The 72,089-nt window shown below is 31.9% G+C and overlaps 4 protein-coding genes, 2 long non-coding RNA genes and 1 pseudogene across 8 annotated transcripts in view; 6 read left to right on the top strand and 1 right to left on the bottom strand.

Moving 5' to 3' along the window:
* Window positions 1-369, top strand: part of LOC128281649 (uncharacterized) — a 2,658-nt gene extending 2,289 nt beyond the window's left edge. Inside the window, exon 2 of the long non-coding RNA XR_008271901.1 lies at window positions 1-369. This exon is cut by the window's left edge and continues 1,966 nt beyond it. This is a non-coding gene — a long non-coding RNA (uncharacterized LOC128281649).
* Window positions 370-4,714: 4,345 nt separating this feature from the next.
* Window positions 4,715-8,114, bottom strand: LOC108457410 (SWI/SNF complex component SNF12 homolog). Of its 2 annotated transcripts, none has more exons than XM_017756469.2 (3): window positions 7,827-8,114; window positions 5,863-7,475; window positions 4,715-5,318 (listed from the first exon to the last, which is right to left on the bottom strand). In XM_017756469.2, exons 2-3 carry the CDS (start codon window positions 7,428-7,430, stop codon window positions 5,246-5,248), a joined length of 1,641 nt encoding a protein of 546 aa, XP_017611958.1. In that variant the 5' UTR covers window positions 7,431-7,475; window positions 7,827-8,114; the 3' UTR covers window positions 4,715-5,245. The 2 variants fall into 2 exon arrangements, with proteins under 2 accessions (XP_017611958.1, XP_052876421.1); XM_053020461.1 differs by having other exon boundaries at window positions 7,845-8,114.
* A 2,535-nt stretch (window positions 8,115-10,649) lies between these two features.
* LOC108473768 (triacylglycerol lipase 2-like) lies at window positions 10,650-14,949 on the top strand. Its single transcript, XM_017775516.2, has 9 exons — window positions 10,650-11,247; window positions 11,319-11,438; window positions 11,748-11,888; window positions 11,971-12,081; window positions 12,174-12,317; window positions 12,404-12,444; window positions 13,635-13,714; window positions 13,917-14,012; window positions 14,324-14,949. The coding sequence occupies exons 1-9, from the start codon at window positions 11,065-11,067 to the stop codon at window positions 14,644-14,646; spliced, it is 1,239 nt and encodes a 412-aa protein (XP_017631005.2). The 5' UTR covers window positions 10,650-11,064; the 3' UTR covers window positions 14,647-14,949.
* Window positions 14,950-32,905: 17,956 nt separating this feature from the next.
* Window positions 32,906-33,678, top strand: LOC128281618 (uncharacterized). Its single transcript, XR_008271868.1, has 2 exons — window positions 32,906-33,048; window positions 33,394-33,678. It is a non-coding gene; the product is annotated as an uncharacterized LOC128281618 (long non-coding RNA).
* A 4,033-nt stretch (window positions 33,679-37,711) lies between these two features.
* LOC108484132 (uridine/cytidine kinase UKL1, chloroplastic-like) lies at window positions 37,712-47,682 on the top strand. The gene is made up of 15 exons (XM_017787817.2): window positions 37,712-38,059; window positions 38,228-38,319; window positions 38,403-38,472; window positions 38,566-38,684; window positions 38,949-39,045; window positions 39,687-39,766; window positions 40,067-40,261; window positions 40,500-40,583; window positions 40,677-40,702; window positions 45,906-45,940; window positions 46,060-46,120; window positions 46,390-46,483; window positions 46,566-46,638; window positions 47,124-47,206; window positions 47,323-47,682. Exons 1-15 carry the CDS (start codon window positions 37,918-37,920, stop codon window positions 47,467-47,469), a joined length of 1,398 nt encoding a protein of 465 aa, XP_017643306.1. The 5' UTR covers window positions 37,712-37,917; the 3' UTR covers window positions 47,470-47,682.
* A 455-nt stretch (window positions 47,683-48,137) lies between these two features.
* On the top strand, window positions 48,138-52,766 carry LOC108458677 (uncharacterized). 2 transcript variants are annotated; one of them, XM_017758085.2, is made up of 15 exons: window positions 48,138-48,471; window positions 48,583-48,697; window positions 48,819-48,930; window positions 49,046-49,090; window positions 49,165-49,232; window positions 49,325-49,379; window positions 49,482-49,561; window positions 49,652-49,735; window positions 49,823-49,936; window positions 50,569-50,687; window positions 50,785-50,902; window positions 51,077-51,204; window positions 51,345-51,510; window positions 51,592-51,671; window positions 52,316-52,766. In XM_017758085.2, exons 1-15 carry the CDS (start codon window positions 48,176-48,178, stop codon window positions 52,389-52,391), a joined length of 1,656 nt encoding a protein of 551 aa, XP_017613574.1. In that variant the 5' UTR covers window positions 48,138-48,175; the 3' UTR covers window positions 52,392-52,766. The 2 variants fall into 2 exon arrangements, with proteins under 2 accessions (XP_017613574.1, XP_017613579.1); XM_017758090.2 differs by lacking the exon at window positions 49,652-49,735.
* Window positions 52,767-52,909: 143 nt separating this feature from the next.
* LOC108458687 (ribulose-phosphate 3-epimerase, cytoplasmic isoform-like) lies at window positions 52,910-55,972 on the top strand (annotated as a pseudogene).
* The last annotated feature ends 16,117 nt before the right edge of the window (window positions 55,973-72,089 follow it).

Raw genomic sequence — 72,089 nt, 5'->3', positions numbered from 1 at the left:
CAGCATTTGAAAGATCGATTGCGGAATATGATTGAGAATTAGTGTATACGACCTTTCTCTCATGGTTGGAAAAATGTCTTTATTAAGAGTGTTTTGCATGCTATTCCCACTTTTGCTATGTCGTGTTTCTTACTTCCAGTTTCTTTTTGTTCGGGCTTGGAGAGAATTATTGGCCGGTTTTGGTGGAAGAATCATTGTAGGCGTAGGGGCATCCATTGGTGTGATTAGTCCGTTCTGTGTAATTCTATGGATTTAGGCAGAATGGGTTTTCGATAGTTAACACAGTTTAATATTGTTCTTTTGGCCAAGCAATGTTGGCATTTATTTAGTAATCCGAATAATTTAGTTGGGTGTGTTCTTAAACAAAAATATTATCTGTGTTGTGATTTTTTGAATTTTGAGTTTGGAACTTACCCTTTTTACTTTTGAAAAAGCATTTAGGTTGCAAAAGGTTTGTTGAATTCGAGGTTGAGTTGGCGTGTGGGTACGGGCTCTTATATCCGAGTTTGGGACGATACATGGATCCCCAGGCTACTTGGACGTAGATTACAAAATCATGGTGTTCATTCACCTGATCTCCTAGTTGCAGAGTTTATTGACCATGAAAATTAACAATGGAATGAGACATCACTTGTAATCGTGTTTGATAGCGCTACGGTAGTTAAGGTCCTCTGTATCCCTCTCGCTCGAGAGGCTCACAATGATACTTTGGTTTGGGGAGAGAAAGCTTCGGTGGAGTACTCAGTTCGCAATGCTTATCGCCTACTTCATCGTTCTCGCTCATCTAATGCTTATGACATTTACAAGCCTTTATTTACAAAATTATGAAATTTATAACTGCCATCAAAGATTAAAATTACAACTTGACGTATATCTCGTAATTTCATTCCTAGCTTCTCTAATCTGTATAACAAATGATTGCATTCTAATGCTTGTTGCCATTGGTGCTTGGCGGGTGCTGAGACCTTGGAGCACATCTTTCGATACTGCCCCTGTTGCTAGCATTTGGATGGACCTACACGTTTCCTGGCCTAGTGAGCTTTCAGAAACATGCTTACAAGATTGGCAGTATTATATTTTTCATGTTTACACAATTGCAAATTGCAGGAGGGTTGTGTGTGGCTTATGATTTATATGGAATGTTCAGAATCGTCGTGTCCATGACAGTATAATCATACAGATGCATGTTCTAATTTAGAAGGTTGATTCTTACTTTCTAGAACTAGATGTAGCACAGGTGAAGCTTCCCGACCGCTGGATTTGTGCTGAACGGTTATTGTTATCAGAAATAGTCATGGTACAATTCTGGGATCGCTGTGTAGAAATTTACTTTGATGCAGCTTTCCATCCCTTTCCAGCACGTCCTGTGCGGGTATTTTTATTAGAAATAGTCATGGTACAATTCTAGGATCGCACATGGTGGTCTGTAAGCACATACCTTATGCCTTTGCAGCTGAGGCCACTGCTTGAACCCATTTTGAATATCTATTGTTTGAATTTTGAACCGTCTTAAACCTCAAAACACTACAAGCCTAAAAGAACTTTAGGACCCGAATAAGTCACCAACACAATAATTTGTAAATAGCTTGCATTTGTTTGAACGAACATGACCAATTTTTTTTAAATATCTATGAGCGATCCACATAATTTATTTTAATAGATAACACTTATGCATATGTTCATTGCCATTGTCTTTACATTTATTGACATTTTAACTTAGTGAACTAATTATGTTTACATTAGGAATAAACAATTAGCTAGGTATCACTCTTAACCTGCATGTGAGGTAGTTCTTGTACGAGTTTTATGTTTTACTGTTATATGACTCAATTGTCTGATTTGGTCCAAGGGTCGTCTTTTTTTTTTGACATGTTTGATGTGTTTACTTGAGGACAAGAAAAGAGTTAAGTGTGAGGGAGTTTGATTTGCCATAATTTGATATGACAAATTAGGCTTTCTCAATATACTTAAGGAGCTTCTTCCTGAGCAAAGTAGTGTCTTTTGCATAGATTTTCATAATTTTTAGATTTTAAGTTAATAAGTGAAAATGTCTCGTTTTTGCTTATTTTGTGACTTGATTTGGCCAATAGTGGCATTGAGGGGTCTAACATGTGATTGAGTGGTGTAGGGACGTGTTGGAGGTTGAAAACGAGCGAGAACAACACCAAAAGAAAGGGTATCACAATATCCACACGTTGGAATTGCAATACCCCCAACAATATGGAAGATTGGAGACCACCCTTCAGTGGTTTCAAGATATCCACTTTGAGTATCGTGATATCCACCCTTCAAAGAAGACCTATCGGCTTCCTCCACCCACCATCCCTCTTCCTTCCCAAGCTTTCTGTAATTTTACAATGCAGCTTGTTATCTTTTCACATTTTCTCTCCCCTGTAGATTTATTTTGGACATATGTTGGAGATTTATTTGCTTAATTTAACGATCCATGTGATGCTTATGTCTTGTAGACTTGTTAAATCCATTCAGGCAACTAATGGTGTTGGAAGACAGTCCACTACATCTTCTTGTTTGCTATGTGAACTGTTTTTTTCTCAATTATACACTTATTTTTGCAAATTTGATTATTTTTATGCAAGCATATAGGGGACTTACATGAAAGGGGTGGTGGGGGGGGAGGGGGAGGGCAGTGTAGGGAGAGTGAGAAGGAGCCGAGAGGAGGACAGGGAAGGAAATAATTTTTTATTTTTAAATTAAAATTAAAATTAAAATTAATTTTTTTTCTTTCAAATTCCAAAAAGAAAATGGTAAAGTAAAATAATATTGATGTGAAAGCTCCTAATTGGTCAAAATATTTTCCCTAACGGAGCTAATGTTTGGAATTCGATAATAAAATTTAAGTATTCACAAAAAATTTATTTAAGTACCATTTTGAAATTATTATTTTTGAACAAAGTACCATTTGAAAATTCATATATAATTTATGGGGTAATTTTTAATTAAGCTTAATGCTTTTGGGCCAAAAGTATTTTCAACCAAAAAAGAAAGGTTAAACAGTTGGATTTTGAAATTAAAAGTGTTTTTCCACGAAAAAGGAACGTTCCGTATTCAGATATTTTCGAATTAGTTCGGTATTGTTTTAAAATTTAAAAAAAAAAGTGTTTTTGAAAATTTTTGTTTAAAATTTAAATGTTTATTACTATTTTTAATAGTGTTTTTAAAAATAAAACATTCACTTTAGACATAAAGTTGTAAAATAAAAATTATGAATTTAAATGATACTTAAGTTTAGTTAATATTATAACATTTCAATAAATAATAAAAGAAATTATTGTAAATCATTATAATATTTTGATATATAAAATATAAATTTTAAATATTTTAAGAAATTAATTATTTGTAAAATTTTATTTGAATATAAAATTATATTTTAAAATAGTAAAATATAACTATTACAAATTCAAATAGACAAGGTTTTATATTGAAATAAATTTCAATAAAAAATTGTATATCAATATAAATATTACATAAAATACATTGAATTATAAATAATAATTAAAACGTTATTTGACTACCAACAAATATTAGGTGTAACAGTAAAACACATAACACTCTTAATAAAAAAACTTAGATTCAAATTTTGGAGATAATATGATGAGAAAGACAATAATGTCTTTATAGAATTTAATTATTTAAAAGGTATTTAAAATTTTAAATTGATTTATATTTCATATATCATTATATCAAATTATTTAAATAATATTCATCATTATATTTTAAATATCATCTAAAATTTTAACAACCATATTAAATGCTAAAATTTACTAAACCCAATTTTATAAAATAATTTTCAAAAACACTTTCTAAACCCTAACAATATTACCAAAGCAGTCATAAAAGGATACACCACTCGCGTACGTATTCACATTCAAATTATATATGTAATCATATTTATTAAACATGTCAAAAATCTATAATACCAAAAACAATACGCTCGATTAAACCAGTGACAAAAGCTTTGTCCTTTTGACAATATTAAAACGTTAAATTTCTTCTTTTCTTTTTCTTTTTTTTTTTTTGAAAATAAATACATAGAACAAAATTAAGTTAATTCTTTCAAAAGAAGGTCTTCATAAAGTTATCACGCACCAATTTGACAAGATTATCTACAAGTAAATTTTTTTCTGATGAATCCTTCAATGATTTATTCTTTGTAAGAGCTTTAAAATAGTCAGATTGAATTAAAACTTTATCAAAACAACAATATGTAATAAGCTTTAGACCATCCAACTTTTAATTTTTATGTACTTTCCAAGATTTAAACTTGTAACCCTTTCTAAATGGTAACCTCTTTTAAGTTCATTTAATTTTGCTATTTCCAAAATCTAACACCACAAACATATTATTATATGAGTAATGTTGAATCACTTGTTATTTCCATATACTACTAAAAAACAATTAATAAATTCAACTACTATCATTTATGTTAAAATTGAAATAATCAAAATTCAAAATACATAGAAACTAAAATGATCCAATTAAAACACATACTAAATCTATAACTTTGCACATATTATAACTGCTATCAGAAAAAGTACAAAACTAAAATTAACTAATTCAAAAAATAAAACTAAACTAACAGCACAATTTAACCTAAAAAAGTTTACCTGTCGTACTCAATTGTGTTTTTTTTTATTATTATTTATATATATCATATCCAAAATTATCATGCACTGATGAAAGGGAGACCAAGGCATGCTGGTCCAAACTCTTCATGAGGATTTTTCTTGATTTGCTAGTACCCAACATTTTTTTCGGACACTGATGTAAGGATCTCTGACTTAAGGACCCTTAAAATACATGAAAGAGCTTTTAGAAATTTGGACACACCCACATTTGAGACACATGACAATATCTGACACTCGTATCCTAAATCAAGGTATGATTATCCTGGAGTGTACCATATATAAATTACAAATTGAACTAAATAAAACTATCATATGCTAATTTCTATTTTTTTTTTCGTTTAAAAAAGTTTGATGATAACCATGCCTAAACAAGCTACTTCCTGTTCTACATCCCTCTCTAAATCCTCATCCAACAACATTGTAATTCTACTTCCACTAAAGGACTGGTCTACAGTTCAGTTGATACATGATTCAAATCAATGAAAAACCTAGCAAGCCATCGATACCTTCGGAACCATGATTCATGTTCTTCCTGGAGCCTTACTTCCAGTAGCTGGCTTCTCCAGGGCATCACTTTCCACTAGGTGGCTTTGCATGATTCATATGCTTCCTGGAGCATCACTTCCAGCAGGTGGCTTGCGATTCAGATAACGGATCACAGCATCTTCAACCCTGTTAGAACCACCAAAAAAGAACTTAATTATGTCTTTCACAGTTTTTCGGAAATTCTATTATCACCTTTATTGTTATCATTAGGTTCTTAGACTGCAAACAGATTTATCTTTCTCAAATACTGCAAGAGTTGTCACGTGTCAATCAAAAGATTTTAAGATTAAGTCTCGAAGCTTAAACAAGATGCAGGCGTGAATGAAGTAAAACTTGATGATCTGCCACCCGCTTGTCTATTGTTCAGATATGAGCTCTTTTGCAAAGAACAAAAAGTCTCAAGTAATAACAGTACTCACCACTCGGTGATGAGAGGGAAGAATTGGTAAACAGTTTAGACAAGGCACAAGCAAATATGATAGAAGGGTCAATCAAAGACTCAGGTTTCTACCAAATCAATTAGAATTCAAGAATCAAGATAGTATCAGTAGCAATGGCTGCATGTCTGAAGTGATAGGCTAGGCCGCTACAGTTCCTAACTAGAGCTAAATGATACATAACAACAGTACCTGCAAGTCAGTAACAAAACAGAAAAAAACAATGAGCTTACCAAGATTGGTTAAAGAAATCTGATCGCCGCTCTTTTTCAGCACTTCGACTAGGTTCTCCAGCTACCATTTTCAGATCCTGGCTCTGAGACTGAACTAAAGCATTTATAAATTCTACTGGAGATTGACTGAATCCTAGGAAAAATGCACGTCTTCTACAGTGGTCATGAATTTTCCTTATGGTAGCACATATTGCTTCATCACAAGCATCAATCTCTTTGCTCTTCTCTCCATTTGCCAACAGAGCAGACAATTCCCTCTGTATAGGAAAGGGCACGTCAACTAACACATCATAGCATGCATTTCCAGCAGGACTATTCCCGGAAAGCTTGATTTTATGCTCCAAATGTATGGGTGGTGGTGGAGACAAATGCTGTGATATCTTCTGTGAAACCATGGTAAATTTCACTCTGTCTTCCCCAAAAACTTTCTGAAGCTGTGCATCACAATTAAAAAAGGACGGATCATATGGGTTCTGAAGTTTTCTAGCCTTCACATAATGCCAAATTGCAGCTAAAATTCTGGGGCGCGTATCAACCTCAATGCCAAGGACTTCCATTAAAGCTGAAGAAAGCTTAAACTTTTCAGGTACATAATTCATTTCCAACCTTATATTCACAGTGAATTCCTTTTCCCCTTTTCTCTTCACCTCAAAACCTTCTTGTGGTGTGGGAGATCGAGCATGTTCCCATATAATGATATGATTATCTGGATATAATCTCTGGTCCAAAGAGATAGTCACTCTTTTGAAGAAAGAAGAAAATTTCGGGTACAAGGGGTTTGTTTTATTAACAAACCCAGGCTGATCTGGATCTATCCCCTCTTCCAAGATCCTCCCAATAATTTTAAGGGTCCACATAGGGGGCTCTGCGTTAGGCTTCTTTGGAATTGTCTGAACCTGATTAGCAAATGTATTGAAAACATATATTCGAAGAGTTTTCTGAACACTAGGAGGGTTTTTAAGTGCTTCTTGGATGTCAACTTTTTTCCGAGCAACCGCAGCGTCAACACGTGTCTCAAGGTCAAGAAGCTGGGTATACAAAGCAGATTCGGGAAGAATTGCAGCCACTCTTTCTTGTAACTGTTTGTCAGGAAGCTTCTGCTTCTTTCTTCGTGCGGCAGGTGTAAGTTCCATCATTCTCAAAGGGGACATTGTGTTTGTCATCGGAACACCAGGAGGACGCATAGGGGGCCTTTGAAAGATCCTCTTCACACTTGCACTGCCAGGAGTAGAAAAGGATGGCGAAGTCGAACCTAAATTACCAATACCAGCATTTTGAGCTTGGTTAAGAGACAAACTTTGAGCTTGAAGTTGTGCTTGGAACTGGGCATGAGCTGCCTGCCCTTGAGCTTGAGCAAGGGCCTGAGCTTTTGACTGAGCCAATGCAAGGGCCTGAGCTTGGGATAGCTGAAACTGAGCTTGAAAACCAGCACTAAGTTGTGCTTGTACTTGTGCTTGTGCTTGTGCTTGTACTTGCGAGAATACAGGGTTTGCAGGCATCCCCGCATTACTGAAGGGAGACGAAGACGCCCCAAGGCTCTTGGGGGGATTATTGTTGTTCATGGACATCACAAATCTAGTTCACTTAGGCGAAATATCAAACACCTATCAAGCCTAAAGCATTCAGAACAAAGTAAATCCCGAGCTACCTCAGCAAATTCCCAAAAATAAAAAGCACCAAAATAAGCAAAATTTTCCTTCAAAATCGAACCTTTAGAAGTTGAACCCTAAAGGGTACCTACACCCCCAAAAGGGCCCTAATTTTTGCAAAAGCCACAAAGACATTGAATTCAAACCAAATTTTACCAAAAAAATTGAGGAAATGAAGGGAAAATAAAGATAAAAAGTGCAAGAAACAAAGAACTCCAATTTGACAAAATTAGATAAAGGGGAGAAAGGTGAAAGTAAAAGAGAGGAATTAAGAGGGAACGAACAACGTAACAAATAAAAAGGGAAAAAAAAAACCTTCTGCAATAGTCTTACGAAAGATTGAAGAGATTTGGAAGGTATAGGCTTTTGCGGTTTTGGCTTCTCTTCCAGCAAACCAAGACTTTGAGCTATAGAGAGAGAAAACGAAAAACAGACTTCGCTATCGCTGCTTCGTTTGCTACTCTTCTCTCTCTCTCTATACCATTTACCAGCAACAAAGCCCCGACCGACCCGTATCCGACGCAAAAGGACCGGGCTTCTTCATTATTATGGATCGGGTTAGTTACAACACATTAAATCTTTTCACATAAGATATACCTTTAATAGTAAACTTCTTAAATTATCGGGTATTTGTATAAGCTCGAATATTCTTTTCAAAACTTAAAAAGGATTTAAATAAAATTATTATACTTGAAAAATACAAAGCTCAAATTTAAACACTAAACTATACTAATATATAATACTATATTCTTTAATCAAATTTTTGACATTTAGTTAGGGTCGAATTTAAGAAAAATTCTCCAATCTATTATTATATATTACTAAAATGCTCCTCTTCTAATATTTTAAAATTATAACTTTTTTTTAGAGGAAAAACAACAATGCGATTAACATGATTCAAATCCAAGTCATACTTGAAGGTCTTTTAATTAAAATAACTCTTTAATTTTAATTAAGTACCAAAATGATTCACTTTTTTAATTAAACACTAAAATGACCTGAAATCTACAGTAAAAGTTGGTGGAGCCAAATTATATGGCGCCACCAACTTATCACATCAGCAGGGAGCATAAAAAATTAATTTTTGGGTGGAGCTATATAGAATGGCTCCACCTGTATAAATATCAAAGAAATACTGAAATTTTTGAAAACATGAGAGGACTTCAAAAAAATTAACCATTTTTCTGATGGAGCCAACTTAAACGGCGCCACCAGATTCTGCCATGTAAGTCCTTTTTTTTTTTTACTTTTTAACTTTTTGACTTTTCTTTTGTCTTTTTTCTTTATTTATTATTATTAACTTTAAAATTTTGAAATATTTTATTAATATATATTTTTAAATTTTACATATATATTTTGAAATTACTTTTTAAATTTTAAATATTATTTTAAAATATTTAAATATTTTAAACTTTCAAAGTTGTTATTAGTTTTATAATAATTTAAATATTATTTAATTTGTTTTATAATATTTTAAATTATGATTTTAAATTATTTTAAAGATATTCAAACCATTTTTAAATTCTATTTAAAAGTTAAAATAATATTTTATTTTAAAAGTGAAATTTGAATTAATAAAAAATTAAAAATATTTTTCAGCAGGAGAGTTAAAAAAATATTTTAAGTCTCCCATTTTTCAAAACTTGCGCTTTTTTAGAAATTGAAAATATTTTTAATTTTTTATTAATTTAAATTTCACTTTTAAAATAAAATATTATTTTAACTTTTAAATAGAATTTAAAATGGTTTGAATATCTTTAAAATAATTTAAAAATCATAATTTAAAATATTATAAATTAAATTAAATAATAATTAAATTATTATAAAACTAATAACAAATTTGAAAGTTTAAAATATTTAAATATTTAAAAATAATATTTAAAATTTAAAAATTAATTTAAAATATATATTTAAAATTTTAAAAATATATTAATAAAATATTTCAAATATATATTTTAAAATTTTAAATTTAATAATAATAAAATAAGTAAAAGATAAAAGAAAAGTAAAAGGTCAAAAAGTAAAAAAAAAAAAAAAACAAGGACTGACATGGCAGAATCAGGTGGCGCCAGCTCCACCAGAAAAATGGTTAATTTTTTTGAAGTCCTCCCATGTTTTCAAAAATTTCAGTATTTTTCTGGTATTTATACAGGTGGCACTATTCTACATGGCTCCACTCAAAAATTAATTTTTTATGCTCCCTGCTGACGTGGCAAGTTGGTGGTGTCATATAATTTGGCTCCACCAACTTTTACTGTAGATTTCAGGTCATTTTGGTGTTTAACTAAAAAAGTGGGTCATTTTGGTACTTAATTAAAATTAAGGGGTTATTTTAATAAAAAGGCCCACACTTGAAACAATGAACACTTTGACTATCAAGTCAATGTTTTTTTATCCAATCCATAAGAATCAATAGAAAAGGCAAATCCTTTATAATACACCAGATCTAACACGGTTATTAATAGAGTGATTAAATCTGGCATTGATTCAAAATCGTGGTAGAACATGTATTCCCTCCTGTTCTGGTCATGGAATAGATGAAATAAATCAAAAAATGGATTTTTGTTCAAGAATGAAATCTTATTGGAACGGCCCAATTAATCCAATTCAGAACCATATCACATCCCGAATCTGATGAAATAGGATACGTTGAGATGGTATTTTGTAAATAAGTAATTTTCTTGAATATATTAACTATTTCTTTATTTTTCGATCACTTGAAAGGGAAAAAAAAAATATATTATTCTTTATTCAACAATTTCTGATCTCTAGTAGACCTCTAAGTAGGGGTCAACACATGAATTTCAAAATTATAATCTTTTAATTTTATAAGATTTTGCAACACATATAATTTTATAAATATTTTTATTTTTTATTACATCTTAATTTTATAAAATTTAACATAACATAAAACTTTTTCTTTTTGTAAAATTCGGGTTTCACACCAACGAGGCAGGATTGAGAAAATGATTTCGGGATTTGAGTGGGAGTTAGTGGTAATATATTAAATAAGGTTTGGGATGAGGTAAGTTTGGAAATTTATTGAAAATTTGGATTAGGGTTGACAAAAAATTATCCTAACCAGTCACGTTGCACATGCATTCATTCAAGTTTATAAGTTGAAAAAATCCCTAATGGGTGTGTAAGAAAGAGCGAAAGAGAGGGGAGAGGGAGATGGTTTCTTTGATAGATGCATGGAACGGCTACCGAATGTAATAATTCACCGATTCAGCTCAGTTTCACAAAATGAATAATTCACTTATAAATCTAAATGATAAATTTTCTTTTTAAAAGAAAAGCTTCATCTCTGGTCCCACTTTCGCTTCCCTTCTCACAGGAAATATTGTAAAAAGCCCCCATATTTTAAGCCTGGAAATCTTAGTTGACAGTTCTAAGTGCAAGGAATTATATACATAAAAGAAAACCAGTAACCTTTTTCCCACTCCTTCTGCTTCTTTATCTTCTTCCTTTGTCTTTATATATAATTGTATAGCCATTGATTTTACCCTCAAAGAAATACCCAAAAAAAAAAACAAAAAAAAACTAGCAAGTTATGGCTCCTAGTGAGCTCTTAAGTTTGGCCTCCTTGAGCTTATTACTGGCCTTGGTGGTCCAGCCTCATGAAGCATATGGCTCGACCCGTGGTTCGTTCCTCAGCAATGATGGTTCAGCAGCAGTCAATGGGATATGCGCCACCTCGGTGACTATCCATGGTTACAAATGCCAAGAACATGAAGTATGAACAACATTGATACAAAGTTTTCTGTTGGTGTTACTTTTAGATTAATTAATTAACTGTTTTTGCAGGTGAAAACAAAAGATGGATATATCCTTAGCATGCAAAGAATTCCAGAGCGACGTTTTGAAGGGAACAGTAATGCTGGAATCAAGAAGCAGCCTATACTCATACAACATGGTGTCCTTGTGGTGAGTCCTCCACCCAATATTCGAGTATCTTGAATTGATAGTTTAATATTAAAACAAAGGTAGTCTTTGGGTGGGAAGGGAAAAATGGATGAGTAAATTAAAAAGTTAAAAGGCTCAAATAAAGAAGAACATGTGCCGTGCACTCAATTTGTCGACCCAAGACGACACTTTAATTCACCCCATTCAAGGATAACTTTTTTAAAATTTAAAGAAAAGATTAGGCTTGATTTACGCACCGAAACTGATTATGGCATGAAACAGGCCACGTTTAGATGCATGATTATTGTGTTATTTGGGTTGGTTTGTCAGGATGGAATGACATGGCTCCTGAATTCACCACAACAAAATCTACCAATGATTTTGGCCGATAATGGATTCGATGTCTGGATTGCCAACACCAGAGGCACCAGATTCTGCAGGAAACATGTTTCCCTTGATTCCGCCCAGGCGGTTTTCTTCTTTCCTTTCCTGTTTTTTTCATCTGTAATAAAAATGTCAGAAAAAACTTAAAACTGATTGTTGAAAGTGGCAGGAGTTCTGGAATTGGTCGTGGGATGAACTGGTGAGTTTCGATCTACCAGCTGTTTTTGATTTTGTCTTCAACCAGACGCAGCAGAAGATTCATTACATTGGTCATTCCCTGGTGAGATGTCCCACTCTTTGTTATTTGTCTTCAAAATACATCATTCAACATGAGCAACAATACGAATATAATGGGGACATTGTGATTGACAGGGAACTCTTATAGGTCTGGCATCATTCTCAGAGGGGCATCAGGCAGACACGCTGAAATCCGCAGCGTTTCTAAGCCCGATTGCATACTTGAGCCACATGAATACTGCACTTGGCATGGTTGCTGCTAAAGCCCTTGTTGGTGAGGTCCGTAAGTAAGGAATACTCTCTTCATTCAACTTTTAACAACACTATACTAATGTTTTAAACATTTCATTGGTTTTGGCAAGCAGATCACTACTTGGTTCGGAGTAGCCGAATTCAATCCAAAAGGGTGAGAATCAATAGCTCAAAACCTGTTGTTTTTCTTATAGAATAAACCCAAGTAAAACTCAATTCGATTTGAAAAAATAAAAAAAAATTGAATTTCGAGTTAATCGAATTAAGTTATTCAAATTATTCGAGTCAACTCAATAAGAAATTTTGAATTTCAATCTGAATTTTAGCATTGAATAACTTGAATAATTCAAATAACAAATTAGTGTAAATATACTTTTGTCCCTATCAATTTTAAAATTAACAAATTAGTCTCTCTTAACAAAAATTAAAAAATAAAAATAATTTTCAAAATTGAAAATAATTTTAAAGTTCAAAATATTTATAAAAATTCTAAAAATTTGGACTTTATAAAAAATTGTAAATTTTTAAAAATCTAAAGTTTATATAAAAAGTTAAATTTTAAAAATTTTATAAAATAATAATTTTGGAATATAAATAAGTTAATTAATGATTCAACTCTATCATATTAAAATATTTTATTTTTTATTATTTTGTTTTAAAAAGTTTTCAAATATATTTAGCTTCAAATTTATATGTTCTAACATAGAAATAGTTACATTGTAACAAGATTTTAATTTAACATGTTTAATATTTTTAATTTAACTCGAAAACTCACTCTTAATTCAAGTTATCTGGAAATTTGAATAAGAAAAGAAAAACTACATCATTTTAATAAATATTTTCTAAAATTAAAAGTCAAAATTATTAAGTTAAAAATCAAAATTACCGTCGTTTTCATAAATGTTTATCCATTAGTCTTACTTTCTTTCCCGAATCCTCCTACTTTCTTTTTTTTTCCTTTACTCAAAATTAACTTAAAAGCTTATACTTTATCTACTAGTTAAATAATCAGTCCATATAAACACAACATTGAGTATAAATAATAGGATTTATTAACTCGACTCAATTTGAAATTCTTTTACTTGATTTGACTCGATTCAAAAAAATTTCAAATTGAATTTAATTGCTAAAATAGAAGTCGTTAACTCGAGTAAGTCAAAAAATTTTACTCGACTCGATCGAATACTTACTCTTAATTTTAACTATGTTTAACCATTTAAAATTACGGTGGGAACATAAGATTACGGCTGCAATAGCATCGGATATGTTCACAAACACAAGCCAACCGAAAACGATTTCATGTGAATCAAGAGCTTAGATCCTGTTTTTCTCTGCTCTTGACAGACAGAAGGCATCAGCTTTTCTCAAGCGTTTATGCAATTACCCTGGAGTTGACTGCTATGACCTATTAACTGCTATTACTGGTACTAAATCCATGCTCAACTTCTTCAATCTTAATGCTTGCAATACACCATACACAGCTTTCCTATGTTACTGGAACTCGGATGTAACTAATATATTTGTAGATTATGAGATTCATTATTTGAATACAATCAAATCAATGCATAGGAATAGAATTAGTTGTGAGAAAAAATGCTGAATTCATTTTGTTATTGTAAATTCGAGGAAAAAATTGCTGTCTCAATTTTTCAACCGTTGATCTTTTCATAAAGAATGAGCCTCAATCCACAGCAACCAAAAACATGGTTCACTTGGCACAGAGTAAGTCTATGAAACCCAACTCTCCTTGTAGCATTTCCTCCATGTTGTTTGCACACGTAAAAATCGGGTTCTAGAACGTAATAACATTTTCTTCGGGATTTGCTGTCGTCCTCATGTACTTATAGTTTCAGACTCTTACTAAAGAGCTTAATAAGCGTACGCTAGGGTAACGATCAAATCCCGATACGTAATGTCCTGGAACCCGGTTTTTCCATCATCTATATGATGATGTTAGATATGTGTTCTAGCCTTTCAGAATTGTCATAAACGAGACTTGTAAATGACTAAAGAGTAGGTGATGAAAATTACAGCTGTCCGAGACGGAGTTATAGCGAAATACAACTACGGCAGACCGGACTATAACCGGATGCACTACGGAGAAGCCAAGCCACCAGTTTACAACATCTCCGCAATCCCACGAAACCTTCCCATCTTCATCAGCTACGGCGGCCAAGACGCTCTTTCAGATGTTAAAGATGTTCTACTATTGCTGGACAGCCTCAAGTTCCATGATGAGGACAAGCTCATGGTTCAGTTCATCAAAGATTACGCCCATGCCGATTTCATCATGGGAACCAACGCCAAGGATATTGTATACAATCAAGTCCTTCGGTTCTTCAAAAATCAACAATGATACGTTTTGCACAATCTAATCTGATCGGATTTTCTGAACCAGCTGCTTCAATTATCTGTTTGGTAATAAAACCAAGCAGTTTCTATGTATCAATCTGTCTACACTATTTCACGTTTTTCTCCCTCTCTTTTCTAGCCATTCCGTGAATTGGTTGTCATATTGGACCCCATTATGGACAAACCTGGACATTGGCTACATTTAACAATACTCAAACTCGAAACTTTATTCAAACGTATTTAACTGCTTGTCACTGTACTAAACAGACATCGGTCAAAAATTAAATTATGATTTTAATTTTTTTATTTAATTCTTCTATTTTAATTTCATATTATTTAATTTCTATAATTTTATAAATTATTAAATAATCCAAATAGTTATATGAGTAAATTATTAAAATAGTCACTTTTGTTTATTTCAGATTACATTTTAGTCACTTATGTTTGAAATATTGCGTTTTAGTTACTTACGTTATCGCGTTGTAACATTTTAGTCACTGAGTCGTTAATTACCGTTAACGGTGTAATTGTAAGTTGACATTGCACGTTAAATCATTATTTTAAATAAGAATTTTAGGTTAAGTCATACAATTGGTCCCCATATTTTTTTTATTTTAAACAATTTAATTTTTTTATTTTTTCTTATTTTTCATTATCTTCTATTTCTCCCTCTGTTTTTTTCCCTTCCCCGTTTCTTTTAACATAATTTTTTTATGTTTTCTATTTGTTAAAACTAGTCCTTATACTTTTTTTTTTGAATTGGGAGAAGCAGAAGAAAATGAAAAAAAAAGTTAAAAGAATATAAAAGAAAAAAATTAAATTGCTCAAAAAAAAATATAGGGACAAATTTTAGAATTTAACCTAAAATTTTCGTTTGAAATGACGATATAACATATCAGGTCAACTTACTATTACATCATTAACGGTAATTAACGGCTAAATAACTAGAATGTTACAACACAATAACGTAAGTGACTAAAACGTAACATTTCAAACATAAGTGACTAAATTGTAACTAGAAACAAACAAAAATAACAAATAAAATTGACTATTTTAATAGTTTATCCTAATTATATTGATAACTATTTTAGATAAATATTAACTAGTTTTAGTTCTTTTCTTATTATTTAACTAGTTTTCTACCCGTGTGATGCGCGAGTTAATATTGTATTTTATAAAATTATTATTATTTAAATAAGAATGTATTAATTAAAAATATTAATATATAATGTTTAAGAGATATAAACAACTTAAAAATATACTTAAATTTAAAGTATAAAATAATATTTAAAACAAAAAATTAAATGCATGCAAATAATTTTAGTTGAAAATTTCAATAAAATATAGTGAAGAATTTTTGTTTCCTTTAGTCTAGTCGACAAATAAAATTTAAAAATATTGCTACAACATTAATATAAAGTAGTATTCTAAAAAAATTATTATAATTATATAATCAATATATGTATAATATTTTCGGGTTGGAAATTTGAAAATATAATAACATCTCTATTTTCAATTTTCATTTGTTGAATAATTGTTGAAGTTTGAATTTCTTCCATTCTAGTGTTTCTAGAATTACTATTAGGTTCAGTTGGAAAGACAGGTATATGAACTGTTTTCATTCCTAATACTAATATTATCTTCATCTTCCTCTATTTGAGTATTTGAGGGTCAAACTAAATTATCATTTGTATTTGTTATAGCATTATTTTTAAAATATAATCTATCTTCTGATGACATATATTCTATAGTACTTACACGTTTTGAAGTACTAGCACTACTTATTCTATCTATCATTCAGTCTCTTGGTATCGATGAATCTCTTATGTAGCGACGTAACAATTTTTGCTTTGGGTCACTAATTGAGGCGATTATTTGAAATTTTGAAAATGGAATTTCGGTTTTAAAGAGAAAATGAGTCGCCACCGATCTTTTTTCTAGGTGTGATCGGACACCTAATAAATCATTTTTTTTAGTGAAGAAAACTTATTCTTGAACAAAAATGAAGGCCGAATTTGGGTCTACGCGAAAATCCAGAGAAAATAGGGTTCGGGAGTCAGTTACGCACGAGGAAGGTATTAGCAACCTCGCGACGCCCAAAATTGGTATCTTTATTAAACATGTATTGTCTTAATTTTCTAAAATACGAGTTCAGTTTAAATTTTAATCGTGATCCGATCAACACACGAGAATTTTTAAAATTTCAATTTCTTTTGAGAAGGGCGTTCCTTTTTTAACATGAGCTGACGAAATCCACCCAACATAGCGATGAAATCAACGACTTAATGTTAAGTCGGCACGTTGCCTTATTTATTGAAATTAATTTAAAGACATGAACAAAAATATTTCTAGATAGAACAAATAAAAGTAAAAGAAAACTAAAATTGATGTTGCACTATGGTATGAAATACTATGCTAAATTCGGGACAGACAAATAATGAAAAGTTAAGAATATACGAAACAAATAATATATAAAACATTAACAATATTCATGCGATAATATAGTATAAAGTAATAATAATGCATATGGTATTAAACATGATAACAATACACTATGTAAAAAATGCCCTAATACGACACTTTTTTTACCTAAGACGACATAAAAAAGGTTGGCATAGGCTTCGCGACGCTTCTCCCGACGCTTCCAAAAAGGTTGTATATAGTGCAGTTGGTATAGGCTTCGCAACACTTTTGAAAAAGCGTCGGTATAAGTCAACATAAGCCGACGCTTATTGAAAAGTTGCGAAAGTCTTAGTCAATGCCGACCTTTAAAATGGGTTGGTATAGACCTAGTCAAGTCCAACCTTTGAAAAACGTTGTTATAAACCTGTATAAGGCAACTATAAAAAGGATGGTATAGTTCTTGTCTAAGGTAACTTTTAAGAATAGTTGGGATAGATCCGTCTATGGCAACCTTTAAAAGGTTGGGATTGACTTATTTAAGGCAACCTTAAAAAGGTTGGGATATGCCTTGTCTAAAGCAATCCTTAAAAAAAATTGGTATAAACCTTATCTAAAGCAACTTTTTAAAAAAGTTGAGATAGATCTTGTCTAAGGCAACCTTTAGGAAAGGTTGGGATAGGCATGTTTAAGGCAACCTTTTAAAAATGTTAGAATAGACATTGTCTAAGGCAACCTTAAAAAAAGGTTGGGATAGACTTGTTTAAAGCAACGTTAAAAAGGTTGCGATAGATTCTTCTAAAGTAACCTTAAAAACGTTGGTATATATCTTATCTAAGGCGACTTTTAGCAAAGGTTGAGATTGACCTGTCTAAGATAACGTTAAAAATGTTGAAATAGACTTGTTTACAGCAACCCTAAAAAGGTTGGGATAGACCTTTTCCAATGCAACTTGAAAATGTTGGAATAGATCTTTGCCTCATGTATGATTATTTTTTACGACGTTTTCCTCGATTTTTAAGAGCCTATTTTGGTGAAATATGAGCAAATTTGTATGTATTGGGTGTGGAAAAGTTTGAGTCAATATTAATTGAACAATTAATTAACATAAAATGATCATATAAATACAAAATTATCATTGAATAATGCAGTTAGTAATTTATATACAAAATTCTAATAGAAGTTGTCAACATGTTGCGAACATACATAAAAAAATTATACAAAATCCTAATAAAAGCAGTCAATAGGCTGCAACATGTTGTCAACTTGATTCCGATGACACCAAAAAATTATGAGACAATTGGATTCATCAACCACTATAACATATATATATAATACATAATATGCAATAAGCCTCATTCATCATCTCCGAACTGAAGGCTTTATCATCAACTCCGCTACTTTGAAATTCAATTGAAAAAATAGCAATGTACATTTTCTATTTATACAAGTTAGATAAATATATGAGAATAATATTTTAATATTAACCAAAGAACCATAAATTGAAGCTAAATAAAGAGTTTTCATCAGTACATCTACTAATTATTAGTTGAGCAAGCAATGAAGACATCAAATAAGAACATAGCATTCAATTACAGCAATCAATGTCTATTAAACCATTAACAAACTTATTGGCAATCTAGTTATAAAATAGTCACCTTAATTACTATGCTTATTATGAAAAACCTTGTACTTACTTGACATTCCCTTTGCCATGCACTCATCGATAAGAGCCTTATACTTTTTGTCATGAGCATCCAACATTTCCATGAACTTTGCCTCTCGAATTTCAGTTAATTTCATAAATCCTTCTTCTGCCTCAGCTATCAAATGAGCTTCTCGCTCTGCAGCCTCCATACGAAATCAAGATTCTGCTTCCTCGAGTAGAGTTTTCTCTCGAACTGCTTGTTCGACTTGAATTATTTGTATTTGCTAGACATGTTTAGCGCTCATCTCTTCAATCATTGTACTGATGGACGATGTAGATTGGCTTCCTCGGGTAACTGACCCATAGCCAAACAACCTGGATTTGGTCATCCCACGTCTATATCCCAACATTTTTCCATCTTTTTCAGGGCCAAACACTTGTGTATAGACCTCGTTTTCTAATTCAGTATTATCTTGAGGTGTGAAAGAACTCTCAGGTGTTGGCATAGAGTCTTTAACCATCTTGCATGCTTCATCCTACAGTTATCTTTAATTAAAAAAAATCTATTTTGAAAAAAAAATAAATTTGATGTCAAAATAAATATAAATAAATAAATAATACCCATTTATTTCTTACATAAACTTGTTGTGCTGCCTCACTGCTCAATTTGTCACTCCCATCTTTGCGCAAATGTTGAAATCTAAATTGCTCTAAATGCGAGGGTTCACGACCTTCATTCTTAGCCTATTATACAACAAAACAATAGTTGTTAACATTATTCACCAACGAGCACAGAATAATTAATATAAGTTACATATTTATTAATATGTAATACTTACAAACTGTGTATTGAGGGTTGCATATCCTGTACGACCAGCAGTATGTGCATAATGCACCTTTGTTCGGGATTTTTTCACCTTTTCTGATTGTGCCTATTGTTTAAATTAATAAGAAAAAATATGAGAGTAATAGGAAAACTAAGTTTATTATGCCTCATTCAACAAATCATGCATTTATGCACTACTTTGATCATATCGTAAGTGGAAGTGGGAAAAATGGGACATTTAATCTAATAAAAGTGCATACCGCAGCTTGTGGTGTTCCCCATCGCTCTACTAGCCACTTCCATTGATCATCATGCACACCAGGAGAATTGTTTTCGTATATTTCTTGAATCGGTCGACCTTCTTGGACCATCTTTTTTTAGTATCTAGTTTTCAAAGTCGATTTAAACTCCTTCCAAAGTTTTCCAACATGTGAGAGGATGTCTGAGTCCTCCACCTTACCTTGGAGATCAAACTTTTCCTACACGTATAACAAAATAATGTAACAAGTACTCATTACATATAATTTCAAATAATGCAAAATTATTGCAATACATTAAATTAGAAAATGGTTATGTACTACATACATGAACGATTGCCAATATGTTTTCCAACACATATTTAGGAAGATGTTTCCAATGTTTTGTATTTAAAGGACATATAGAACCAGTCCTTGCAATTGTACCGAGAAATTCAGCCAATTTGGACGCTTCCTTCCCAATAGGCTGGCCATATTGGTTGGCATCTACTACTATACGAGTTCCAAGTTGAAGATTCCATATATCATTCCATGTTTGTAGGCCCTCGCTTTCTCTTAGTACCCTTAGTAGTCTCTGTCAAAAGTAACAATTATATTTTAGATATGAAAATTGAAAAAAATTATGTATCAATGTGAAAAAATAAATACAATACGGGAGCAAATTGTGTATATGTAAAAAAAGAAAAAAAACCACTCTTAATTATATAAAAGCATAATAAAAGATTTTATTTATCATAAAAAACACATAATACGTTCATGTTATAATTATGCTCTCACCATTTAAACAGCTATACCTTTTCTTTATTTATTATTCTCTTTATCTACATTGAAACAGCTATACCTTTTCTTTTCTTATTTTACCACTGCTTGTAAATTATATCTTATACTTATGCTCTCACCATTCACCATTCCTCTATTATTTTAGTTCAAAGAAATTTCATTAATTCCACCACCAATGTAGTATTTTAAGATACAAAATTACTCATGTAGCTGATATTACGATGAGGCCAAACTAACAAATAAAAATGTTAGCATTAGACTATAAGGTTTCTAACTCTATATTCGAGAATGTAAAATTCTTCGACACTATAAGTCGCATTTTTTATTTTAATGCAATGGAATTACTTTTACAGTATTATCATTTACATTTCAATTAGAGAAAAGATGAAATGGAGTTTTTGGAAGTTAAAAATGCAACACTAACTGGTCGAACGTGAAGCACAGAGCAAAACATTCAATTGTAAGATCAAACATATAGTTTTAATTGCAAACTGGAAAATTATATACGCATATGTATGTTTGCAAGATCAACTACATTTTATTTACTTCTATCCTTTCTTTGTGTATAAAATAAATCCATTTCAACAGATTACTTTAAAGCAATAAAACTTGAGAGTGAATCGGTTCAAAATACAAGGATAAAGTATTGAACGGATTAGAACATGCAAAAATTGAACTCACTCTGCTTTATATATAATTCATACATCAAATATTAACTAATGCATAGACATCAAAGTATCAAATATTTGTAATATTATCTTATTCTAAATAGCAAATGCTTTAAAAACACTTTAATAAGTAAAATTACCGACTTAAATTATTATGTTTTAAAATTTTGCACTTTCTAGGAAGATAAATGAAGAAAAACAAAAACACTTTTAGTTTAAATATTGAAATTTTCAAAATTTATAACAGTTTTGCACTTTTGTTATACCTAGGGAAAATATATATCATAATCAAATAAAATTAGTAAAGCTCAAATTTCATTAGATATTTGAATAAAAACAGTAATTGCAAGTAAACTAGAAAACAAAAAAACAAATAGAAAGATCATTGGGGCAAAAAACCAAGCACAAAGTTAAAGCCGAAATTTACCTGTTTCTCTGTATATTGTGAACAAAATGAAAACTAGAAAACAAACAGAAGCCAATGGATGTACCATCCAGAGTTGCAGGTACTCCCTCTACTGATTGAGTTGGAGTTTCATCTCCCATGCTTTGACTATCGGTAGCAACACTTCCCAAGGCGTTCGAACCTGTCGAAGAGCCCCTCGAAGAGAATCATACACCTTTTAATGTTCGCCTTTTGCCAATCATTTTCCTAGAAAACAAACAGGTGATGGTTAACGACGAAGCACCCAGCACAGCATTGAAAAGAAAATCATAAGTTTTGAGGAGGAGGAAAAACCGGGAAAATATGAATTTTAAACTTTCTACTCCCAGGAAACTTGAAACCTACTGTAAACTGAGCAAGATTTACTTTTTATTTTAGATTTTAGGGTTTGTCAAAAGATGGAGAATCTGTACTGCATTCTATTAAAACAAAACAAAAAAAAAAGCAAAAAGGGTAAATAAATTTGCATATTTGAATAAAAACAACCCAAAAATAAAAACAGCCCAAGGAAATATCCAGCAAAACAACAAAAGAGAAGCAAATATTTGAATATTTACATAAATTTATATTCTATTCAATTTTCAAAATAATAACCAAAAATTAATTTTTATAAATAAATTAAAATTAACAAATAACACATCAAACTTAAACAAATTATAATATGATTAGTAATATGTACCTCACATAAATAAATTAAATTTATACTTAAAAAAATCAAAATACCATAACAAAATTTACTATGTACCCTAGTTGTGAAGTATTTGATTTCTTTAATGTTTCTTTCTTCTGAGGAAGAAGATGGCTTTAAGATATTTGATTTCTTCGTTTCTTTACATCAACAACATTTGATGCACATCAATGGGATGTGAACCAAAATTAAATAAATAAATTAGATAAATAACACATCAAAATCCATTGCTAATTCAGTTTATAATATTATATAATACATACTGTCATTCTCTATCTCATTGAAGCTTTAATCGTTAGAAACTTTTAGGTGGGTTATGGCCGGAATAATGGAGTCTTATCAAAATCTATACTTGAGTTTTAAAAAGAATCAAAGGCAAGCTAAATTTGCTCAGGGAAGGGAAGAGCTAGACATGCATACACCTACCAAATAGAATATACATATATATTATATCTTCCTTTTGTATTTGACACTTTAGGAGAAATGCGAAATTTGAAAATTAAATTGTTTTATTTTCCTAAGAGAAAATAAGTTAAATTACTGATGTTAAGAAAGTAAAGTTAAATTTATTTCCCAAAAACTAAAAGTAGGAATTTTAAAAAGCAATACTTTGAAGCATTATCACGAAGGCCATGTAACCAAATTACGGTTGCTTGGTGCCTACCTTTGGGCCTAACCACATGAGTTCTTCCAGATTCAAGTGCCTCCCTTCTACCACCTGATATTTCTTATAGCACAATTCAAGTATTAACCATTAAAATGTAACACAATGAGGAAAAACATGCTTGTGAATTTGTAAAAAATCTAACCCAGTTAATATATATACCAATCCACCATGCATACAATGAAGAATCGATTGATTCAATTGCGTCAAGAAAAATCAAAAAAATTATGCAGACTTGCTAAATCATTATAAACATTACCCCTATGAGTAAGATGGAGCAAAGCAGATTAACCAGAACCAAGATGAAAGAAGAATGAAACTTTAAAAGTCAACTATTTTTGAGAATTAACAGGTTGAATAAAATAGCAAATTGAACTCTAAAAATTTATAAATAAAGAAAAATAGAAAAAGAAGAAACAGGGGAAATTCATTCTGCTATACTGCATTAAAAATGTCAATTATACTGAATCTTTGCACTTCAAAACATCATTCCTGTTGAAATTAAAACTAAAATTATTAAGTTACAATATGATTATTACACTGCGGATATTCATCATCTTCTACAGGGGTTTCAACGCCTAGATTGAACAAATCTCTTGGCGTTACTCTGATAACATGGAGCCATCCTTCACTCTTGCCATCCTCAACATAAAATACTTGTTTCGCTTGAGAAGCCAGTATGTACGGATCGTCTAAATCACGATTCCCTGTATGGATAAGCTTAGAAAATTTCACCATAATAAAACCATTAGCATCCTTCTTCATACTTCTAGGAGATTTAATATTCACCCAATCACATCTAAGCATAATAACCCAAAACCTTTCATAATAGTTTAGCTCGATAATTTCAATGCAATTGCCATAATAGTTTCTCCCGTCAGCAAAAACCATCATGCCACTGTTTTGAGTCTTACGATGTTGCTCAATTTTTTTAGTATGGACCCTAAAACCATTAATTATAAGTCCATCATATGTGGAAACCACCTTATGCGGTCCTCAAGCAAGAGCAATTACATCAGCATCAACTTGTTCAACTTCCATCTTTGGAATCTAACCATATAGTATGAAATCAATTAACTCTTATTCTATGATCAAATTTCTACAATGTTCTCTCATTACATAGATATTTGACTAAATTATTTTAATAGTGACAATTTACTTGTTTCGCAAGCCATCTTGGGAACTTTTCAACCAACCATTTGTCCTCTGTGCGTTTACTAATTTGAATGGCACCATAAATAGCTCGCTCAGACTCCAAAAATTCCCTATAATATATTCAGTAATTTGCGAAAAAATGTTGTCAAAATGTATACAAATTTTGTGATAACTTTATTTGTCTATTGGTTAAGAAAAAAGAATCGAATGACAGGATTTTCTTCAGGAAACTCACTGACGATATGGTGATAACTTATCGCTATACAATAAAACATAGCGGTTTGCTTGTGCAAGATATCGCATGTCCAATATCTTTGTGTTTAGGGTGTCAATTGTACGTCTTCTAGAAGAGAAAATGTACCGTTTTTGAATATATCCATCATTCCTTGGAGGACGGGAAAATATAGTCTCAACATCAGAAAAATAACGGGAGCAAAATGTAAGACATTCTGAAACTATGTACCCTTCAGCAATAGAACCTTCGGGATAAGCTCTATTTTGCACCAAAGCTTTCAATCCCATAAGATACCTACATCACATACATTTATTTTTGCATACTTATTATATTCTATATTAAAATAATAAAAATAAAATATTGTGAAATTTTATTGATATATTTCATATACCTTTCAATCGGGTACATTCACCTGTATTGAACAGGTCCACCAAGCTTAGCCTCTATCGGCAAATGAATAATTAAATGAGTCATAATTGTGAAAAAACTTGGAGGAAATATTTTATCCATTTCACAAAGTGTTAATACGACTTGTACTTGAAGTTGATCAACTTCTTGTGGATCAAGACTTTTTGCACATAATCTCTTAAAGAAATCTGATAGATTTGTAATAACACTTAGCACCTTCTTTTCTACAACTCCTCTTAAGCATATAGGAAGCAAATCTTGCATAAGAATGTGACCGTCATGACTTTTAAGGTTGCTCAACTTGTGCTCTTTCAAATTCGCGCATCGAGATATGTTTGATGCATAACCATCGGGTACCTTCAAGTTCTTCAAAATGGAAAGAAAAATATCTCTTTCCTTTGATGCAAGAGTGTAACATGCTTGCGGAAGATACTCTTTCCCCTTTCTCATTTTTGGATGAAGATAACTTCTGATGGCCATATCTTGTAGGTCCTTGCGTGCCTTGATATATTATCTTTACCACCGCGTGAGAGATTAAGAAGGGTGCCAACGATATTGTCACATACGTTCTTCTCGATGTGCATGACATCCAAGTTATGTCAAAGTAGATTGTAACGCCAATAAGGTAAGTCAAAAAATATACTCATTTTCTTCCATAAAGTCCTGTCTTGATTTATAAGATTTGTTTCACCTCCCTCTACCAATTCTTCAAAGTTGTTAACCAAATTACACCCCTCGTCTACATCAAGTTCTATCAACCCTTCATCTAGTTCTTCTCTATCCCTCTTTCGAGCTTTTCCGTAAATAAAATTTACACATTCAACTTCCCTTAAGATATCTTCCCCAGATTGTGGTATAGGAGCTACCCCAAACTCTATAGTTTCATCAAATTCACGACTCTGTTTTCGAAATGGGTGTTCAGCTGATAACCATCAATAATGACCCATATAACAGGACTTCCGACCATACTGTAGCCATCGAGATTCAGTTTTTTCAGCACATATTAGGCAAGCAACCTGACCTTTTGTACTCCACCCTGAAAGATTGGCGTAAGCTGGGAAATCATTGATTGTCCAAAGAAGACAAGCCCGTAAAGTGAAAGATTTGGAAGCTGATGAATCAAAAGCATCAACTCCTGTCCACAGTTGCTTCAACTCTTTAATTAGAGGCTGCATGTAGACATCAATGTCGTTGCCAGGTCCTTTTTCACCAGGGATAACCATTGAGAGTATCAGTGATGATTGTTTCATGCATGCCCAAGGTTCCAAATTATAAGAAATAAGAAGTACGGGCCATGTACTGTGACTTGTACTCATTGTTCGAAATGGATTGAATCCGTCTAGCCAAACCTAGCCTAACATTGCGAGGATCAGATGCAAAATCAGGAAACCTCTTATCAAACGCATCCCAAGCAGAACCGTCAGCTGGATGTCTCAATATACCATCTTTGGTTTGTCCTTCTTTATGCCATCTCATGGATTGTGATGTCTTGGAAGATTGAAATAATCTTTTAAGTCTAGGAATCAAAGGAAAGTACCGTAATACCTTGGCAGGCTTAGGACGGCGACAACTACCATCAACTTGTTCATCTGTATCCAACTTATTAGAAGATTTCCACCTTGAGCTTTTACAAACATCACAACTGATCTTTTTACTAACATCACCCCAATATAACATATAATCATTTGGGCATACATCAATCTTCACGTACCTAAGATTTAATGCAGAAATCTTATTATTTGCTTTATAGTATGTAGTCAGGGTTGTGTTTCCATCTGGAAATGCCTCATTTAAAAACTCCAATAAACATGTCAAAGATTTTTCTAACCATGCAAAAAGTGATTTGAAGTGGTAAAGCCGAAGTAAGAATGAGACGCATGAGTACTTGACACAACCGGGATACAGTGGAATATCACAATCATCTAGAAAAGTATTTGCTCTTTCCGCAGTCCTTTGGGCCTTATTAACATCATACTCCCGACCATTATTCTAAAACTCGCTTGAAACTCCGTCAAAACTCTCATTAAGAGTTGGGATGTTGATACCTAGAGCATCCGTTATGAGATCTCTTAAATCGGCTTCGTTATCTTGTGACAACGTACAAATTGACGGAGAAGTTCTCATGGTTTGGTTGATTTGCATCGATGTTCTTTCAATGGATTCTCCATGAAAAATCCAATGCTTGTATTCTTTTATTATACCATAAAGACGAAGATGCTAACCCACAATATGTGGTTCGTGCAATATCCTATTATTGCAACGATGGCACGGACAATATATTTTTCCGTTAGAAAGTGATTTTCCAATTGTAAATGATAGAAATCTTTCTATTCCAGCTAGGTGATTGGTGCTAAATCTTGGAGCATCTATCCAACTTTTATCCACCATCTGTTAAAGTAATTAATATTAAAATAGAGTATCTATGAATGCCTAACCATAAGGTTCATGTGTGAAAAGATATGGGCTTTCTGGTGAATTAACCTAAACTAGAACTACCTAATCCAGAAATAAAATAACAAATTTAAATATTAAAATAAATAAAATTTATCTTTATGATAATTAAATAATATTAAAATTTATGATAAATAATATCTAAATTCCTAAATAAAATAGTCCAAACTACAAAGATAGAAAAATTTTAAACCTAAATCTAAAAAACAGAAAGAAAAAAAAAAGAAAAGAAAAGGTTAACTAACCTTTTGGTTATATCAAACTCTATCTCAATTATAGTAAAAAGTATATGCCATTATTCATGCTTCGGGATCTTTAATTTAGCTTGAAAAATTCAAAAAAATAATACCATCAACAACGTAGCTCAAAAAAGCTTCATATGAGGCAAGCTCAATTAAGAAGGGCAAATATGTTTTATCATTTATTATTTTATGCATAATATTTTTATCTTGTATTATAAATGATTTATTACTACTTTTATGTTTATGCTATTAATTGATTATAAAATATTATTATTTATATAAGTTGAAATTTAATTATAAGTTGATAAAATTTTAATTTAAAACATGCAGATTAATGAATTAATCAATGATTTCACTTTTTTTGGTACTTCATTAATAAATTAAAAAGCAGCTCTAAACATAACACTACCACCCATATCAGCTTTAACAAACTGGAGCATAAAGCTCAACATAGATAAACATAGTCTTTAGAAACGTCTCTTACAAAGCAAACTAAGAGTGCTGCCCTTTCTAGCCAGTACATCAAGGAGACTATTTCCCTCCCTGAAATTATAAAGCAATCAACTATTCTGGAAGGTCCCAATAAAGTCTTGCAAACATTCACCAAGGTGTTGTAAAGCAAATTTAAAATGTGGGGCATTTTAAGGTTTTTGTTTGGATTCTACAGTTTAGGCAATGGTATTTGTTCGGTTAATGGTGTCTGTACTCTTTTCGGAAAAATATTAATGCTTACTGTCGATGATGCCTCCTGAAGTTGAAAATCAGTGGCTCCATTTGGGCCATATACACAATATATATAGTTTTGATTTGCATTCTTAAATATGGTCGTAATTAAAATCCAGTAATCACAATATCTAGTTCCTTTACACTAGCCTGAAGTTTAGTTCAGTTTGCTTAGTATTTGGAAACTATATATAAGGGGATGCAAATGTATGAAAACTATATATCATACTGAAATCAGACAGAACAAAGGTAATTTCAATCAGATTATTACTGTTTATAATTTTCAATCAATCATCAACACAAACACGCCACAATAGAACTAAATGATGTTTATAATTTTTAATTTGCATTTGTCTATTGAAAATCAAATAACAAATCCCATCTCAAAAGACCACCACAACCAGCAAATACCCATAACATTCTACTCCATCCTTATTCATGCATAACAACAATGTCCTATGTGAAACAAAAATAACACAGAAATCAAGCTTTTTAGGGATACCCATTTCATTTCTCACAATCTTTGACTTTGTTATGCAAAATTTAAAAAATAAAAATAAAGACGAATGAATCAACATGAGAAAGGGAAAATAATAAAAACAAATAGATCTGGGGTTTTGTCTTAAATAAAAAGAAAAGGAAAAAGAAAAACCAAAAGGAAGGAAGAAATACCTGTTAGGAAAGGCGAAGACCATGAAAAGGAGAAGAGGAGCGGAGTAAACTGTGTGAGAGAGATAGAAGCTTAACTTAGTTGTTTGAGAGTGCTTTGGAATCTTTGACTCTGAAACACTATTTTGTTTGAAGTGTTTTCTTTGTATTTCCAGACAAATCAAGTCTCCACAAACACAACCCTATCTTTAATTTTGATTTTGCTTATAAATTAAACTTTACTTTATTATTACTTTAGTTTTAATTACACTCTTGATCCTAATTATTATTCTCATTATATTTACTTGTACCGTAACTAAAATAACATTGAATTTACGTAACTAAAATAATTTTTATGTATGTTTGAAACTCAAGACTTCAAAAATTTTATTTTTAAAATTTGAATTTATTCACTTTATAAAATATAATATATTTTACTATTACACTCAATACTTTCAAAGTTGTATTTTAAATTTACTTGTTTCAATTTTTTTATAATTTTCATTTAGCCAACCTATTTCAGAAATAGTGAGTGGCAAATTTCAGAAAAGTAATGTTATTGAAAAAAACTTAATTGTTACTCAAATAACACTATCACATTATCTGTATCTCTTTTTTTCTCAAACTCATACCTCTTTGGTGTATTTCTCATATCATTTCATTTTATCCATTTATTTTAAGTCATTAATATTGGAATATAAAACACTATAAATATTATGTTTATTAATTAAATAATCCTCCAAAAAGAAAGATAAACCCGTAATATTTGCAACACTAAAAATTAAAGAAATAAATTAGATATGCATCACATCAAACAAATTCACTAAAATTTTCAATTTACTAATTAATTTTGTTTCTCTAGAGATACATGGGTTAGCAATTTTTTAATTTTAATATATATAAAGTTTATCTATTATCTCTTAAATAATTTAAACTATAATCATAATTTTAATATATTAAAATTAATATTATTTCTTTTACAATTATATAAGAATTATTTAATATATAAATTAAAAAAATCAGTCATATGCTAAAAAATTTTAAAATTATTTTAAATAATAGTATTTTAATATTTTTATTTTAACATATATTTTTTTATATTTTACTTTCAAATTTTGTCTACGTGCGAAAAGAATACATGATAGACAATTGGATGATGGGTGAGAATACCGGGAGCAAAACGATGCCGTTTAATTTAAAATAAAATGATTTTTTGTGACGTTTTTATCAAAATCCTAAGCCTTAAACCACAAACCTTAAACCTCAAGACCATAAAATCCTAAACCTTAAAACCATACACCCTAAACCCTAAACTCCTAAACCATAAATCCTAAATCCTAAACCCTAAAACCTAAATATAGAAGCTAACAACGAAACCTTTAAGTTAAACTTATATCGCAATACAGTTCATATTAAAAAAATCTGAGATTAATCGCTTATATCAGTATAAAATTTATTAATTTTTAATAAATAGAAGATGAATGATTTGGGGGATTTAGGCCAACTCTTAAATCTTAAACCCTAAACCCTAAACCCTAAATCCTAAACCTTAAACCCTAAACACCCTAAACCCATTAGGCATGCATATACCAACCTTTATACAAAGATTTGGCCAAAGTGTATGTTGGCTAGTCTATCCCAACACTTAAGAAAGTGTCGGCCCAAAAGTGTAGGCATAGTGTTGGACAAAGCTGACTCTTATTTAAGCGTTGCATTAAGCATGCATATCACAACCCTTATATAAAAAGTTAACCTAAGCGTATGTCGGTAAGTCTATCCCAACACTTAGGAAAATATATATCGTCTTAGGACTAGACAAAGCCAACTCTTATTTAAGCGTTGCCTTTGGCATGCATATCCCAACCCTTATACAAAGAGTTGGCTAGAGCATATGTTGGCCAGTCTATCCCAACACTTCAGAAAGTGTCGCACAAAAACTGTTGTCTTAGAACGAGACAAAAGCCAACTCTTATTCAAGCGTAGCCTTAGGCATACATATCCCAACCCTTATACAAAGAGTTGGCCAAAGCATAGTCTATCCCAACACTTAAGAAAGTGTCACCAAAAAAGTGTCGTCTTAGGACTATACAAAAGCCAACTTTTATTCAAGCGTTGCCTTAGACATACATATCCCAACCCTTATACAAAGAGTTGGCCAAAGCATAGTCTATCCCAACACTTAGTAAAACGTCGCCACAAAAGTGTCGTCTTAGGACTATACAAAAGCCAACTTTTATTCAAGCGTTGCCTTAGGCATACATATACCAACCCTTATACAAAGAGTTGGCCAAAGCATAGTCTATCCCAACACTTAGGAAATGTTGCCACAAAAGTGTCATCTTAGGACTAGATAAAAACCAACTCTTATTTAAGCGTTGCTTTAGGCATACATATCCCAACCCTTAGGAAAGTGTTGCCCCAAAAGTGTCGTCTTAGGACTAGACAAAGCCAACTCTTATTTAAGCGTTGCTTTAGGCATGCATATACCAACCCTTATACAAAGAGTTGCTAAAGTCCAGTCTATACCAACACTTGCCCCAAAAGTGTCGTCTTAGGACTAGACTTTTGCCAACTCCTATAAAAGCGTTGCTTTAGGCTTGCATATCCCAACACTTATGAAAGAGTTGCCTAAAGCGTATTTTGGCCAGTCAATCCCAACACTTAGGAAAGTGTTGCTCCATAACTGTCGTATTACGGCATTTTTGACGTAGTGATATTAATAATGTAAACATGAAATGGTAGTGAACATATATATATATAAAATATATAATACTTGATTAAAAATATGTACGTAAAAATAATATAATATAAAGAGGAAAAATAATGATAATATAATAAAAGAAAATATATATATACATATACCAAAAATATATTCATAATAATAGTATTGAGTATTAAAAGTATATATATAGACAAAAATATATGCATAATATAATATTGAAAGTATTTACACGGGAAGATATTAAAATATATACGTAATATATATAAAACATATATATATATATATTTTAGAAATGATAATAATATAAAAAACTATTAACACACTACAAAAATATGTACATGTATATACATATATAAATATTGAGTGAATATCGAAACTAGTACTAATAATAGTGATAATGAATATAATGATAATGATAATAAATATATATATACATATAATAGTAAAAAAACGAAATATTTAAAAATATAACTAAATATAAAATAATAATAATAATAATAAAAGTATGTACGTAATATAGTGTTAAAATACATACATAATATAGTTATTAAAAAATATACATAATATAATAAAATATATGAATAATATGATATTTTAAAAATATACATAATATATAAAAATATAATATAAAAAATACATAATATAATATTAATATATATGCATAATATAGAGTATAATATATATATTAAAAGAATATATATGACGTACTAATATATTAACAAAAAACAATAATGTTAAAAAACTATTAATAATACTATATACAATATATATATACATAAGTATTAAGTAAAATAATAGTAATGAAATGCTAATAAATAAAAATATAATAATAATAATAGTAATAAAATATAATAGTATAAATAATATTAAAATTAAAATAAAATAATGAGAAAAAGTGAAAAAAAAGGACGAAATTGAATTAAAAATGAAATTTTTGAGGCAAATTCGAAATAAAAATAGAAAGAAAGGACTTATTTGAACGCGCGTGGAACAACGGAAGGCCTAAAGTGCAATAACCCCCCTTTTTAAAACGCACAGCATCATCTAGGGTCAAATTGAAAGGCGCGATAAATTTTGGGGCCGAATTAAAAGTAAAAAAAATTGATTGTAGAAGCATGAAAAAACGGAAGGGTTAAAAGTGCAATTAGCCCCTCCAATGAAAAACACGCGGATCCTTGAAGTGGGTTGGGTCAACACGCGGGTTAGCTCCAAAACGATGTCATTTTGCGTTTGGGGAGAGTACCCAAAACGTTGCCGTTTTAAAAGGCTATAAAAGCCAAAATTTTTTGATAAAATTTCATTCATGCTATCCTTCTAAAAAAAAAAAACTCAGTTGCTCTCTCAATCCCTTTCTCTCGCCCTTTGATCGGACTCAAAGTCAGGCGAACAAGCCGCCATATGTCACCGTTGTCGGCCACTGCGCGCGGTGGCCAGAAATCCGAAGAGGTATATATTTTTTCCCTTTTTTTATATGTTTTAAGAAGTGTTCCTTTTTTTTTATTTATATTATATATTTATGTGTATACGAATATAGATGGAGGATTCGACTAAAAAAGAAAAAGAGAAAAAAGTTACCTTTAGCTTTCAGTTTCAATTTCTGAGATTTTGGGTTTGTATTCAATGCTATCTACTTACTTTGATATTATTGAAACCACTGCTTTTGGTTTTAATCTGCTAGTATTAATGAAAAACAAAAAAGTCCCCTTTTTAGTTTAGATTTTGGCTTTTTAAAGCCAAGTTACATGCCATTTTTTATTATTATCTGTCCCTTCTCCTTTTTGATCTTTGCAGGTCGGTGGACGGTGGAGCAGGTGGCTGACATGGTGGTGGCAGACCTAGGTGCGACGCACCTAGGTGTTAGGAGGCTAGGGTTCTCTTTTTTTGTTAATGTTTTTGGGCTGATGTTAGTGGGTTAGGGTTTGTTTATTTTGGGCTGGTAGTTTAGGTTTTATTTTGTTTTGGGTTAAAGGTTATAATTGGGCTTTTGTAATGTAAATAGGCCCAAAATTGGCCTACAACATCTTAAATGTAATAATTTTTGTTGTATTTCTGTAGTAAATTTATTAGGCTCAAAAAGTCCAATAATTTTATTATTAATTTCTTTAATTTTTACTTCTGCCGTATTAGTATATTCATTAATAGAAGTCCAACTTATTGCTAGATCTTCTGCTAAGTCATTTATTTCAAAATTTTTTGTTTAATTTTTAAAAATAAACACTCTTCTATTAGAGGGTCTGTAATAGATATAAAGTAATTTGGTTTAACTTTAAATCCTATTACTCTCGTATGTAAACTAGATTGAATACCTCCAATAAGTGCTTTTATTGGATTTTCAAATCTTTTATCTAATAAACTGCTATTATAGGTATATCATGACCTTTTCTAAATAAAGCTCTAATTGTTATCATAATTATACCTAAATGTATATATCTAACTTGAGGATATTTCTTTCTAAATCTTTTATTTTATCTTTAGTAAATAATGGAATTTCTGTTAATCCTCCTCCTCTAGTATTTTTAGCATTGTATTGCCACTAATTTTTTCTATGTGTCTTTGACTCCATATTTTGAATTTAGATATTTTATATTTTCTTCTTTAGAAATATGATTTTATTTATTTTTCTATCATTTCATCGAAAAGTCTTTTTTTCTCCAATTAAAATTTCTAATTTTATATCCTATTGTTCGATTTAGGAATTTATTCTAACTGGTTTTAGAACTACTTCCTACATTAAACATAAATATATATTCTTCATTATCTAAATCGAGTCTGCTTTCGATATTAATTCATATAATATTTCTTTAGGATTTATTTCTTTTCTAAGCATATTTCTAAATCTTGTTCTTCAAGAGTTTTAATCCTTTTTTTTGCATTTTTCTTTTGTTAAGACAATTTGGTGCTATATGACCTTCTTCATCACATATAAAACATTTACATATTTGTTTTTAAATTTTTAGAAGTTTTTCTTCTAACAATTTTTCCTTTTATTATAACTAGTATATTTTTATTTCCTAATTTCCATCTAACTAACTTATATCTTCTATTTATTTTTCTATGTTTTTTATAAGTATTATGACGTATTGGTTTAAATCCAAATTCCCACTCATTTTCTAAAAATTTAGTACAATGTCTAGCACTTAATTTGTTTTTAACCTGTTTAGAAGCTTAAGTTTGTAAGCAATGTAAAATTATTCTTTCTTTTGTAAAATTTATTCTATTAGCTATAGAGTTTATATTTTTTGGTTCTACTCAGCTTTTTACTATGTTTTTCTAGATAATTTGTATATTTTTGTATGCAAATTTCATCCCATGGTAGTGATAATTTATGAAAATATTAGTTTTTCAAAATCCTATATTTTCATTTTTTATTTTTGATATTTATGAGGAAATTTTTAGAAAATTCTTCTAAATATCTAATATCACATAATTTAATTTTTGACTATATATAACTAGATACACTATCTTGGTCTTTTTTTTTTATCAAAATAGCCACAAAATTCTATTTTTAGAATAAAAGTTAGTCCTTTTAAAAGATCTTTAGGAGTTCCTATCGATTAATTAGATAAATAATTTTATTAAAATATATCATTATAATTTTATTCTACAGAAAATATCTTAACACTATTAATTAAATATTATAAAATAGATTATATAATTTTATTAATAAATAATTTTGATAAATTATAATAATTTTATAAAAATATCTATAAATAAATAACATATTAATATTTTATTCAATTTACACAAATAATGTCGATTTCTTATTCCTAAAATATTATGTTTTCCTGAAATGCTAGAGACATATTATTAGGAAATAATTTTATATATCAACATTTACCACTTTCTATATATAAAATCTAATAATATTATCTGCAGAAAAGACTTCAGTAGAAATATCTTTAGTAGATAATCATAAATTTGTGTGTGATAAAATTTTATACCACCAAGAAAAGAACAGATTAAACAACTAGAAATAGTTCATTGGTTGTTTAAAATATTAGAAAATAATTTCAGTGAAGAACCACTGAAATTATGGCAAAATAGCCCTAGATATTGTGAAATTAAATTGGAAAATTTCAATAAAATTATTAGAGAAAGGAACCATGTTGAAATAAAAGAAAAAGTTAAGATGATAATTAATTATAAAAGATTAAATCAAAATATTATTTTTATGAATATTTTATTCCAAGAAAGGATATTTTAATTAATCGGGCTAAACAAGCAAAATGTTTTAGTAAATTTGATTGTAAATTAGAATTTTGGCAAATCATGTTAATCGATGAATCTAAATCTTTAACAGCTTTTAGTGCACCTAATGATCATTATCAATAGAGAGTAATGCCATTTGGGTTGTGTAATGACATATTATTAGGAATAGTTAATTATGGAAGAAATTTTTTATTAACTTATCTGAAAAAATAGGTAAGTTATATGAAAAATTAAAAATGATAAATCTTTTATCCGGTCTAAAAAGATTCGAAATTATAAAAATTTAAAATCGAAATAAATTATATTCCAAAAGTTTATTTATCTAAAACGGTGATAAATTAATTCTAGAAACAAATGCATCACAAAATTATTAGGGATGTATTTTAAAAGCTAAGACGACTAATAATAAAAAATTAATATGTGGATATAGTTCGTAAATTTAAACCAAATGAAATTAATTATGCTATATATGAAAAAGAATTATTAGTTATTAAAGAAGGAATAAAGACTTTTCTTATATATTTAGCACCTGAAAATTTTATCATAAAACTGATAATTAGGCGGTTAAACAATTTCTTACTAATAAAAGTTTAGAATCGATTACCTAGGAGAATTAGATGTTACAATGAATTATGTACTTTTAATTTTGAAGTTTTATATGTGAAAGGCACGATGATATTATTACTCACTATCATACAAGGAAGATTTTACAAGTTATAAATTATCTTTAATAAAATACTTATAAAAATTTATTAAACTTACAAGTTATAAATGACTTAAAATTAAAATATAAAAATAGTCCTAAAAATATATACATATAATATTATACATAAAATTAAAATATAAATGACTATTGTTGTAAACAATAACAATATTTTGCCAAAAGAAAATTTTTAAATTATTTTGTAGGAACATTCCAAGGGAATGTTTTTACTTAAATTCAAACTTATATTGTACGAGGTAAATATTTTTAAAATATCCGCGCGAAGATTACTATGTTATTACATAGTTTTCTTACCTGTGTCATATACGAATCTACTATATGTATAAATTATTTGAAATATAATATATAGTTGTGTCACTAGGCTTTTAAAATTGTTTTGTATAGTCTTCTCTAATGCTTTGAGAAGAAGAATCAATCACCAATGCTTCTAGACCCCAATTACCAGTCACTCGAGATAGGACTTCTCCGACTTCCATGGTTACCGGCTTCGAAGACTTGGACGGAGGGGAAGACAAGTCAACTCAAGAATACACTACTTTGACATCCTCAAGTGACAAATAAAGGGGAGGAACTGAACTACCTTACACTTATTGGAATCCCTAGACTATTGATAGAAAGAATTTCCAACTCGACGGAATAAATCTAGCTGAAAGCTTTCTTCTCTGATCTCGAACATTGATCATCAGATCGACTTGAATCTAAGATATGTTATTATATTCGCCAATAGATATTGATCCACCATATTAATCATTGAATTGTTGCTGAAGCTCGCTAGTTGAACTTAAAAAAAAATTTAACAGCCCAGTAGTTTAAATTAAAACTTTCGAATAATTTAATAACTTAAATAAAAATTTTCAAATAACTTAATAATTATTTTATAATTTTTGAAGTTAAAATGACCAATTTAATAACATTAGTTGTACGTTACCGCAAATTATTTTAACCAAATTTTTATTTTTATTTTCTTATTGTTTAATATTCCTTTTCCTACTTTTAACCAATTTTTTTGTTCTTTTCTTTTAGCTTTTAATAATTAGGATAAATTACGTTTAAAAAGATTAAATTATTACTAAATTTATATTTTAGTCACTTAATTTTAAAACACTATATAATAATCACAAAACTAATCTAAAATTTTTATTTAAACCTCTCCCGAATCGGAAGTTTGTTGATCATATAAAGCTGAATCACCAAACTTGAACTAACTAATAGTTTAGTTTGGGTTTTAAACTTTTTGAGTGAGAGAGATAGATAGAGAAGACAGCATTGGCACAGTCTCTCTTTACTTCGTATATCTGATTCAACTGTTGAGTTGGAATTTCTAGTTATTTCTTTATTATTTTTCGATATTTTCAGGTTCGAAATTTCCCCCCATTTTAACGATGCCAAAAGAGAAGACCTCCATAGATTACGTTATGGAGAAGGCATCGGGGCCTCATTTCTCTGGCCTCCGTAGCCCAACCGCCACCGCCACCTCCACGGCATTTTCTGACGCCAATGCTCCTCGTCAGCCCTTCGTCATCGGTATTCCTCACTTCTCTTCTACATAAACAAAGAAAATAGAACATTTCTCTTTGAACTGTTTTTTCTTTTTGCTGTAATTAGCTGTTTTCGCTGTTTTTGCTCTGAAAATATGATTACTTAAAATTAAATTACAGGAAGCTTTTTATTTTTTATATTGTAATTGTGCAGGGGTATCAGGAGGTACTGCTTCTGGTAAGACGACAGTCTGCGATATGATTATCCAACAGCTTCACGATCACCGTGTTGTTCTTGTCAATCAGGTTCAAATTCAAGTTAATTTGTTCATCTTATAACTGAAATTTACCAAACTGTTTGCTCATATTTCTATTCTTTATGGATGAAGGATTCATTTTACCGTGGTTTAACTACTGAAGAGTTAAAACGCGTGCACGAGTATAATTTTGATCATCCTGGTATATTAATATTGTTTGCTGACTTTTGTTGTCTCCTTTTTATATTGGATGCTATTGTTTTTTATCATGCATTGGTTTTTTTGGTTTTTATAGATGCTTTTGATACCGAGCAGCTTCTGGATTGTATTGAGAAGCTCAAAGATGGTCAATCTGTTCAGGTCCCAATCTATGATTTTAAACGTCATCAACGATCTTCAAATAGTTTTCGACAGGTAGTTAGTTAGTTTGTTGTTGAAATTTGCATGATGATGATTCAAAAATTTACGTGTATTCAGTTGAGAACTTGTAATAGTTGTTTTGGCCATGTCTGTTTCAATTTTTAAGTAATGCACTAATGCTTACACTTGAATTTTCCTTTTCTTTGTCCCTTTAATTATTGAGTTCTCTATGGCTTTGTAAAATATCTAAATCCATTGATGATAATGCAATAAGTTGGCAAGCTTATATGGGTTTGTTCTTTGTTTAACCATTGCCAGGTGAATGCTTCTGATGTCATAATTTTGGAAGGAATTCTTGTTTTCCATGACCAGTGTGTTAGGAACCTTATGAATATGAAGATCTTTGTTGACACAGGTTTGACCTCTTTTATCTAGTTCCTTACCATCTTTGTATCCTCTGATGATTGTTTTAGAGATGTTTATACTTATAATTTATTTAAGTTGCTAGATCCTTTCTTTACTTAACATCATGCATAGCTATAAAGGTTAAACAACTTATAGCTGTTGCCAACCACTCAAACCAAAATAGGTTTTAATAACAGGAAACATAAGATCGGTACAAACAAAATAGAAATCTAATGTCTACCAAGAGAAAGGTGATTGAAGTCCTAGCTGATCTAGAAACTCATGTATAAAACAAAGCTACAATTAACATTTGAATTTAATTGCTAACTACTTACTGTTCTGAGCTGTAATAGCTTGAGGCCCTCCAACTAGTAGAAGATTAAATTTTATCAGTGGTTATTTCCAGAAGCCAATACAATATTCAAAGAATCTTAAATTTGGGTTCTTAGATCCGCACGGGTTTTCATTGATAAATTACCCTTAGAATTCCATTGCTTCACTTAGTTGAATGAATTTGCATGCATTTGTTTTGTGGCTTGAACTTATATTTACAATGGTGCATCTGTTGTTTTTCCTCTGACCATGTATCTCTTTCTTACTCTTATGGTTTCTAATGGTTCTCTATTTTATTTGGAAATTTATTACTTGTAGATGCTGATGTGAGGCTTGCTCGCAGAATAAGACGAGACACAGTTGAGAGGGGTAGGGATGTAAGCTCTGTTCTTGAACAAGTAAGCTGGTTCATACCAAAATTCTCTTTCTAATTTCATACTTGAAAACCTGGAATACATTCTGCATCTTTTAATTTTTCTTGTTTGGAATGGTGTGTCAGTTGTATTGAAGCCCTGAAATAAAAATCTGGAAACATAAACAGTGTTGCTTGTAGATTTGAAACAGAATATGTACTTGTTTTCTTAACGTTCTATTCCATTAAAATATTTATGTGAACTTTTGGTTAATGTGCCTCCTTAGTCCTTGCATTAATTCTTCAAACATTTTGATAATTACATTGTCATGTGTTATTTTTGCAGTACGCAAAGTTTGTCAAGCCTGCATTTGATGGTTTTGTTCTGCCATCAAAGAAGTATGCTGATGTCATCATCCCCCGAGGAGGTGAAAATCATGTTGCCATTGATTTGATTGTGCAACATCTCCGCACTAAGCTTGGTCAGCATGATCTCTGCAAAATATATCCCAATGCATATGTAATTCAGTCAACATTTAAGGTTATCTGGTGTTTTATCTCTTAACTTATTTCAATTACAACTTGTTGAAGTACATATACTTTTTTCCCATTAGACTTATAATGCCACTTGTATGCTTTAAGTTATTTCCAACTATTTTCTGTTAATCTGTAATTATTTGTTGCGTTTATGTCTCTGGTCTTTATATGGTCTTTAATTATTATTATTATTATTTATTTTAAATTTTTTAATGAAATCATAAGTAATATTTATGGTTCAGATTAGAGGAATGCATACTCTGATTAGAGACCAGGAGATTTCTAAGCATGACTTTGTCTTTTATTCAGATCGGCTTATTCGTCTGGTACCTTCTGTTTTGTATATTGTGCATAAAACATGCTTTGTTTCTGTTAAATGTTCTGAAAATGTAACTGGATTTTTTTTGCATTTGATTTAGGTGGTGGAGCATGGTCTTGGGCATTTGCCATTATTGGAACCCACCATTCTTTGAAAAGTCAAATGGGGTGGGCACCGAAAGTAGAAAGTAATATTGGTTGGCAAGTTGGGTTAAAAGTTGGCATGGGATAATTGCAATTTTGGTCTCTAATTGTATAGGGACATTGCAAGTTGATCCTTGAACCTCAACTATAAATAGGCCTAACCATTTCTTACTTTCTTCATCCCATAATTGCCATTCTCTACTTAAGGCATTATTCTCTCTCTCTATTTGTAAATTTCACTTGTAATTTTTGGAGTGAAATATATTTGGTAGTGCCCGAGGACGTAGGCAAAATTTGCTGAACCTCGTTAAAATTCTGGTGTTCTTTATTATTTGTTTTGCATATTTTGTGAATGTGATTGTAGTGATTTATTGTGCTATTAAATTACGATAGAGGGATATTCTGGCTAGGAAAGACTTGGTATTTAAGTGATCTTCGTGATCTACCTCTCTTTCCTGGGAATTGAACTTGGTGTGATTTTTCAGTACAATAATTTTACTCTTTCACACGCTTCCGCGCAACAATTGGTACCAGAGCCAGATTCGTACTTGGGGAATACGACCGTTTACGGTACTATTCACGTATACAGCACTATTCACGTATACAGTACTATTCACGTATACGGCACTATTTACGAATACGGTACTGTTCACGTATACAGTAGTTGGGATTGAGGAGAAAAATGGCAGCAGCATCGTCATCAGCAAGGACTACTGTGACAAATGCAAAATTTGAAGTAGAGAAATTTGACGGTACCAATAATTTTGGTATGTGGCAATGTGAGATCCTGGATGTCTTATGTCAGCAAGAGCTAGATATAGCCCTTGAAGAAAAACCTGACAAGATGGATGACAAGGAGTGGGCCAAGATCAATAGACAGGCGTGTGGTACAATCCGCCTATGTTTGGCCAAAGAGCAGAAGTACTCTGTCATGAGGGAGACATCAGCGAAGAAGTTATGGGATACACTGGAAGAAAAGTTTCTAACGAAAAGTCTTGAAAATAGGCTTTATATGAAAAAGAAACTTTATCGATTCACATATGCACCCGGTATGTCGATGAATGACCATGTGAACTCATTCAATAAAATTTTAGCAGACTTGCTAAATTTGGATGAGAAATTTGAAGATGAAGACAAGGCATTATTGTTGTTGAATTCCCTTCCTGATGAATATGATCATCTTACCACCACATTGCTTCATGGGAAGGACACGATCACATTTGATGCAGTCTGTAGTGCGTTGTATAGATCTGAGACTCGAAAGAAAGATAAAAGAGATCACAGAGATACAACCGCGAAGTCTTAACGATGAAGAGGTCGTTCACTGACAAATCGGTAGAAGGGAAAGTCCAAGGGAGACCCGCCAAAGATGAATGTGCCTTTTGCAGTAAAAAGGGCATTGGAAAAAGAATTGTCCTAAGCTACAAAAGGGCAAGGCTATTTCTAATGCATGTGTGTGAGCATGATGAGGAGTCGACTTTAGCTTGGTTGGCATGGCAATGGCATGTCAAGCGGATGAGTGGATTTTGGATTCAGGATGTACTTACCATATGTGTCCTAATAAGGACCTGGTTTTCTAGTCTTAAAGAGCTAGAAGGTGGAATTGTTCTTATGGGCAATGATAGTGCTTGTAAGACAATGGGAGTGGGTGCAGTCCAATTGAAGAATCACGACGGCTCAATCTAAGTCTTGACAGATGTTCGCTACGCACCTAGCACGAAGAAAAATCTCATCTCATTAGGGCCCTAGAATCTAAAGGGCTCACAATCACTTTGAGAGATGTATTACTAAAAGTAGTAGTTGGGCAATTGACGGTGATGAAAGGCACAAGAAGAAATAACTTGTACTTTTTAAATGGAAGTACAGTTGTTGGATCAACATCAACAATTTCTACAAAAAATGTAGATTCAGAGGCTACCAGATTATGGCATATGCGATTGGGACATGCTGGTGAAAAAGCTTTGCAGACATTGGCGAAGCAAGGCTTGTTGAAAGGTGCAAATTCTTGCAAAATGGAATTCTGTGAACATTGTGTTCTGGGCAAGCAGAAGAGGGTAAAATTTGGTCCAGCAATTCACAATACGAAAGGAATTCTGGACTACGTTCACAGTGATGTGTGGGGACCTACCAAAGTAGCTTCTTTGGGAGGTATGCACTATTTTGTTACTTTTGTTGATGATTATTCAAGAAAAGTATGGGTGTATCTAATGAAAAGAAAAGTGAAGTTTTGGATGCATTTCGAAATGGAAGAAGATGGTGGAGACTCGGATCGGTCGAAAGGTCAAACGACTTCGATCGATAATGGTCGAGTACAAAACGATCCATTTCTACAAGTATGCCAAGATGAGGGCATTGTGCGACACTTCATCGTTCGGGATACACCATAGCAGAATGGGGTGGCAGAACGCATGAATCGAACTATACCTTGGAGAAAGTTCGATGTATGTTGTCCAATCTTTGGATTGGACAAAGAATTTTGGGTGAGGCGATTACATATGCGTGCCATCTAATTAACCGTTTGCCATCACCGCAATAAATGGAAAAACTCCTATGGAGATGTGGATCGGTAAATCACATCGATTATGATTCTTTACATGTATTTGGTTCCACTGCATATTATCATGTAAAAGAATCTAAGTTAGACCCAAGAACAAAGAAAGCATTATTCTTGGGTATAACTGATAGAGTAAAAGGATACCGTCTCTGGTGTCCTAATACAAGGAAAATTGTTTTCAGTAAAGATGTGACTTTTGATGAATCAACCATGTTGAAGTACAATGATTCACAAAAGGATGACAAAACCAGTAGTACTTTGCAGCAGGTGGAGCTTGAAAAGGTTAACGATGATCTAGCTAATATTGGAAGGACAAATGATGAAGAGGTTCCTACCCAAGAACCTCTACAGCAACAAGATTCAATTGCATATAGAAGGCCAAGAAGAGATTCGTAAGCCGCTTCGCTTTGATGATATAGTGGCCTATGCACTTCCAATTGCAGATGATGATGTTCCTTCTACTTACGAAGCGATAAGTAACCACGATGGTGTAAAGTGGAAGCAAGCAATGAATGAAGAAATGCGTCTCTTCATAAAAATAAGACACGGAGTTGGTGACACTACCCAAGGGAAAGAAGGCAATTGGATGCAAATGGGTATATGCAAAGAAGGAAGGATTTCGATAAAATTGAAATTGATACAAGGCTAGATTGGTAGCAAAGGGTTACGTCAGAAAGAAGGAATAGATTACAATGAAGTGTTTTCTCCAGTTGTGAAGCATTCGTCTATTCGGATTTTGCTAGCCTTGGTTGCGTAATATGATCTTGAACTAGTTCACTTGATGTGAAGACCGCGTTTTACACGGTGATTTGGAAGAGAAATCTATATGACTCACCAGATGGATTCAAGGTTCTTTGGAAAAGAAAATTGGGTTTGCAAACCTGAAAAAGTCGCTTTATGGATTGAAGCAATCTCCGAGGCAGTGGTACAAGCGATTTGATCAGTTCATGAAAGGGCAAAGGTACACAAGAAGTAAATTTGATCATTGCGTGTATTTTCAGAAGCTACAAGAAGAAACTTTCATATACTTACTCTTATATGTTGATGATATGCTAATAGCATCTAAGAGCAAAGTTGAGATTGAAAGATTGAAGACTCAACTCAATCTCGAGTTTGAGATGAAAGATCTAGGAGAAGCTAAAAAGATTCTCGGCATGGAAATATGGAGAGATAGAGCTCATAATAGAGTTAGCTTGTCTCAGAAGCAGTATTTGAAAAAGGTACTACAGCAGTTTGGCATGAACGAGCAGACAAAACCTGTAAGTACCCCGTTGGCTTCTCATTTCAAGCTTTCTGCACAACTATCTCCTTCGACGAATACGGAACGAGAATACATGTTGCAAGTTCCGTATTCTAATGCAGTGGGTAGCTTGATGTATGCAATGGTGTGTACAAGACCCGACATTTCACAGCGAGTTAGTATAGTGAGCGGTATATGCATAATCTCGAAAAGGACATTGGCAAGCTGTGAAATGGATTCTACGGTATATTCAGAAGACCGTGGATGTTGGATTACTGTTCAAGCAGGATAATACACTTGGTAAAGGTGTTATTGGGTACGTTGATTCTGACTATGCCGGTGATTTGGACAAGCGAAGATCAACCACCGGTTATGTGTTTACACTTGCTGGAGGACCAATAAGTTGGAAGTCTACACTACGATCTCTGATTGCATTGTCAACCACAGAAGCCGAGTACATGGCTGTAACAGAGGCTGTAAAGGAGGCTATTTGGTTACAAGGTATGGCTAAAACCTTGGGGTTGGTTCAGGAGCATATTAACGTGTATTGTGATAGTCAAACTGCTATTCATTTAGCAAAGAATCAAGTCTATCATGCACGTACAAAACATATCGACGTACGATTCCATTTTGTGCGGGAAATTATTGAAGAGGGGAAAATTTGTCTTCAGAAGATCAAGACTGCAGATAATCCCGCAGATATGATGACCAAGGTGGTAACAGCAACTAAGTTCAATGTTTGAACTTAATTAATATCCTGCAAGTTTAACAGTTGAAGAAGGCACTATCAAGTATTGTTGTCAAAAGCAGAAAGAATTGTGTGAAGATAAGATTATCCTAATCAAATCTTCAAGGTGGAGATTATTGGAACCCACCATTCTTTGAAAAGTCAAATGGGGTGGGCACCGAAAGTAGAAAGTAATATTGGCTGGCAAGTTGGGTTAAAAGTTGGCATGGGATAATTGCAATTTTGGTCCCTAATTGTATAGGGACATTGCAAGTTGATCCTTGAACCTGAACTATAAATAGGCCTAACCATTTCTTACTTTCTTCATCCCATAATTGCCATTCTCTACTTAAGGCATTATTCTCTCTCTATTTGTAAATTTCACTTGTAATTTTGGAGTGAAATATATTTGGTAGTGTCAGGGACGTAGGCAAAATTCTTGAACCTCGTTAAAATTATGGTGTTCTTTATTATTTGTTTTGCATATTTTGTGAATGTGATTGTAGTGATTTATTGTGCTATTAAATTACGATAGAGGGATATTCTGGCTAGGAAAGACTTGGTATTTAAGTGATCTTCGTGATCTACCTCTCTTTCCTGGGAATTGAACTTGGTGTGATTTTTCAGTACAATAATTTTACTCTTTCACACGCTTCCGCGCAACAGCCATTCACTGAGAAGCAAGTAATAACACCTACAGGTATGTTTGGTTAAACAATTATGTCGGTTTTTTCTTCTTTGGGCTGTTCTTAAGATGTCTTATCATGAAAGCAATTAATATTCTGCTTACATTTGTAATTTGCTGCTATTTCGTTTCAGCATCCGTATACACTGGGGTTGACTTTTGCAAAAAGTTGTGTGGTGTTTCCATTGTTCGAAGGTTAGCTTTTGATCAGGTGTTGATTTGGTCACCTTTTTTGTTATTTGACAGCAGACCTTGTTTAATCAAAATATGGGGTGTTGAGTGATCTTTTGCTCTATATGATGAAAGTTAAGATGAATTTCCTTCTATTGTCTTGTTCTGGCTATTTGGTACATCATAAATACTGCATTGATTCTAGAATTTCGTTTTAATTAGGTTGGTTGCGATTTTCTATGCTATTCTCTTTTGTTTGACTAAACAGTTTTTCTCTTATTTATTTATTACAGTGGTGAAAGCATGGAAAATGCCTTGCGTGCATGTTGCAAAGGAATAAAAATTGGAAAAATTCTGATTCACCGTGATGGAGATAATGGAAAACATGTTAGTAACATTTTTGACATCTTTATGCTGTTAGGTATTACTTATAATCTTAACTGTTAATTGTTTTTCTCGGATATTTTAGCTTATATATGAAAAGCTTCCTAAGGATATTTCAGAACGGCATGTCCTCCTTCTGGATCCTGTTCTTGCTACAGGTAAGCTTGTTCATCTTCCAAAATGAAGTCTCCGCAACATAGTTCTTCCCCATTTATTGTACTTGCTGTCACTACACTAATGCAAAAGTAGATTAAGCAAAATAAAGCTATCCTGAAGCATTTGCACACTATGTTACTTGGACTTGGTTGTAAGTATCGGATACCGGTATGTATCCAACACTGTTATGTTCAATTTTCTATTGGGTTTTTCCTTGAATTTGGAGGGTCTCTGGATGGTTATATCACCATACTTGTGACTGAAAAAGTGTCTGAGCTGGGTTAGAAGAAAATGAAAAGTTGGAACAACATAGGAAGTCTACAGAGAAATCATCAATTAGAAATTCTTCTGGCTATCAAATTTAAGAATCCAGGAACACATCTGTTGTCAACTCATGTTATGATCCCTGAAAATACGTGTTATTTTGTATTCTTCGATTATTAATGTGGCTTCCGATGAGAACCTGCCTTGATGACTTTTCTTGTAGGGAACTCTGCCAACCATGCCATTGAACTACTCATACAGAAAGGAGTTCCAGAATCGCACATTATATTCCTGAACCTCATCTCTGTGAGCTTTTTCCATATTGTTGGCTGCTGATGCATCTACTATCTTGCAACCCCTACTTCCACCTTTTCTTGTTTCCTCTCCTCCTATATACTCATCCCTCATTTTCTTTTATTCAGGCACCTGAAGGAATCCATTGTGTTTGCAAACGGTTCCCATCCTTGAAAATTGTCACTTCGGAAATTGACGTTGCACTAAACGGGGAGTTCCGTGTCATACCTGGTATGGTTGAGTTTGGAGATCGATATTTTGGTACCGATGATTGATCAACTATAGTTGGAAAGTTGCAACTATAACCAGTATCAAATGGACCAGTAGCTAGAAACGGTGATATCCTCAACTACATATACGCCTGATCAGCCAACTGATTAAATGCAAATTGATGTAAGACAATTCCTGCTGATTGTTCTATGCCTCTTGTTAAATTTGATGGGGCATGGCATAATGATAATCAAAGGTGTTGCTGTGATTTTCTTGAACTTTGCTTTTCGCTTTTTGGCACAGTTGGAACTTCAAACCCACTTGATGCTGCCATGTTATGTTGCTCTAATTCTTTACATATGGGTATATCGTGATAATGACCCATGCACTTTCCAAATAAATGAAAAAACTTGAAAAATAATTAAATATGATAATTTTTTATTATTATTTTAATAATAGAATGAGCAAACATTGCTGATTTAAATCTGACTTTATTTCAGATTTAAATAAAAAAAAATTTGAAGTTCTTTCAAGTTATAATTCAACTCAACTCCCTCCATACACTACAAACGTAAATTAATTTATTTGATTAAGTATTCAATAACACTCTAACAAATACCTAAAGTTGGAGTTTAATTAGTAATTCCATTTAACCTATCAAAGACGGTACAAATTTAGGCCAACGCATAAATTTAAGCTTTCTTATTCAAAAGCTTAAGCCGGTCCAAAATATAAAAAGGAAATATGGGCTTCAGCTCGGGTTTAGGATAGATGGTCCGACCGAGTTGTACCATTGAGATATTTATCCTTCTTAATGATGATATACATTATCCGTTCCCGCCAAGGAGCCCCGAAAAATTCTCCACACGGCCACCGCGCGCGACAGAGATGTCACTCTACACCCTCCCAATACGTCCCACTTATCCAATCATCACCTGCCGCGTATCCCCCGCCACAGCGCCAACCGTCGCTTCTCCTCCAATTCCTCCCTCCTTACTCCCGCCAGCTACTTCCGCAGCTACTGTCCCCTCGCTAACTTGCGCCTTACAGTGTCCTCACTTTGAATCGTATGCACCCTTCTCGCGTTCGAAAAGAACGAAGAAACTTTTACTTTTCTACTCAACTTTCTAGTTGCAATAAAATTTCATTTTCTTAAGAAAGGAAAATGTAATTTTCAGGTGCTCTGGATGCACGCACGAGTTCAATCTACACCGTCCGGTCATCGTAGACGAAGCATCTAATTTCTTCAAGGGTCTTGGAGTGTCAGATTTTACTTTCGATAGCTGTAGATTGGTATTTTCCCGGCAATTTCATATTATTTAGTTCCCAATTACAAATTTCCTCTTTTTTCTTTTTCCCTTGAAATTCTTAATATTTTTGGGAATGGGCTTTGATTCTCTGCTTTGCTTTCCAGTGGGGATGGAGGTGTCGAGCAAAGTTAGCCGTTCGTGGATCATCGGAGAACCCTCTGATTGGACTCTATCAGGAGGGTACTCATAACGTTGTGGATATTCCTCAATGCAAAGGTCTTAAAAATCGGAAAATTGAATTAGTATTTTTAAATACATTTTTGTGTCTAAATCACTGTTTCTTTTTAAGTTCTTAGTCTGAATTTCTTTAATGTTAATCTTGCAATTTCAGCTCATCACCCCAACATTAATGCTGCTGTTGAGCTACTAAGAAAAGGTTGATTTCTTTTTCTTCTTTCTTTTAAAGGTTTAAATTTGAGTAAATTTACTTAAATCCCTTATCCATGTTAGGTGTTAGAGAATTAAATATTGAACCATATGATGAGGATCAAGGGACAGGGGATTTGCGATACGTTCAGGTGATTTATTCAGATGATATTAAATATTAATTAACAAGAAAATGAAATAGAGTATTATTGGAATCTGTATTTTTGGATTTATTTTGATGCAGATGGCTGTTACAACACACAATACTGCACTTCCAGCTGTTGAAAGATATAGAAATGGTAGTATTAAGCAATTTGTATGGCTTTTTTCTTCTGGAAAATTCTGTTTTCCTAATGATTTAAGGCAAATAAGAGTGACAGTTGAATAAATTATGATTCCAGGTAGAGTACAGGTTGCTTTAGTTTGGAATTCAAGAAATGAGAAGTCCTCAAATTCGGACAAATTAAATGCCTTGGCTAACGTGAGTTCAACTTCCTAACTTTTATACGCTTCTATTGTTTGATGTCAAAGTTCTGTTCTTTGATGCTTACTTCTGTTTAATGATGTTCAGTTTTTGTGGAGAAATGGTGGGTCAAGGAGTAAACTCCATTTGGTCCATTCTGTGTGGGCTAATTTTCAGACATCTACTAACAATGCGAGTTAGCTTATTTTTTCTTTTCTTTTTCCCCTTCTTTGAATTCTTTGGACATTTGAAACTTAGAATGCTCAACTGATGTTGCAGATAATTTTTGGGAATAGATGGAGACATCTTTTGGGGGAAAGGGATTTCTGGGAGCATGTTGGGGGGATTGATATATCCTTGGATCCCTCTAGTTTCGGCCAAGCAAACACACGGGTAAGTGAAGCTGTAAATTTAGCAGGTCTCATTGGACTGGGAGTTTTTACATGCCATCGCTTATATTTTCCATGAGAGAGAAATGAACAATACAAAGCAAAGTAAAGGCAAACTTTGCTAAATATTATTTACTCAGGAACTGAGTACATAGAGTCAGGGTTTCGAGGTGCCTGTTTCTAAATGCTATCTATATCCTTCAGTGGATTTTTCTTGTCATAGCTGTTTGTGCGTTATCTTGGCCTATATTGCTCCAACGTTTTGGTTTTCTTCAAGTCCTAGTGCCTGACATCCGTGTTCAACACATATTTGGACATGGAAATGAAAATATGGCCCTCCAATTAATTAATAAAAACTTTTAAAAAATTGGTTATGCCTGTTTCGGGCATATTCCCGTACCTGACACTTATACTCAAGTTCGAGTAACATTGATCTTGGTCCATTTTTTGTGTTACTGCATGATGCAGGACATGTGTAGTGTAGATCCCTTTTCCAATTTTTTTTTCCCTGCCTGGAGCTTTAGATCAGCATATGATGCATAATATAACTTAAATATCTGCAGGACATGTGTAGCTTAATTGTGTATTGTTTGTTCGAAGTGCTTAGTGCATATTTTCTTATTGCTTCTTTTTCAGGCTTTTGATAGTTTGCTTCGGAAGTTACACAAATATGTGCCTTTTGGAGCATCTGTGGCTGATTTGTATGCAGGAGCTGGTGTCATTGGATTATCATTAGCTGCCACTAAAAAATGCAGGCAAGAATGGAATGTCCCTAGCACTTCAGATTTCTCTCTGATTCTTGCATTCAACGAGACTAAGCTTTTATTCTGATTTTATTTCTTTTGTTACCAGGTCTGTAAAATGCATTGAGATTAACAAAGAATCTAAGCCATCATTTGAGAAGACAGTTGACCGCTTACCGAAGTCTATTGAGGGCAGCATTAGCTGGCACAATGCTGACACTTCCATTGTTAGTATCAAGCTCTTGCAACTTTATGGTCTTCCATGTCATTTAGGATTCACAAATGATTTGTTATCCAGATAATGATGTTTATATGCCTTGAGCTTCCTTGGAAGTTTGATATGCAATGTGACTGTTGAATAATTCCAAACTATCTGTATGAATAATTCACTGAATTTGCAGGATCCTCTTTCTTGGCTTGTGGGATCAGATGTGATTGTCGTTGATCCTCCTCGGAAGGGATTAGATACAACTTTGATTGATGCATTACGGACCATATCTTCACATAAAGTTAAACCATCTTTGAAAGGGTAGGATGATTCTGTATATTTCTAGCCATCTGTAGAGTATATGATGGCAGTTCTATCTTGAACACTTCTAAATTGTTATTTGGAATTTGCAGCACTTAAATACATTTCTTTTTTCATTAACTCCTTTATCTGAACACCAGTTCATCTTCAATTATAAAAGAAGAAAAGAGACCATGGGTTTTACGCGAAAGAGAACGCGTGAAAGAATTTTCAGTTCAAGTTGGAAGAGAAACAATTTCAGAAGATCCTCAATCACTTCCAGAAACTCTCATTTATATAAGCTGTGGATGGGAAAGCTTCAAAGAGGTACTTGTAGTTGGAAATTATGTTCTGGTTTTTAACTTGTTTAAGTTTTCACAAACTAGTTATTGTTGGATTATATATCAGGATTGCAAGTCCTTGTTGAATAGTAAGTCTTGGCAGTTGGAAAAAGCCCATGGTTTTAATTTCTTTCCAGGCACTCAGAGGTATTGCTCCTTCAAACTTATGTTTCATTGCCAAATAAGCCTACATTTATGCATGTAGAGTGTTGGACACTAGGCTTTGCTTGGTAGGGTGGAAACTATAAAGAAAATTGGAAAGAAAAAAACCTGAAGGAGAAAAGTGGATTGGAAAGATGGAAAATATAATTTTCTTTTTGTTAGACTTGAAAAATGATAGGAAAGAAAATGATTTTTTTTTTTAAATGCATAGTCTTGTAAATATGCACACTTATATCTCCTTCATTTTCACTCTAATCATTCTAAATTGAAATGATTTCCTTTTATGCATTAAGCATAAACGATAAATTTGTCGTTTGTCATAATTCTTTTTATTTTTTCACTTTCCTCTTTCTTGGGAAATTCTACCATGAACTCCGCCAATATTGATAAATCCTTAAAAATATTGGTAATACCAAAGCTTTTTCTTAGAGGAACTCATGGTAGAATTCTCCCTCTTTCTATCCTTCCCCTCTTTTTAACTCTACCGAATACACTCTCAGTTTGAGTGATGAGGAATCAAACATTCAAAACCTCGGCAACCTCAAATGCACACGCACGCGCACACACACATATAAAAGAAGTAAACCTTTTGATCTCCTTTCGAGTGATTGTGGGGGTGTTTATTGCAGCATTGAGGTATTAGCTGTGTTCAAAAGGAGCCTCAAGAAAAAGAAAACAGGAAAGAAAAAGAAGAAACAGGGTTGAGGAACAGTGGCATTGGATTTTGTCCGCTTTGACTGTGGCTTTGATCTCTTATATGCAACCATCATTGACAACTTTCCAGGGAAAATGAAAGTTTAACCGACGTCATAAAATTCTTGTCCTGCGGAAGTTTTTGCATTGCTGCTGTCAACTTTGTGTTTGGGGGAACAAACTCCTCATCCTTCGTCTCCAATATGCATTGTGAATCGTGTTTGTATTATTATTATTTATGTATTTTCGTGTTTGATGTATTATTTTAATATAAATATAGGCATACATTATTTTGTATATTTTTTCCTGCCCGCTTATAATCTTCCATTATCAGTCATTACTTATTATTTTTAATTTAATCTAACTTTTATTTATTTTAAATAAAAAGTATCACTTGTCCCATGTAATCGGCTAAAATATTTTATTAACAAAAGTAACGGGGTAATTAGTGTGATAGAATTGTACTTTTCTGTCAAAATTTAGAAAAAATATTGGTAGTTAATGAGAAAAGTTGTTTATTATAAGGATAATTAAGTTAATAGAATACCAACCCACCTCTTGTAATAGATGCCAAAAGAAATAAAATTCAAGAGATTCTTCTAAAAGATCTTAATCGAATGATTTCAACAATTTAATTTTTATTTTAAATTGAATTTTGAACTTAAAAAACAAATATTGTTATTAGAATTCCTAAGCTCAACTCAGAATTCCATTGAATCCAACTGTTATCTCCCTTTGGTTTGAACCGTCCGCCAGCTCTTCAACAAAAAAACAACTGCAAATCCCGGAACACCCGAGTCCCAAAGATGGGTGTAACACCGAAAATTGCTCCATCCATGCTTTCATCGGACTTCGCTAACTTAGCATCAGAGGCAAAGCGCATGCTTGATTTCGGTGCTGATTGGCTTCACATGGATATCATGGTAAAATTTGTTTCTAACTTTGCTTCTTTTCTGGATTCTCAAGAGACACGAAATGATTTTCAACGTTCTAACTTTTTCTGCTTTCTGGGCATCTTTCTGCAGGATGGGTATGTTTCATTGCTTTCGTGGACTTCTCTTCTCAAGGATTTTGCTTCTTTATCTTTCTATTTCTTCTCTACTTCCTGTTTTTCTCATTTTCATAGGTTTGATTTTTTTCAGCTATTTTATATTTGCTAATCTTTTTAGTGAAGATTATTAACTTATACTTAAGCCCTATGTTTCTGTCATCCATGAAATCATGATTTATGGTATGAAAAAAACGTTTTAAGAGTTTTCTACTTTGGGTGAGGATATGATTATGTGTTAGGAAATTGAAAGACTCAATGACCTTGCATGTTTATAGCTTGAAAAGTTACTTTTAGAAACTTTGGGATTTTGGAAGTTTTTGTTGATGGAATGTAAAGGACCTTAATTAACTGTTTAAATTGAATACAATCTTCTGTGCTTTCAGTGACTAATCTTACTGTTAAATGAAATTTTGAAATTGGATTGGTTTATGCAGAGTGCAATTTATTTAGGTTCTTAAGCTTTGTTTGTTATCTTGCTATAGTTTTTTAATGATGATTTCTTCTGTTCTGGTTAACACTAGAGCTTTTGACCTGCATTACGTATTATTTACTTAGTCCTTCATGTTTACATTATTGGGTACTTGTATATATGCTTACATGTTCATTGTTAAATTTTTTATATAGGCATTTTGTCCCCAACTTAACCATTGGCGCTCCAGTCATTGAGAGTTTAAGAAAGCAGACAAAGTAACATTCTTTGTGCACTTGCACTATTTTGGCTTTTCAATATTAGCTGCAAGTTTGCAATTCTAAATAGATCAAGTATTCTTCTTCTCTTACGGGGCATTTCTTGATTGCCACCTTATGGTCACTAATCCTATTGATTATGTTGAACCTTTGGGTAAAGCCGGTGCTTCCGGTTTTACTTTTCATGTTTAAGTATCCAAAGGTGGGTTTTGATTGTCTTTTTCGTTTTTGTTTTACTCACTGCCATCTTATTGTGGAGACACGCAACCAACCTGCAAGGTATTGTCTGCTTCGGTCTGAAAGCCTCATGGTTTTGTTCCACAAAAGATGCCATAGCCAAAGTTTCTGCATATGTATTGTAGTAGATCCTCAAAGATTCTCAATGTAGTTTTCTATTCCTTGTTTCCTTATGCAAAGATACCGTGTTACCTTTTGCAGAAAACTGGCAAGAACTTATCCAAAAAATTAAGTCAAAAGCCATGAGGCCCGGTGTGGCATTAAAGCCTGGAACACCGATTGAGGAGGTTTATCCTCTGGTATGGATTTCCTTCCTTCTCTAATTTTTGAGGTTTCAAATCTGCTTGTTCTTGGACTTGAATAAGGCTGTAGCTAATTCATCCATGTCTATCACATAACATTTTTTAAAATTTTTATTTGATCTTTTTTTTATCTCTTGTTTGGGTGATTTTTTTAATAGGTTTATAGTGAAAATCCGGTGGAAATGGTTCTTGTAATGACTGTAGAACCTGGATTTGGTGGTCAAAAGTTCATGCCTGAAATGGTGGATAAGGTGCCACTTCATTTCTTACTTTCAATTTTATTTCAGAGTTCCTATCTTTTATGTGAATGACATTTCTCTTACTTTCTTTTGGAGGTTCGTGTTCTAAGGAAGAAGTACCCAGCACTTGATATAGAGGTAAATAAACTTCTTACCTTTCAAAATTCTATACATGTTACTATGACTGTGATTAAGTGTTGGACATGGGCATGATATGTTCAATTTTTTTAAAGGTTTCCTTGTATTTGGAAACTCCTTCAAGGATCATATCTTTGTACCCATGTTTTAGTATGTATTGGGTACAAGGTACTTGAAACAAAATTGAAGAGATTCTGTACCCTTTTCATTACTCAAACTTGCTATGATTCCTTCTATGAGAGACCGTATCCTTGGGATCATATTTTTCATGCATTACTGCCATGTCCCACGTTATTTGGACTCGAGTATGAGTATCAAATAAGGGTATGTTGTTTTTTTTAAAAAAAAAAAAAAAGAAGCTTTTTCTCATACTTGAAAGTCCCTTGTACGCATGTCCAGAATGTGTCGATACAAATATCAGATATTGCAAGAAAAATGAAGTGTTGGAGCAACATACACGGCCATAGCTCTCTGCTGAAGAAATTGTGGGTTTAATTTGCAGGTGGATGGTGGGTTAGGGCCATCAACAATTGAGATGGCTGCTTCAGCAGGAGCAAATTGCATTGTTGCAGGGAGTTCAATATTCGGAGCGGCGGAGCCAGGTACAGTTATATTCCATATGCGAAGCTGTGTTTTGGAAAATCAGGAGAAATGTTGACATCATTCTTACAGCCAAGATCAAAGCATATTTGTTTTTAATTTACCAAATCATTACACATTGTATGATAGATTGGTCTCACATAATAAGTTTTGAAATTCAATAAAATGAACGCAATTTTATCTTTTGATATGAACGGTTAATATGTATTAGGAACTAGTATATTCATTGGAGATTGAATTCGAGTTTAATAAGTGTTAGATATCGAAATGTGTTGAATACAGTTGTGTTTAAATGTTTTAAAAACATTTTTATGTATTATGAGGATTTTTGTTGAGATATCTGAGTATGTGTGAAATACCAGTACTGGACACAAATGCTTTAGGGAAAAAATGAAGAGTCAAATTAGCATATCTGCCTACAATGAGACTTCTAAGTGTACCAATTGGGACACTCACTTTATAGGTCTAGAGGCACATTTAGACACCTGGATTAGTATTATTATATATAAAATGCATTTTTTTCATAATGGCCTTCCTTATATTTTAATTTTTAAGCGTCTATGGCCTTTTATTTTTCTTTGACGTTATTGCTGTAATGGTTAAACTTCAATTCATTCTTTTATTTTTAAATTGTCCATTTTAATTTCAAATTTCAAATTTAATCTTTATACTTTAATTTGTTTACAAAATTTGCTACTTCACTGTTAATTTTTTAGATTTAAGTTTATTACAATGTTATTTTTTATCACATGTTACTAAATTTTTCTTAAAAAAAAAATGTCACATCAATTAATTTAACAAAAAAATTTAGTGATGTTAACAATTGAAGTTAAATTTTAAATTTGAAAAATATAAAAGGATTAAATTCTTTAAAATAAAAATATAAAGACTAAAATTCTTTGTAAAATTCCAATAAGGAATATATGGAAACTTGAAGCGTATTGTAATATTTAAAATTTAGCACAAAAAAAAAATTAACTCAGCACAAAGAGTAGGTTAAAAAATCATACTAGTCCATACTATCTATTAAAAAAAAACCCCGTATCTAATGTCAACTGTCATCGCTTTTGCATTAATTAAAAATTATAAATTCTTAAAAATAAATTATTTTTATAATCGTAAGTTATATTAGTAAAATAATTTAACAAACATGAGAAAAATAAATTTTGGGGGGGGGGGGGGCAAGGGACGGGCAAATAGAAAGGGAAGATTGAAATTTTAGATAAGTTGGGCAGTAAAAGAAGGAGGAGGAGGAGGAGGATCTTAAAGTGAATTTAGTTCAATCAGAATCAACTAAATCATCTGAAAGAATCAATCCTTCTTTGCCTTCATTCCCACCACCTACTGGAGCTCCATTCAACTTTGGTTTCTCAAAGGTAAACGATGTAGTTCCTGCACCCGTTCCTATCCTTGCCTTTAATAATCTTGGTGCTACTTCTATTTTTCCGCATCCGCCCTTAGAAGTTCCTCCACATGGGTTCACATTTGGTGCCGGTCAAACTTAAAGAAGTATGTCCAAGAGCCTAGGGAACCCTAATGCCAGTGATATTCCAATGGATAACACTTAAATTCCTAAAGTTTGTTTTGCAAAACTAACCATTTCACTGAAAAATCGAACTAAGATAGACTTTTATGAGGTTCTATATGAAATGTGGGTGTAAATTGGGAGTAAATCTTAAAAAAAGTTTTCTAGATAAAAACAAAATCAAACCCGAGGCATCTTTTCACAAATCCGGACGTTGAGAAGGTGGCCGCCGACGAGAGGATCAATATAGTACGAAACTAAAGTCCATCTGGCGGTGGATTGCGGCAAATCAGGGTTGCTAGTCTCGAAATTGTGCTTGAATTTTTGAAAATTTTGGTTGTTCCTTGGAGAAATCTAAACCATTAGATGTCCAAAGGGTGAGGGGAGCTTCATTTTGGTGATGGTATTAGTTGGAGGCAACGCTGGAGACCGGCTGCGAAAGCGGGTAGTAGTGAAAATGTGCAGAGGGTGAAGAAAGCTTGGGAGATTTTTTTTTCCAGCTTTTGAAACTGTGAAAAAAATAAAATAGAATAAAATAAATAAAAATAAAGAACACATAAATTTTACGTGGAAACCCTTTCGGGAAAAAAACCACGGGCAGAGGAGAAGAAAATTCACTATGTCGAAAAATTTTTACTCAAATACAAGAGGAATAGACTATGTCTATTTATAGGCTTGCAAAGCCATATTCTAGTAGGATTGAAACACCTTATCCTAATCAATATAAAATAGATGGAGTTTAATAAGGTTTAAAACCTTATTCTAAAATAAAATAAAAGAAGTCTAGTTCTATATGGATTTTACTTTTATTTTATTTTCCATCGTATTTTATTTAAATAAGAATTTTGGGTCACTTAATTCTAACAATCTCCACCTTGACACAAATTCTCAATGAACAAGTTCTTCATCGCGAACTTTCAATAAACAAGTTCTTCACCTCTTCCAAAAACCCCTTAAGGGTTTAACTTCAACAATGAACACCAACCAAGTCTAAGCAATGCTCAAACTTGGTTATAGGAAGTGACTTAGTCATCATATCTGCAGGATTTTCATGAGTGCTAATTTTGCTCACAACAATATCACCACGAGCAATAATATCACGAACAAAATGATACCGAATATCAATGTGTTTTGTTCTCTCATGAAACATTTGATCTTTTGTAAGAAAGATGGCACTCGACCGTCACCCTTTGCAACAAGCCTTGCTTTATATCCGGGTTCTTCAACTCACGAGTCCCTTCTTTCTTTTTAAACACCCATTTACAACGAATGCCTTTTTACCTTTAGGAAGTTTTACAAGATCCCATGTTCTGTTTTTGTGGAGTGATTCCATCTCTGTTGCATAGCAAACATCCACTTTTACGAGTCTTCATGACTAATCGCCTCGGAATAATTAAATGGCTCTTGATTAGCATCTATATCTTCACCACATTTAAAGCATAAGCAACTAGATCAACCTCGGCATACTTCTTTGGAGGTTTAATTTCTCTTCTTGTCCTGTTTTTGGCGATAGAGTATTGCGGTGAAGAAGCAACTCTATTCTCAATTTTTGTCTTGGCTTGAGGAGTTGATTCAGATTAATCGATGCTCCACCGCTTTTGGTTTTCTTTATTGGAAGAGTCTTTAAGAGATAAGTTAGGTAGCATAGCGGTTTCATCAAAAACAACATCTCCGCTAATCACAACTTTTCTATTTTCAGGACACCATAACTTATAGCCTTTTACACCACTTTATAACCAAGAAAACGCATTTAATGGATCTTGGTTCCAATTTTCCATTATCAACATGAGCATACGCAGGACACCCAAAATCTTTAAATCGAATAATTAGCAGGATTACGGACCATACCTCTTGTGGAGTCTTTTCTCAATGGCAGCGGATGGAGATCGGTTGATCAAAAACATGCGATGAGAGGTCGCTTTCGCCCAAAATGACTTGTAAGTTGGCATTTGACAACATACATCGAACCTTCTCCATGATCGTTCGTTCATTCGTTCGCAACACCGTTTTCTTTGTGGAGTATGATGAACTGTCAAGTGTCTCATGATCCTTCGACTTGCACAATCTATTAAACTCATCGAGCGAACTCTAAGCCATTGTGCATGCGGAGGTATTTTATCATTTTCCGTCATTTTTCAATCATAATTTTCCAAGACTTAAATGTGGAAAACACATCGCTTTTACGCTTCGGAAGAACGCCCAAACTTTTCGGAAAAATCATCAATAAAGGTTAGCATATAATTAGCTCCACCTCTCGAAGGCACTCGGACGGCCCCACGATCGAATGGATATACTCCAACGTTTCCTTCGTGTTATGGATTCCTCTAGTGAATCGAACTCTCTTTGCTTCCCAAAACACAGTGCTCACGAAATTCAGGTTTGCAAATTCCTTGCCCATTAAGAAGTCCTCTTTTGCTTAATTCTGCCATGCCATTCTCACTCATATGCCCTAGGCGCATATGCCAAAGTTTAGTAATATCATCATCTGACAAGGAAGAGGAAGCGACAATTTGCATCACCGATATGATAGAACCACAGAAAACATATAACTTGGCAATCTTTCTTTGCCCTTTCATCACAACAAGGGACCCTTTGGAAATCTTTAAAACCCCACTTTCAACTGTGTATCTGTACCCTTTTGAATCAAGAGTACTCAACGAAATTAAATTTCTTTTCAATTCTGGAACATGCCGCACGTCACTAAGTGTTCTGACAACTCCATCAAACATCTTAACTTTAATTGTTCCAACACTGCGATTTTACATGAAGCATTATTTCCCATCAAAACAACACCTTGAGATCATTGTTTCATAAGTTGTAAACCAATCCCGATTGGGACTCATGTGGAAGGTGCGACTGAATCAAGTATCCACTCCTCGCTTACTTTAGAATCATTGATGAAGCAACTAGAAGTTCACCATCGCTGTAGTCTTCTACAACATCGACTTCACCGGAATTTTTCGTTTGTTTTCCTTTTGATTCGCAGACCTCCTTTTAATCTTATTTTGTAGCTTATAGCACTCAGATTTAATGTGCCCTTTCTTCTTGCGAAGTTGCAAGTTTTACCTCTGTTTGAAGATTTCGATCTACCCTTAGATTTACCACGAGGATTCCGTTCTCGTGTTCTACCACGATCATCATCAACATTCCGGTCTTGTCTCCCACGAACAATGAGACCCTCTCCCGAGAGTTGGGTTTAACCACAAGATGCTTCATCTTATCATACGAGGTTAAAGAATCATAAACCTCATCAACTGTGAGAGACTCATGGCTATATAAAATCGTGTCTCTAAAGGTTGAATAAGGCGGGCAACGAACAAAGTAGAATCAACCCTAGATCTTCCTTATCATCTTGAACCTCCATAGCCTCCAAGGTTGAGAGAATTTCTTTAAACAACGTTAAGTGTTCGTGTACGACGCACCTTCCTCCAAACGATGAGCATAAAGACGCCGCTTCATATGCAACTTGCTTGTTAGAGTTTTCGACATACATATTTGTTCTAGCCTCTTCCATAATGCAAGTGGCGGTTTTCTCTTTCATCACATCCCGCAAAATTTCGTTGGACAAATGCGAGATGTAATTGTGTTAATGCCTTTCGATCCTTACGTTTCTTCTCTTCATCTGTTAATGTCGAAGGCATCTTATCTATCCTAGCAGGGCATCCTCTAGATCCATCTGCAAGAAGCGCTTGCATCTTAATTTGCCACAACGCAAATCGGTGTTGCGATCCAACAGTGAATTTCATACTTCAAAGACGCCATTACCGTGATCGAGATGAATAACCGGAAGCTCGATACCAATTTGTGAAAAAATAAAATAGAATAAAATAAATAAAATAAAGAACACATAAATTTTACGTGGAAACCCTTTAGGAAAAAAACCACAGGCGAGAGGAGAAGAAAATTCACTATGTTGAAAAATTTTTACTCAAATACAAGAGGAATAGACTATGTCTATTTATAGGCTTGCAAAGCCATATTCTAGTAGGATTGAAACACCTTATCCTAATCAATATAAAATAGATGGAGTTTAATAAGGTTTAAAACCTTATTCTAAAATAAAATAAAAGAAGTCTAGTTCTATATGGATTTTACTTTTATTTTATTTTCCATCGTATTTTATTTAAATAAGAATTTTGGGTCACTTAATTCTAACAGAAACAACAAAGGAAGAAAGACATGGATAAAACACATTATTCATATTGTATATTTTTTTTTCTCTTCTTCTTCTTCTCCTATTCTTTTTCTTCTTCTTCTTCTTCTTTTCCTCTTCTTCTTCTACTGCCCAGTTAAGGTCCTTAAATTGGAGCCCTTCAAACCACAGCTAGGATGCCAACATGGCTGGTTAAATGACAGGTCAACTTTCTTTAAATTTCTAAGGAAAAATGGTATGGAGGATTAATTTATTATTTTTCGAAAGTTAAGAGATTGAAGTGAAACTATAATGATTATTTTGTCAGCTATATCAAAGTTAAATAATTATTGGTGTAATTTATTTATTTTTATAATTTTAGAATGATTCTAAACAAATTGGTGCCTTATTGTGTATTTATTTTTAAAAATAAATTTAAAATATTTTTTATTTTTACTGACGTAGCATTGCCACTTCAACATTTGATGATGATGTGGCACTACCACATTAAAATTCAGTGATAGCATGTCACTATCACATCAGCAATCGATGTTGGCGTGGCATCGTTGAAGATCACGCTAGTGTTTCCTTTATTTGACTAGTATTGTTAGTTCAATGACATAATTGAGTGTAAAAAGTTTGAAAGAACTTAATTGATTTTTTTAAAAAAGTTTGAGGACTTACAATATCATTAAGCCTTTTTTTGTTTATATTTTAGAAAAAATAGTTAAATTTTAGTTTTAATCCCTCTAATACGCTTAAATTTGAGGTCTAATTTTTATTCTTTAATTTCTAACATAAGTTGATTCTTTATTTTATAATGTCATTAGTTAGACTGAATAATCAATAGCGTTAACTTTTAGATTAAAACATTACGTGGTTAAATATAATTTGAATATCTTAAGAGTCTTAGAGGTTGATACATGGCTTTCCATTTTGATATCTAAGACAATTGTTAAATTTTAATTTTGGCCCCTAGACTATACTAAAACTTGAGATTTAATCCATATACTTTAAATTTTTATATAATTCAAGTACATCTACTTTTATAATGTCATTAGTTAGATTAAACGATTAATTGTTTCAATGAGTGTTTCTAAGAATAAATCTAATAAGTATTTTCAGCATTATTTTCTTGCTACATAATTATAAAGTAACTTTTTTTAAATTTTAAAATATCACACTAGAGAATTTAATACAAGAATTTTAACATTAATAACAATTGGACCTAAGTTTTAAATAAAAAAGTAAAAATTATATTCCTCAAAATAAAAATAAAGGACAATATTCTAAATGTACAAAATATATAAGACATAAACATATTTTTACCTTCAAATATTTATTCTAAAATTTGAAACAAATAAATAATCAACACGATGAGGTAAGAAACATACTAATCTATATAATTATGTAAAAGAAGACAGATGCACACTCCATTATTCTTCTTTTGTCCTTCAAAAATAAATGGTCAAATTTCAGTTTTAACCCCTCTAGTATAATCATATTTGGGATATAATCCTTATATATTAATTTCATTAAATTTGGTCCTCGACTTTTGGATTTACATAGGACCTACCTTTTGTTGACACATTTATGATTATCTCTTTTCTTTACATTACAAGAAAATGTTAAATTTTAATTTTAACCCTTCTATCATACTTAAATTTGAGATTTAATCTCTATACTTTAATTTCTAATATAATTTAGTCATTATATTTTCATAATGCGATTAATTAATCCAGATAATTAATATAGCTATATTTTCAATTAAAATGTTATATAGTTAAATATAATTTGAACATCTTAAGTGCATTAGAGACAGACACATATTTTTGGGTTTGCTTTGTTCTTTTCTTTTTATAGTATGAGACAAAATTTTGAATTTCAATTTTGGCTCCTATATAATGTTAAAATTTGGATTAAATCCATATACATTAACTTTTTACATAATTTGGTTGCTCTACTTTTATAATGTCATTAATTAGTCTAAATAGATGTTTTAAAGAAAAAAATACACTCGAAAAAGCTCAAACTAAAAAATGCTCTAACCTAGAAAGACTTATACCAAATAAAACTCAAACCTGAAAAGGCTCAAGCTTGCTTGATTGCTACGTCTATTCACAAGTACAATACAAGTATAAATAAATGTTTGAACAACTGCAACGTAGAATCAAACAAGTAAAAAATAAAATAGATGATGAATTGGAAACTGAAAAGAATTTGGACAAAGCCCATGCACGGCATATCATATGCACAAGATAAGACTAAAAATTCACACATTACAATCGCAAATACTGAGACTTAAAACTAAGTATTTAAGAACCCAAAGATCTCTGCCTTAAGTGACAATACTTAAAAGAATTATGAAATTAATTTAACTTAAAAGAGAATAACAAAATAAAATATGAAAGAGTACAATTTTTGGAAGAAATGTAAAATTATGGAAAGGAATATTGTAAATAGAGTTAAGAGTGGAAATACATTTGGGAAATTAACTTTATTCTTTAATGCACTTTGTGGGAAAAAATACATATTTAAAATGTTTGATTTATCAATGTCACTTTTCATGCACACGTATTATAATGTAGTTAAATATTTTTTCAGTAAATTATAATAATAGGGTAAAGTCTAAACAATAAATATAATTAGCGTGAATTGATTTCATGTCACATATGGGCGATGAACACCCTTAACTATCATTTAAATTTTAATGTGTTGTTATCTGAATACCATTAAGTGTATTAAATTATTCAATTTCTTTTTTTTTTTTTTCGTTACCTAAAATAATTTTCTATAAAATACCTACCCAAATTACTTTGTGAATCTTCATCTCAAATACTAAAAGTACAAAGAATTAAATTTAAATCTCTCGAAAGATGTCTTCTTCCACAGTAGCTTCTATTCTTAGCTTTTTGTAAGAATTTCTTTTCTTTTCTTTTCTTTTCTTTTTAAATATTTTTAATCATTATTTTATTTAGATTTAGTTATAGAAATATATATTTTTAATGTTGTGTATTAAAAATCACTTTAATAAATTAGCTAAAAGAAATAGTTAAAAGAAAAAAATGCTATTTAAATTTTGCAGGCGTATCCAATTCACTAGCGCAAGACAGAGAAAGTTTCCATGACATAGAATGTGCATTCAAGTGTAAGTATGACGGTTTTTGTGATATAAAAATTGGTAAATGTAATTGTTTGCCAAAGCTAGAATTTAGCAACCCACCGGTCGAGGCTTAAGACAGAAAACGTTTTTGCGACATAGATTGTACATTCAAGTGTAAGCATAGCGGTTTTTGTGATTTAAAATTTGGTAAATGTAGTTGTTTGTCATGATTGTCGGTTCTTATTTACCTATATTTTTAAAAAATGCTTTTCATTCAAAAAGTGTTTTTCCCTTAAATTATTTATTGAATAAACTCCGGTTTAACTTAAAAAATCCGTTTAAAAAGTCTTTTTTCTTTAATTGAAAAAGTTAAAATTTTTAACTTTTTCTAAGCCAAAAGTGCTTTTGGCTAATTAATTACCTTTTTTTTCCTCATCGTTTTTCATGATAACAATTTCTTCTTCATTTCTTCTTCTCTATGGTTCCTTTTTTATTTTCCTTCCATTTTCTTACATTTTCTTCAAGATATTCCATTTAATGATTATATTTAAATATTTAAAATATAGTTTATATATTCTAATTAAATTTTATAAATAATTAATATTAATTACTTAGAAATATTAGAAATATGGATCGACACATTGAAGTTTTGGTCCCGAAACTACTATTTCCGACACTACTAAAAAATAAACTGTTACATGGACAATTGCACCTCAAAACAGCCTCCGGGATGGGCCACGGGTGTATGCGTGTGTAACAGTGATATGTTATTATCAATAATGCGTAAATTGTATTTAAAAAAAGAATACATAAAAATTCAAAATAAAAGTATAATAACTCACACTAAATTAATTATCGCTGCACAAAAGAAAAATCTGCTATGATAATAAATTCAAATGAAAGAAAATTATTTATAAATAAAAATAAATAAATAAATAAAATGTTTTTATAACTTATATTTAAGATATAAATTAATTGACAAATTTCAAATAAAACAAGCCAAACAAAGAAAATTGTGGGTGAATGAGTTGAACATAAATAAACTATTATAAATAGATATGAATGTCCATTTTCTAACCCCTCATTTATGAGGTAAAACCTCTCATTTATTATACAATGTTTAATATGAGTTAATGAAGCACTTAAGTAAGCTTCATTTATTGCATTGAATGCTAATTATAAATTATAAATAGAATCCTTACCTGAGTAAAATAAAAGAAGACGAGAAAAATTCTCTTGTATTTTCATCAACTTTTATTTATTGTTTTATTAATTTTTCTATAACACGTTATCAGCACGAATTTCTACGAGTTCATAGTGAAGTTCACGTTATTTCGACTTTATATAATTTGTCCGTATAACTCCCGTTAAACTATATACGGTATCGTATTTTCATAATTTTTTATTTTATTTTCTAGATGAAATATCTGCTTTGGGTAACATTTGCACATTTATTTTTACAACTAAAATCTAATAATGATAATTATATATACATGTTTTTTTATTAAAAGAAATTTCAATTAATTTAATTTGTGTTAAGTTATTATTATGACTATCCTCTTTATGCCAATATTTGACATAGATATTATTATTTAGCAAATTTGGTATATATAATTGAATTATTTTACAATTGAGAATACTTATTATTTTACTAATATTTTTTTATTTTGATTCAAGTGATTATAATGTCAAATCTTGCCAAACTTGAATTTGCGGCTTTAGACATCTCAGGCAAGAATTATTTGTCATAGGTGTTAGATACTGAAATTCACCTAGATGCTAAAGGTCTAGGAAATACTATATTAGCAAATAAAGAAGTGTCTATTCAAGACAAGGCAACAGCAATGATTTTCATCTGTCATCATCTACATGAAGGATTAAAAGTGGAATATTTCACTGTGAAAGACCCTCTTGAGTTGTGGAAAAATTAAAAAAAAAACGATTTGACCATCAGAAAACTGTGATACTCCCTAAAGCTCGTTATGATTGGATGCACTTACGGTTGCAAGATTTTAAAACTGTAAGTGAATGCAATTCAAAACTTTTTAAAATTAGTTCTCAACTAAAATTATGTAGAGAAAACATAACTGATGAGGACTTGTTAGAGAAAACATTTTCAACCTTTCACGCTACTAATTTTCAACATTTTCAACTTGTTAGAGAAAACTAATGTGCTCCTGCAACAGCAATACCGTGAAAAAGGTTTTAAAAGGTATTCTGAATTGATTTCATGCCTTTTGGTGGCTGAACAAAATAATGAGCTATTGATGAAAAATCATGGAATTTGTCCCACTGGTTCTGCACTATTCCCTGAAGTGAATGTAGCAGTACACAATAATTATGAAAATAGAAAATATAGAAGTTGCGGCCGTGGTCGTGGACGTAGTGGGCGACGTGGTCGAGGACGTATTAGTAATCGTTATCATGGTCATAACAATGATACTTCTAACCACCAGAAAAAGAATAACAATGAAAGACAAGAAAGAAGTGGTCAAAATAATCCTTTAAAGATTGTTGAGAATATATGCTACCGATGTGGTATGAAGGGGCATTGGTCACGTACCTGTCGTACGTCTGAGCATTTAGTGAAACTTTATCAAGCATCCATTAAAAGGAAGGGAAAGCATATGGAGACAAATTTTATATCCCAAAATGATGAAATGGAGGCAAAAGATGAAGATATTCACTATAATACTAAAACTGACCATGCCTACGAGGGTAATAAATTTAATGACCTTAATAATATAACTCACCTAGATGTGGCAGATTTCTTTGAGAATCATTAGAAAAATTGATGTTATTTTGACATTTTTATGTTGTTTTAAGTATATTTTATTTTCTTGCGTAAAGAATAATTTATATATTTAATAAATATTTGCAATGTTTCTCATATTATATTTTATTTGTTTTTATGAAGAATATGAATATTCAACAAAATTTCGATGGACCCAAAATCAATGAAGACATGTGTCTTGCAGATAGTGCTACAACACATACGATACTCAAAGATAAAAAATATTTTTCTCATTTGACAATGAGTAATGCCCATGTTAATACAATATCAAGTAGTTCAAAATTTATTGAAGGCTCTGGAAGAGCTATTATAGTATTACCTAAAGGTACAAAATTTATCATTGATGATGCTTTATATTCCACTAAGTCTCAAAGAAATTTATTGAGTTTTAAAGATATTCGTCTTAATGGATATCATATTGAGATTATGAATGAGAAAAATGTTGAATATCTATATATTACAAATGTTGAATGTGGAAAGAAATATGTTTTGGAAAGGCTACCTGTTTTTTCATCAGGTTTATATTGTACACATATTAGTGCAATTAAGTCACATGTTACTACAAACCAGAATTTTGTAGAACCACATACTTTTATTATTTGGCATGACCGATTAGGCCATCCCGGATCTATTATGATGCGAAAAATCACCCAGAATTCAATTGGACACCCATTAAAGAACCAAAAGATTCTTGAATTCAAGGATTTATCTTGTGTCGCTTGTTCTCAAGGAAAATTGATTATTAGACCATCACCAGCTAAAGTTAGGATTGAATCTCCAGCATTTCTGGAACGTATTCAAGGTGATATATGTGGGCCCATTCATCCACCATGTGGACCATTCAGATATTTTATGGTATTAATAGATGCATCTAGTAGGTGGTCACATGTGTGCTTATTATCGACTCGCAACCTAGTGTTTGTAAGACTACTTGCTCAAATAATTCGAATAAGAGCATAATTTCCAGATTATGCAATCAAAACTATTCGTCTTGATAATGCTGGTGAGTTTACATCCCAAGCTTTTAATGATTATTGTATGTCAATTGGGATAAAAGTTGAACTCCTGTAGCTTATGTTCATACACAAAATGGTTTAGTTGAATCGTTTATCAAACGCCTCTAACTAATAGCTCGGTCATTACTCATGAGAACAAAACTCCCTGTTACAGCTTGGGGATATGCTATTTTGTATGCAGCAGCACTTGTGCGCATAAGGCCAACAAGTTATAATAAGTACTCCCCATTACAATTGGCTTTTGGTCAGGAGCTAAATATTTCTCATCTTAGAATTTTTGGATGTGTAGTATATGTTCCAATTGCTCCACCACAACGCACAAAGATGAGTCCTCAAAGGAGGTTGGGAATATATGTTGGTTATGAATTTCCTTCTATAATTAAATATGTTGAACCATTAACTGGAGATTTATTTACTGCACAATTTATTGATTGTCATTTTAATGAAACAACATTCCCAACATTAGGAGGAGAGAAAATACAACTGGTCAAAGAAATTATATGGAATGGATCATCATTATCTCAATTAGACCCTCGTACAAGTCAATGTGAACAAGAAGTTCAAAGGATTATACATTTGCAAAACATTGCCAATCAACTGCCAGATTCATTTACTGACCTAAAGAGAATTACAAAATCTCACATACCAGCTGAAAATGCTCCAATACGAATTGATATCCCAATAAGGCAAATTGTTAATGCAAAAGAAAGTAATCCAAGCCTGAAGTGTGGAAGGTCAATCGGTTCCAAAGATAAAAATCCTCATAAAAGGAAAGGAGCAATTATTCAAGATGGTAATATTGTGGAGGCAAGTGCCCCAGAAGAGGCCAAAGATATAACTAATCAAAAAACCCCAGAAGAGGTTCAGGTACCTGAAAATCGTGATAACGAAGAAATCTCAATAAGTTATGTTACTTCAAGAAAAAGATGAAACCGAAAACATATAGTTGCCGACAACAATTTTGCTTATAGTGTTGCTATTGAAATAGCAAAAGAAAATGAGGATCCTGAGCTTAAATCTATTGAGGAATGTAGAAATAGAAAAGATTGGCCAAAATGGAAAGAAGCAATTCAAGCAGAATTAAATTCACTTTCTAAATGTGAGGTTTTTGGATCTATAGTCCAAACACCTAAATATGTAAAGCCGGTAGGATATAAATGGATATTTGTGCGAAAATGAAATGAGAAAAATGAAGTCGTAACATATAAATCACGACTTGTAGCACAAGGATTTTCACACAGGCCTGACATTGATTATGAAGAGACATATTCTCCTGTGGTGGATGCAATCACATTTAGATACCTTATTAGTCTAGCAGTACGTGAAAATCTTGACATGCGTCTAATGGATGTTATTACATCCTATTTGTATGGTACACTTGATAGTAAAATTTATATGAAAATCCCAAAAGGATTTAAAATCCCTAAAGGATATAGAGTTTCCCGGGAAAATTGCTCAATCAGATTAAAAAAAAGTTTATTTGGATCAAAACAATCTGGACGTATGTGGTACAATCGTCTTAATGAATATTTGTTAAAAGAAGGTTATAAAAACGATCCAATCTGCCCATGCATTTTTATAAAAAGGTCTGAATCAAACTTTGTGATAATTGCTATTTATGTTGATGATCTAAATATTATTAGAACTCCTGAAGAGCTTCAAAACGCAGTCAATTATTTAAAGAAAGAATTTGAGATGAAAGATCTAGGAAAAATAAAATTTTATCTTAGCCTGTAGATCAATCATTTAAAAGATGGAATTCATGTCCATCAGTCAACTTATACGAAAAAGATCTTAAATAAATTTTATATGGATAAAGCACATTCATTGAGTTCTCCGATGGTTGTACGATCGTTAGATGTGAATAAAGATCAATTTCGTCTTTGTGAGAATGATGAAGAGTTTCTTGGTCCTGATATATCTTGTAAATAATACAAGACCTGATATAGCTTTTGCTATAAACTTGTTAGTAAGATTTAGTTCTTCTCCAACACGTATACATTGGAATGAAATTAAACATGTATTTAGATATCTTAGAGGGACCATTGATATGAGGTTATTTTATTCAAATGATTCTGGATATTTATCGGATCCACATAAAGGTCGATCTCAAACGGGATATTTATTTACATGTGGAGGTACTGCCATATCATGGCATTCGACAAAGCAAACATTAGCTGCTGCCTCTTCAAATCATGCTGAAATAATTACAATGCATGAGGCAAGCCAAGAGTGTGTTTGGCTAAGGTTATTAACCCAACATATCCAGAAGATATGTAATTTTCCTTTACAGGAAAATATGCCTGTAGACCCAATTTTTAGCCCAGGCCCATACATATGCAAAAAATAAAACAAAAAACAGCAATCCTAATTTTTTAACCAGCCCAATTGCATAAAATAACCCAAATAATTTTGGCCCGTTTACATAAGCCCAATACTCATGCTCTAACCTAAACAATCAGAAAACTAAAATCCTAAATCCCTAAAAGCTTCAGTAGCACCATATCCTTCAGCCACGATCACTCCAAAATCACAAGACGCACGCCTGCCCACGTTCGCATCCACATCTTCATGACCTGCAAGTTGAGCAAAAATAGCCAAAAACCGCTTGTATTTTGGTTATAAAAGCCTTCGTTTTTAAGTGTTTGTGGGGTTTTTTTTTTGGAAAAATAGAAGATAAAAACAATATCAACACACACAGAGAGATAGCAACCATATTTGTTGAAGGTGATTAAAAGCCTCATTTTTTTTTTATTTTATTTTCCTTTTCTTTGATTTTTTTTTATCTATTGTACGTAAATAATAAGAGAAAGGAGGAAAAGCTTACTGGAGTCACTGTCGGAAGGCCTTCCCTGGGCGCGAACGGAGGGCCGGGGTGCTAGTATTTCGGCGAGGAAGCAAGGGGAGAGTGAGAGATTAGAGAGTATGAGGGTTATTTTTTTAAACAAAAATCAAATGGTTTTCAAAATAGTTTTTTAAATTTGAGTAATAAGTTTTAAGCAGTAGCATTGGGAAGGGAAAAAGTCAGTAGATGACTTGGTCCACGTGCATTTGTTTTTTAAATGGGGGATTTGCATTTTTAATCCCTCTCCTTCGAGTCCACTTCTAAATTGGCCCAATTCACATTTTATTGTCTTTTAAAATTTTCCCTAAAGTTTGCATACTGTTTTAATTTGGCCCGCGCATGGGTGAAGTGTTTTGAGGCATGGTTTATTTGCTTTTTCAGTCTTCGCGAATTTACTCACGCTACATTTAGATCCTAATTTTGGTTTCAACCGCTTATTTTGTTTATTAATTGTCCCTTTATTTCATTTTTATTTTAATTATTTATTATTATTATTATATGTATAATTCATTATTTCTTTAATTTATTTAGCATTTAACTTTTAAAAATTTATTTAAACATACGTTTTGGATTACTTTATTATTATTATTATTATTTATTTATTTTATTTATTTGTTTCAATTGTAAAGTATAATTTTAAAATTCTATTTTATGTAGTATTATTCTAAATTCTTGTATAATATTTAATTAAAATAATTTTATATATTATTATTGTACATATATAATTATGATGAAATTAGTTTTATTTCATATACATTGTTAATTCTATTTTATTTTTATAGTTACTTTTAAATCTATTTAATATATATATATATTCTTTTCAAATCATTACGTAAATATTCTCTTTTAAATTTATATATATATATATATTTTAATTTTTTATGTATAATTCGATTATCTTTAAAAGATCATTGTATATTTTATTAATTTAAAATATTTTAGCATCTTGGTATATATCATTCGCACATTTTTATGTTTTTCCGTTTTCATATATACATGTTGAGTTAAATTAACTTGTCTATATTTTATATTATTTATTTA

Source organism: Gossypium arboreum, chromosome 10 (assembly GCF_025698485.1).
Source record: "Gossypium arboreum isolate Shixiya-1 chromosome 10, ASM2569848v2, whole genome shotgun sequence".
Classification (NCBI taxonomy): Eukaryota; Viridiplantae; Streptophyta; class Magnoliopsida; order Malvales; family Malvaceae; genus Gossypium; species Gossypium arboreum.
Note: the sequence above shows the minus strand (reverse complement) of the source record. Positions and strands in the feature narration are given on the sequence as shown.

Coding starts and splice junctions, on each gene's coding strand:
- LOC108484132 (XM_017787817.2), top strand. CDS start 37,918: ATGCCAAAAGAGAAGACCTCCATAGATTACGTTATGGAGAAGGCATCG. Junction 39,046..39,686: donor GAAGATCTTTGTTGACACAG/GTTTGACCTCTT, acceptor TATTACTTGTAG/ATGCTGATGTGAGGCTTGCT. Junction 40,703..45,905: donor GAGCATGGTCTTGGGCATTT/GCCATTATTGGA, acceptor TTCCGCGCAACA/GCCATTCACTGAGAAGCAAG.
- LOC108473768 (XM_017775516.2), top strand. CDS start 11,065: ATGGCTCCTAGTGAGCTCTTAAGTTTGGCCTCCTTGAGCTTATTACTG. Junction 13,715..13,916: donor CCTATTAACTGCTATTACTG/GTACTAAATCCA, acceptor TGTAAATTCGAG/GAAAAAATTGCTGTCTCAAT. Junction 14,013..14,323: donor CATGGTTCACTTGGCACAGA/GTAAGTCTATGA, acceptor TGAAAATTACAG/CTGTCCGAGACGGAGTTATA.
- LOC108457410 (XM_017756469.2), bottom strand. CDS start 7,430: ATGTCCATGAACAACAATAATCCCCCCAAGAGCCTTGGGGCGTCTTCG. Junction 5,319..5,862: donor GATTTCTTTAACCAATCTTG/GTAAGCTCATTG, acceptor TGGTTCTAACAG/GGTTGAAGATGCTGTGATCC.
- LOC108458677 (XM_017758085.2), top strand. CDS start 48,176: ATGGTCCGACCGAGTTGTACCATTGAGATATTTATCCTTCTTAATGAT. Junction 49,736..49,822: donor TTCAGACATCTACTAACAAT/GCGAGTTAGCTT, acceptor CTGATGTTGCAG/ATAATTTTTGGGAATAGATG. Junction 50,903..51,076: donor ACAATGCTGACACTTCCATT/GTTAGTATCAAG, acceptor CTGAATTTGCAG/GATCCTCTTTCTTGGCTTGT.